The sequence below is a fragment of the Carcharhinus amblyrhynchos genome, chromosome 4 (assembly GCF_965287045.1).
Source record: "Carcharhinus amblyrhynchos chromosome 4, sCarAmb.v2.hapA, whole genome shotgun sequence".
Lineage (NCBI taxonomy): Eukaryota > Metazoa > Chordata > Chondrichthyes > Carcharhiniformes > Carcharhinidae > Carcharhinus > Carcharhinus amblyrhynchos.
The window spans coordinates 64,512,646-64,584,734 of record NC_137327.1 but is presented as its reverse complement, the minus strand read 5'-3'; positions in this window follow the sequence as shown (position 1 = coordinate 64,584,734).

Here is a 72,089-nt window from a genome sequence, read left to right as displayed (position 1 = left end):
TTGTAAATTAGAGGCCCATTATTTTAGGCACTATTTTGGACATCATTTGGTTTGCGAGATTCGCACTAGTAAACTTCCATATCTCGGCTATATTGAAAAAATAGAGATCACGAAATAGTGTTGATTATTTGGACTTTTCTTAGTGTGTTCATGAGCTCAGCTTTTCGGGAAGAGTCAAACTAAACTTTCAGCAGAAATTTGCGCAAAATTAATTTGATAATCATAATAAGACACCAAGCATGAATAAATGAGGCAAATTCCGAAAGCAACCTGAGAGGGACATTGGGATGAAACGGTAGAGGTGGCTACGCACGTGATTCCCAGGTAAGTAATGGAGCACATCGCAAATAAAAACGTTAACTAAGGGGCATGTGTGTCCTGTGCGCGGAAGCAAACACACAGAAAGCAGGCAATATTTAGCGCATTCGTGAAATCTGTCTAAAATTGCACGATTTGCTCGTGGGTATCAAAATGAAAATTTTGTGCACGCAGCTGGCATCGGGATCTCATTTTGAATTTCTCAGAATATTAGGACTTTCTCCCAAACTGGAAGCCGCAATAAACTTAATGTAGGTGATAGAAAATCTACTCTGGAAACATGAACCTTGGAGTTACATTTCTTTTCATGATGGTAGCAGTTCAATACAAATACATAGCTAGTTGCGTTAATGAGTATTCATTGGAATTCTGTAAAAAGGCCCAGAAATATAATCTTATGCTTCAAGCCCTCAGAGGCACGTTCGCCACGTGTTTCCTTCAGCACCGGAAGAGAAATTTGATGAGTTCGCATGATGGACATGACATTCAGGGGAAATATCAAATTAAAAAAAAACACAGTATTTAAAAGTGTTCAAAAAAAATCAAACTAGTAAATATAATCAGTCCAGAGAAACAACAGTTAAAGTTCAAAGATAAAGATGTTCTGTTTTAAAATTTTCGGGGAAGTTGTCAGTGGGAAGAGAAATAATCAACAGTATTTATTGTTGCGAAAAGCATGGATGTTAGGGAATTTCGGGAAATAAATAGTGATGTCTTAAGGGCTGTATATTTTACAGAGAAGGGGGTGCTGGAAGTCTGAAAGCGCATTAAGGTAGATAAATCCTCAGGACCGGATGAAGCATTCCAAGGCATTGTGGGAGGCTAGGGAGGAAAATGTGGGTCCCCTAGCCGAGATATTTGAATCATCGACAATCACGGGTGAGGCGCCTGAAGATTGGAGAGTGGCAAATGTAATGCCTTTGTTTAAGAAGTGCTGCAGCAAAACATCTTAGATCTGTAGGCCAGTAGTGGGTAAATTGTTGGAAGGTATATTCATAAGAACATAAGAAATAGGATCAGGAGCAGGCCACCCAGCCCCTCGAGCCTGCCCCGCCACTCAACAAGATCATGGCTGATCCGTCGTGGCTCAGTTCCACATTCCCGCCCTCTCTCCATAACCCTTAATCCCCTGTCTTATCAAAAACCCATCAACCCGCGTCTTAAAAATATTTAGCGAGGCAGCCTCCACCACTTCAACGGGCAGAGAATTCCAGAGATTCACCATCCTTTGAGTGAAGAAGTTCCTCCTCAACTCCGTTCTAAACGGCCCCCCCCCTTTATCTTGAGGCTGTGCCCCCTAGTCCTACTGTCTTTTTTGAGCGGGAAGAGTCTCTCCACCTCTATCCTATCCATCCCATTCATCATCTTATACGTCTCAATGAGATCTCCCCTCATTCTTCTAAACTCCAACGAGTACAAGCCCAGTTTATTCAGCCTCTCCTCATAGCTCAATCCCCTCAACTCCGGTATCAGCCTAGTAAACCTCCTCTGCACTCCCTCCAAGGCCAAAATATCTTTGCGCAGGTGCGGCGCCCAAAACTGCACACAGTACTCCAGCTGCGGCCTCACCAATGCCCTATACAGCTGCAGCAAGACCTCCCTACTTTTATATTCAATCCCCCTCGCTATGAAGGCCAGCATCCCATTCGCCTTCCTGACCACCTGCTGCACCTGCAAGCTGGGTTTTTGCAACTCATGCACAAGGACCCCGAGGTCCCTCTGCACCGTCGCCTGCTGCAGTTTTTCGCCACGTAAGTAATAGTCCTTCCTACCATTATTCCTACCAAAGTGGACCACCTCACACTTGCCAACATTAAATTCCATTTGCCATTTCCTGGCCCATTCGCCCAGCCTATATAGATCCTTCTGCAGACTCTCCACACCCTCCGCACAATTTGCCGTTCCCCCAATCTTGGTGTCATCAGCAAATTTCGACGCCCTACACTCGGTTCCCTCCTCCAGATCATCTATATAAATGGTAAAAAGCTGAGGCCCCAGCACCGACCCCTGGCGTACTCCACTAGTCACCATCCTCCAATCCGAATAGCACCCGTTGACCCCCACTCTCTGCCTCCTATTTGACAACCAATCCTCTATCCACGCTAACACCCTACCCCCAACTCCATGTCCCTCGACCTTCTGCAATAACCTCTTGCGAGGTACTTTGTCAAACGCCTTCTGAAAATCCAGAAAGACCACATCCACTGGCTCTCCTCTATCCACTGCCCTAGACAAATCCTCATAGAACTCCAGTAAATTTGTCAGACACGACCTCCCTTTAATGAAACCATGCTGCGTCCTCTCTATCAAGCAATTGCCTTCAAGATGCCTTGCAATTTCCTCCTTAATGACGGATTCTAACATTTTACCCACCACAGACGTTAAACTAACCGGCCTATAATTCCCCGCCTTTTGCCTGGCACCCTTCTTAAACAATGGCGTAACATTAGCCGTTTTCCAATCTTCCGGCACTTCTCCGGAATCCAGCGACGTCTGGAAAATAACCACCAAGGCATCCACTATCACCTCCGCCATTTCTTTCAGAACCCTCGGATGCATTCCATCCGGTCCTGGGGACTTGTCCACAATCAGCCCCTCCAGTCTGTCGAGCACCGCCTCTCTAGTAACAGTAATGTCATTAAGACCCTCCAGTCCTTCCACCTTTCCATCACTAACACCCGGCAAATTATTCACGTCCTCCTCCGTGAAGACAGAAACAAAAAAGTTATTCAGTACCTTAGCCATATCCCCATCCCCTACCACCAGGTCCCCTTTATTATCCTCCAAAGGACCAACGTTCACCCTAACCAGCCTCTTCCTTTTTATATATTTATAAAAACTCTTGCTATCCTTTTTTATATTAAGCGCTAGCCCAGCTTCATAGCTTCTCCTACCCTCCTTTATCAACTTCTTTGTCAATCTTTGTTGACATTTAAACCTTTCCCAATCCTCTTCTCGCCCACTGCTCTTAGCTACTCTAAATTCCTCCGCTTTTAATTTAACACTTTCCTTCACCTCCTTCGTTATCCACGGCTAATTACCTCTCCTCCTACGGTCCTTTTTGACCATCGGAATAAATTTCCGCTGAGCACCAAGAAAGATCTCCTTAAAGATCCTCCACTACTCCTCAGCAGACCTACCTTCCAACGCGTTCCCCCAGTCCACATTCGCCAATTCTTCTCTCATCCTACCATACTCCCCTCTATTCAAACAAAGGACGCGTGTCCGGGAACCCACTTTCTCCTCCTCCATCTGCAACAGAAACTCCACCATACAATGATCACTCTCTCCAAGAGGATCCTTCACCGCAAGGTCCCTAATTCTACCCGCCTCATTACATAGCACCAGATCCATCGGGCATTTAGAGATGCAAGGTCTGATTTGTGACAGCATGGCTTTGTGAGTGGAAAATCATGTCTCACAAATGTGATTGAGTATTTTGAAGTCGTAACCAAGAAAGTAGATGAGGGCCGTGCAGTTGATGTTGTCTATGTGGACTTTTACAAGGCCTTTGACAAGGTACTGCATTGTAGGTTGTTGCATAAGGTTAAATCTCACGGAATCCCGGGTGAAGTAACTAAATAGATACAAAATTGGCTTCTTGACAAAAGCCAGAGGGCGATTATAGAGGGTTATTTTTCAAATTGGAGGCCTGTGACCAGTGGTATGCCTCAGGGATCAGTGCTGTGTCCACTGTCATTGTCATTTATATTAAAGATTTGGATGAGAATACAGGGCGCATGGTTAGTACGTTTGCAGATGACACTAAGATTGGCGGCATAGTGGACAGTGATGAAAACTACCGCCAATTGCAACGGGATCTTGATCAATTGGGCCAGTGGGCTGATAAATGGCAAATGGATTTTAATTTCAATAAATGCAAGGTGATGCATTTTTGTAGATTGAACCAGGGCATGATTTACTCAGTTAATAGTAGGGCGTTGGGGAGAATTACAGAACAAGAAATCTAGGAGTACATATTCATAGCTCCTTGAAAGTGGAGTCAAAGGTGAAAAAGGTATTTGGCATGCTTGGCTTCATCGGACAGAACACTGAATACAGGATTTGGAATGTCTTGTTGAAGTTGTACAACACAATGGTAAGGCAACATTTGGAATACTGTGCACAATTCTGGTCACCCTATAGTAGAAAAAGATACTATTAAACTAGAAAGAGTGCAGAAACTATTTACTAGGATGCTAACGGGACTTGATGGATTGAATTATACGGAGAGGGTGGGTAGAATGGGATTTTTTTCTCTGGAGTGTAGGAGGGTGATCTTATAGATGCCTATAAAACAATGAGGGGCACAGATCAGTTAGACAGTCAATATCTTTTCCCAAAGGTAGGGGAGTCTAAAACTAGAAGGCATAGGTTTAAGGTGAGAGGGGAGAGATACAAACGTGCCCAGGGGGTCTTCTTTTTCACACGGAGAGTGGTGAGTATCTGGAACAAGCTGCCGGATGTAGTAGTAGAGGGGGGTGCAATTTTGTTTTAAGAAAAACATTTAGATACTTACATGTGTACGATGGGTATAGAGGTATATGGGCCAAATGCAGGCAATTGGAATTAGCTTAGGGATTTTATAAAAGAAAGGGCGGCATGGAAAAGTTGAGCCGAAAGGCCTGTTCCTCTGCTGTAAACCTCTACCACTCTACGACTCTAAATCTGCTGAGGTATGAATCCTCTATTACGGATGTCTCATCCCTTGACACTTCCTAATAAAAATTGATATGCAGAAAATGGTGCAAATGTAATTCATCCCATACGTTTTCTCCAATTGCACTGCTCACTGTCAGTAATCCACATCAATAGATGATAGAATCTTAACATCGTAGAAAAATGAAAGGCACATAAAGGCCCTTTGGCTACCTGACTGCCAATTGTTTTAGGGAGACAAGCATGTGTCTGAATTCACGTGCTGCATCAATATTTGCGCAGCATGGTGGCACAGTTCTTTGCACTGCTGCCTCACAGCGCCAGTGGACCTGGGTTTGATTTCTGGCTTGGGTCACTGTCTTTGTGCAGTTTGTAGTTCCCCTCGTGTCTGCGTGGGTTTCCTCCCACAACTCAAAGATGTGCGGGTGAGGTGGATTGGCCATATTAAATTGCCCCCTAGTACCATGGGATCTAGCTACATGGGATTATGGATTTAGGACCTGGGCGGGATTGTGGTCAGCGCAACTCGAACGGCCTGCTTCTGCACTGTAGGATTATATACATGATTCTGCATTTAAACGTCTTCAACAATGTATCAAATTTCGTTTTGAATTCTGTTTACGCCATCCCTTCACGTCGTACATTGCAGCTCACAATAACCAACGAGGTTATTAAAAAACCGAGACCAATGCACGACTCGCCTCTTTGTGTTTTTGATTTTTACATTGATTCAGCTTTATTTAACGACATGTCTTGCTATCGTCATGAGCGTCTTCCTATTCACATGTTGAATAACTTAGTTTTTGGCGTTTCAATTAATTTTAATCTGCTTCCCCTGTGATCAATGGGCCAAAGAATAAAGAACAACACAACACGGGAAACAGGTCCTTCGGCCCAACGAGCCCGCGCCGCCATTTTAACATTGTGAATGCCCTCCTCTACCTATGACCTTTGTCTACGCCTATTGGGGACGATTGAGGGAAGACTAATTTAGAGACAATTAGTTACACCTACCAGCCTAAGAGCACGTCTTTGTGGTGTGGGAGGAAACCGGAGCACCCCGGGAAAACGCACGCAATCACGTGGAGAACGTGCGAACTCCCGTAGACGCTGGCCCAAATCCACGAACCTGCACAGCAAACAGTGATAGTCACTCAGCTGTCATGTTGCCCGTCAGATGGTCCAGTTCAAGCGTACACTAACTGTCAGATGAGTCCTCAAACCCAAACATCCATGAACCCTGGTTTTCTGGTAAGTTTTGCTTTGCAATGCCAACTGGACCTAATTCAACTCCAGCTCAATAACACTGTCACTTTTCCAGTTGAATGCATTGGCTCTGAGTTTTTTCTAATTAGGATAATTTAATCTTGCAATTAACGCAATGTTACTACTTTTATCTCGTTCTAGAATTTGATTGAAGTTTTCTTCTTCCATGCTTTTTGCAGTCCGATCAAGAATGACGCCAATGTAAAGTTTATGTATTAGTCAAGAGTAGGCTTGCATTCACACTGCCACGAAGTTCTTGCGAAAATCCCCCAGTCGTCACATTCTGGCGTCAGTTCGGGTACACAGAGAGAATTTAGCATAGCCAATTCACCTAACCTGCACATCTTTGGAGTGTGGGAGGAAATTGGAGAAGGCATTCAGCATCCTTGGTTTCATTGGCCAGGAGTCTTGTTGAAGTTGCACAAGACATTGGTAAGGCTGCATTTGGAATACTGTGTATCGTTCTGCTCACCGTATAATAGAAAGAATATTATTAAACTGGAAAGGGTGCAGAAAAGATTTACTAGGCTCCTACCGAGTCATGATGATTTGAGTTATAAGGAGAGGCTGAGTAGACTGGGATTCTTTTCTCTGGAACGTAGAAGGTTGAGGGGTGATCTTATAGAAGTCTACAAAAGTAATGAGGGACACAGTCCAGCTAGATAACCAATGTCTTTTCACAGCGGTAAAAGAGTCTAAAACTAGAGGGCACAGATTTAATTCAGAGGGGAGAAAGAAAAGCGTATGCAGAGGAGCATGTTTTTCACACAGAGGATGGTGAGTATCTGTAGTAAGCTGCCAGAGGGAGCAGTAAAGGCGGGTATAATTTTGTCTTTTAAAAAGCATTTAGACAGTTGCATGGGCAAGATGGGTATAGAAGGATATGCACTCATTGCGGGCAGTTGGGATTAGCTTGGGGGTTTAAAAAGGCGGCATGGCAGATTTGTGCCGAACAGCCAGTTTCCATGCTGTAAACCTCGGTGACTCTAAGACCCGGAGGAAACCGACACAGACGCCGGGAGATTGCGCTAACTCCATACAGACAGTGACCCAAGCCCCGAACTGAACCCGGGTCCCAGGCGCTGTGAGGCAGCATTGCTTACCACTGTGCCACCGTGCCGGAAATCCATCGTCCCATGTTTCCCTTTAATTTAAACCCGTATAAATTGGAATCTGTGGCCGATTCATGAAAAGGGTTATGACGACAAAGACACGACATAGATTCTCAATATCACACATCTTACAATTGTATGGGTGAGGAAGCATTGTCCATCTAGTTCATACATTCCAAAAAAAGTGGACAAAAAAGGTCAAAAGGCACCTGGAAATCGTCCTATTAATTCGATAGGTTTGGAATATTCGATAATCAACAGTTATGAGCAAATAACTACCGCTTCATAATTAAGGAACCGTGGTTTATTTTTAGACTTTAGTTGCAACTTTGAATTATGAACATCAATGATACTTCAAAGTCATTCATGCCCGATATTAATTATGTTGATTCTAAATAAGCTTTTCTAGAAATCAGTTTCACGGTGCAATCCGAAGGAAAAATGTTACGAAACATAACAATGTTATAGTAGACTGTTTTAATACATAATGAAGTTTGGTAATCAGCACCCTATGTTTATTGGTGTAAAATAAATGCTTATAACTTTTCAAGGGAACTATTTATTTGCGAATATGTACATGGCAAATGATGGATTCATTAAATAGATGTAATGGTCAATTTATCATCATTCTCCGACTATAAATATATGATAGAGATGGCCATCAGTTATGCTGAAATCCAAAAATTAATGTCGATTGATTTAATTTTATATAGATTGTATTTGAAGTCCAAACATGGGCTGGTTATTTAGATTGGCTATGCTAAATTGACCCTAGTGTCAGGGGAATGAACAGGGTAAATGTGTGGAGTTACAGGAATAGGGCCTGGGTGGGATTATTTTCGTGCAGACTCGATGGGCCAAATTGTCGATGGGTTGAATAGCCTCCTACTGCACTGTAGTGATTCTATGATTCTATGAATATACATTTTGAAATAGGAATTTGCATTATGACCTGAATGTTCAATGTAATAAGTTATCCCATCAACAGCCTAATCTCAAACTACTTTACTACAACCCAGATTCATCTTCCCTAGTTTCCTTTCCTGTTGTACATATTTAAACACACGGCATCTAGCTCACATCAAACACAGTGTTTGTTAAACCTGTAATTTTCATCACAGAATATGTCACCATTTGATCAAATACATGAGCACCATCCAGATCACAAAGGTTTAGGTTCAAGTCCCACTCCAGGGGCATCACAGAATGTGGTGATAGTATACCTTTGGGAAATTTCTTTAAAAAGAACATGCTCACTTAAGTTCACAGCTTTAGCTGATGTCATCATTGCTGCCTTGACTGGAGATGTTCTTTTGTTGCTGCTTGAATTGGGATGTGTTTAATTTTTACTGGGATGTTTATGATTCTGCACTGCTAGGGGAAAATAAAAGTGGTTGGCAGGTCAGGTGATAGGACATTATTCATGTTCATTTTGGAGCTGCATTTATTACTTTTAGAAATGACAGCAAGCTGAAAATAAGTCTCCCTCTCTCTCTCTCTTTCTCTGGTTTTGTTCATCTGAAAACATGGTGTTGCCATTCTGGAACGGGAAGTCTGCTGTTGGTTTGCCTATACTCCCTGATGTTTTTGCAAGTTGCTCTGACTTGAAACCGTTCTGAGTCTTTCCAGAGAACTGCAGCCTTCACCCAAAGGACTCAATTCCAGTACCACGTCAGCATTGGTCGATGTTAAACTTGTTGGGAGTGTTTTGCATCTGGTAAAGGCTTTGTTTGTTTGGGACATCTCCCTATATTCGTTATAACCACATTATTGGAGTTGTTTTGTGTTATTTGTGATTGATATAAGTTATTGTTGATTTTATTTGCATGCATGGCAACATATTTTTTGATAAAACCACTCTAGTGAGTCATTTGTATTATACCTGAAGTAAAGCGTATGTCTTTCTCTGCCAAATTCAAGGCGTAAAATTTATAATCGAGGCTGGCTCCATAAAACATTTGAATTTCTGACCTGAACCATAACACAGAACAACATGTGATCCAAAGCATTGACAAAGGGGCCCTTCGCTGTCAAACGCGTATGTTTCAATATTAAAGCCAAAGTTGAGATTCTGACCTTCCTTCAAACGAAACAATTTATCTCATGATACGATAAGTAATGTACAAATAAGATGATCACTGGCACCAGGAAGATCGTTTTTGAATATGTAGTCCATGGTTCGTTTTAATATGTTCGAGACTTTTTCTAGGCTCAGTGAAAATCAAAGCTATAAAGGGAAAAGTAAAAGAAATGCTCAGCTTTGAAGATTTCTGGAACATCTGATTAAAATAGCAGTTTAGTGGTTCACATAGACTTGTCTTATACACTCAGAATAGAAAAGATTGACCCACAAAACATCTGACGTGATTAATCAACAGAAAGAAGGATAGTTACAAGGAAGACCAGAACAGGTAAAGTCCCCATGGAGGCAAGGGGAACATTTCTATAGCTTCCATAGTTGCAATTTATCTATTACTTTCAGCAGGGGAAGAAAGTGTAGCAAATGTGTGCTGCTCGTGGCCGGCAGACATCTATCTGTTCCAAAACGCAATTGTTCATCTTAACTGTCTGATTTTTATCTTATCGTGATAGTAAAATCGTGCTTTTTCCTTCGTACACTTTAAATATTTCCAACATTACAAGATGTTGGAAGTCGCGTTTGTAACATCCGATATCCCAATAATCTCGCTGTGCTCGCGAGCACACATCCATCATTATTAAGGAATTGCCAGACCAAATTCCAACATGTGTATGTAGAAAGTCGCAGCGTCATGTTGCAACTGTACACTACTCTAGTGCGGCCGCACTTGGAGTACTGTGTGCAGTTCTGGTCCCCGCATTACAAGAAGGATGTGGAGGCGTTGGAGAGGGTGCAGAGGAGGTTTACTAGGATGTTGCCTGGTATGGTGGGCAGGTCCTATGAGGAGAGACTGAGGGATTTAGGGTTGTTTTCGTTGGAAAGAAGGCGGCTAAGAGGGGATCTTATTGAAACATATAAGATGATTAGAGGTTTAGATAGGGTGGATAGTGATAGCCTTTTTCCTCGGATGGAGAAAGCTAGCATGAGGGGGCATGGCTTTAAATTAAGGGGGGGTAGCTACAGGACGGATGTCAGGGGTAGGTTCTTTACCCAGCGGGTGGTGAGGGATTGGAATGCCCTGCCTGCTGCAGTTGTAAATGCGTCTAGTTTGGGGGCGTTTAAGAGATCTCTGGATAGGTTTATGGACGAAAAGGGATTGGTATAGGCTAGTGGGTCATTGTTTTTGTAACTGGTCGGCGCAACATCGTGGGCCGAAGGGCCTGTTCTGCGCTGTAATGTTCTATGTTCTATGTTAAAACTAAAACAGCTTCTTTTATTTCACCCATTCCTATTTCACTAATAACATCTTTCCTCGTCTTTCCTGATGTCAATAGTCGAAATATCTTAGATTACAGCAACAACGACGTAAAACGAGGTACCCAGAAAATAACAAAAGGATGGGCGAGAATCTGCATGGATTTATTGCTTGGGAACTCATACTTATCGAAGTTATTTGGATTCTCTGATGACGTTACTAACAAAATAGAAAATGGAAGATCGGGCGATGAAGCACTGTTGGATTCTCAAATGAATTTTGATGAAGTTTCGGATATGAAATTAGTGAACAACATCAGAACCGTGGGTGAAATTTAAATTTGAAGTCATGTGAGGGTAATTGTGGAGGGGGCTACAGTTGGCTAAAAACACATAATCATGCGTTTAAGAACATTAAAACAATACCGATTTAAGGGTGAATGTTCATAGGCCATAGGGAGCGCTGCCAAGGGTTGCCACTACAAAGACAAGCTGTAACTGAATAAGAAGTACTTCTCATTTCAAAAGAAAACGTGGTTTGAATTTATCGAAAAGATGCAGTTTTCTTTTGTAAAATTTCAGCCAACAGCAAGATGCAACAGGGCTTGATGGGAAGAGGTTGGAGACAGGGCCTTCATTCCATCGGGCTATTGTCCTGAATGCAGTTTATCAGCAGTTATCGGGAACAAAGTAGCCAGTTTGATGAGTACACCTATACAGATTAACATTGATGACACACGTGCAAGGCAAGCATACGGATTTTCTCAGGGTCGGATGAGTATTACGTGTGTTTAAGTCCGTGGGAATCATTAGCCCATTTTACTGTCCAGTGTGCTATGTCACTGGGCGAAGGAGTGAAGGTACATTAGAAATTAAGGATAAGTAAGTTCCCATCAGATCAGGATGCATATTGTCATTGGCTGGAGTTGCCGATAGTGATGATTATTGATTTGTATTAGCGTTTATTGAATTACGCCCACCGGAAGGGTGGGAAATATGATTTTGGAATTGTATACTTGCCCTTGTGGAGGCATTATTTTCCAGAATGATATTGGGTTGCCCATATTGTATATCTGGTGTGCTGGGCTACTTGACATCTTTCTCCCAGTCAATCATTATGCCAATAAAGTCAAATCTTAAAATCAGTGCACTGAGTTTCCTGAGTCTCTGTATTTGGCTAAGGTATAAAAATACGCAGCCTCAAAATAGAGCCCCGGTCAAACATTTGGCACTGCGATAAGGCTGATATCACTAGCTTCAGGTGGGAGGACACAGAGCCCAAATAAGGCTGAGTATGTTTTAGATTAACTGCCACAATTAATTAGAGGGGACTTGGTCAGGCTGTCAGGGCGGTAAGTTGAATTACCCAGGTCGACTTGAGGGTCTGTGGAACACAATAATACCGAACTGTGGACCTGCAATCAAAGGGTGGCGGGGTGGTGGGGGGGGGGTGGTCTGGTGGAAGGACACACATTACCACTCACCACAGTGAACCCCGAGGGGTACACGGTCGGGGAAGATGTAGGAAGTGGGTTGCGTTCAATAGGGACGTCCATAGGTGACACAGACCCCGGATCACTGTGCCCAGCCGAGCCCCCAGCCGAGTCAGAGACATCCGCATAACCAGGAAGCACCCGGGTGATGAGAAATCCGCACCACGATCTGGCGGACTTTATCAGAGCAATGGAAAGGTTGCGCTGAACGAATGCTGGTTAAAAAATAGTCGGCCCCCGAGAGAGAGCAATAGAGGCCCATGTGGGCGCAGGAGTATAGAACATAGAACATAGAACATTACAGCGCAGAACAGGCCCTTCGGCCCACGATGTTGCGCCGACCAGTTACAAAAACAATGACCCACTAGCCTATACCAATCCCTTTTCGTCCATAAACCTATCCAGAGATCTCTTAAACGCCCCCAAACTAGACGCATTTACAACTGCAGCAGGCAGGGCATTCCAATCCCTCACCACCCGCTGGGTAAAGAACCTACCCCTGACATCCGTCCTGTAGCTACCCCCCCTTAATTTAAAGCCATGCCCCCTCGTGCTAGCTTTCTCCATCCGAGGAAAAAGGCTATCACTATCCACCCTATCTAAACCTCTAATCATCTTATATGTTTCAATAAGATCCCCTCTTAGCCGCCTTCTTTCCAACGAAAACAACCCTAAATCCCTCAGTCTCTCCTCATAGGACCTCCCCACCATACCAGGCACCATCCTAGTAAACCTCCTCTGCACCCTCTCCAACGCCTCCACATCCTTCTTGTAATGCGGGGACCAGAACTGCACACAGTACTCCAAGTGCGGCCGCACTAGAGTAGTGTACAGTTGCAACATTACACTGCGACTCCTAAATTCAATCCCCCTACCAATAAACGCCAATACACCGTACGCCTTCTTAACAACCTTATCTACTTGATTCCCAACTTTCAGGGATCTATGTACACACACACCTAGATCCCTCTGTTCATCCACACTATTCAAAGTCCTCCCATTAGCCCTATACTCGACACATCTGTTGCTCCTACCAAAGTGAATTACCTCACACTTCTCCGCATTAAATTCCATCCGCCACCTCTCGGCCCAGCTCTGCAACCTATCTAAGTCTCCCTGCAGACTATGACACCCTTCCTCACAATCTACCACACCTCCAACTTTGGTGTCATCAGCAAATTTACTAATCCACCCAACTATACCCTCATCCAGATCATTAATAAAAATTACAAACAACAGTGGCCCCAAAACAGATCCCTGAGGCACACCACTCGTAACTGTACTCCATGATGAATATTTACCATCCACCACCACCCTCTGTCTCCTATCTGATAGCCAATTCCTGATCCAACTTCCTAGATTACCCACAATCCCATACATCTGCATTTTCTGCAGAAGCCTACCATGGTGAACCTTATCGAACGCCTTACTAAAATCCATGTATACCACGTCAACTGCCTTGCCCCCATCCACCTCTTTGGTCACCTTCTCAAAAAACTCAATAAGGTTAGTAAGGCACGACCTACCCGCTACAAAACCATGCTGACTATTTCTAATCAATTCATTACACTCCAAATAACTATAAATCCTATCCCTAATAATTTTTTCTAAAACCTTGCCCACAACAGAAGTAAGACTCACCGGTCTATAATTCCCGGCAAAGTCTCTGTTCCCCTTCTTAAACAATGGGACAACATTCGCTATCCTCCAATCCTCCGGGACTACACCAGAGACCAATGACGACCTGAAGATCAGAGCCAGAGGCTCTGCAATCACCTCTCTAGCCTCCCAGAGAATCCTAGGGTAGATCCCATCCGGACCAGGGGACTTATCTATTTTCAGCCCCTCAAGAATTTCCAGCACATCCCCTTTATCAACCGTAATACTGTCTATTTTACACCCCTGCAACCCAATGTCCTCCTCAGCTATATTCATGTCCCCCTGCGTGAACACCGAAGAGAAATATTGGTTCAATACTTCTCCAATCTCCTCCGGTTCCACACACAACTTCCCCCTGCTGTCTGTAACTGGCCCTAATCTTGCCCTGACCAACCTTCTGTTCTTGACATACCTATAGAACGCCTTAGGATTCTCCTTAATCCTATCAGCCAAAGTCTTCTCATGTCCTCTTTTAGCCCTTCTCAACTCACTCTTCAACTCCCTCCTAGCCAATCTAAAGCTTTCTAGTGCACTATCTGAGCCCTCCAATCTCATCCGAACATAAGCCTCCTTTTTCTTTTTAACCATCGACTCAACTCTTTTAGTGCACCACGGTTCCCTAGATCTACCAAATCCACCATGCCTGACAGGGACATACCTATCAAGGACTCGCAGTAGCTGCTCCTTGAAAAAACTCCACATTTCAGACGTTCCCAGTCCCTGTAATCCCCTAATCCAATCCATGCTTCCTAACTCACTCCTGATAGCCTCATAATCGCCCTTACCCCAGCTAAAATTGCTGACCCGAGGTTCATGCCTATCTTTTCCCATCACTAAGGTGAACGTAACCGAATTGTGGTCACTATCACCAAAATGCACACCAACTTCCAAGTCTAGCACCTGGTCTGTCTCATTTCCCAGCACCAAATCCAATATAGCCTCACCTCTAGTTGGCCTGTCTACATACTGAGACAAAAAACCTTCCTGCACGCTCTGTACAAACACTGACCCCTCTAGCGAGCTAGAACTATAGCAACTCCAATCAATATTCGTAAAGTTAAAGTCCCCCATAACAATTACCCTATTACTTTCACTCCTAACCAGGATTGTCTCCGCAATCCTTTCCTCAACCTCTCTAGAACTTTTAGGAGGTCTATAAAAGACTCCCAACAGGGTGACCTCTCCTCTCCTATTTCTAATCTCCGCCCATACTACCTCAACTGACAAGTCCTCATCAAACTTTCTCTCCGACACTGTGATACAGTCCTTGACTAGCAATGCTACCCCACCCCCCCTTCTACCTTCTTCTCTACTCCGACTAAAGCATTTGTACCCCGGAACCTGCAACATCCATTCCTGACCCTGCTCTATCCAAGTCTCAGAAATGGCCACAACATCAAAGTCCCAGGTACTGATCCACGCTGCAAGTTCATCCACTTTATTGCGAATACTCCTCGCATTAAAGTACACGCATTTCAAACCCTGCTCCGCCCCACCCCCACTATGCCGTGCCTTGCATTCCCCAACTATGCCCCCCTCACTTTCACCCCCTTTCCTCACTATCCCTCCCCCCCTCCGAATCAGTTTAAACCTTCCTGCATCGCTTTTGCAAATTTACCCCCCAGGATATTGATTCCCCTCTGGTTCAGGTGTAGACCATCCCTCTTATAGAGGTCCCACCTTCCCCAGAATGAGCCCCAATTGCTCAAGTACCTGAACCCCTCCCTCCTGCACCATCCCCTCAGCCACGAGTTCAAACTTTCCCTCTCCCTATTCCTCTCTAAACTATCCCGTGGCACAGGCAAGAGTCCAGATATAACTACTCTTTCTGACTTCGCCTTGAGTTTCCACCCCAACTCCATAAATCTTTGCTTAATATCCCCTTCCCTTAATCTCCCTATGTCATGTGTCCCCACATGAACTATAACTTGGGGTTGATCTCCCTCTCCCCTAAGAGTCCTGAATACTCTGTCCGATACATCCTGGACCCCAGCCCCTGGTAGGCAACACACCAGCCCAGAGTCCCTACCCTTACCTCCAACTCTCCTATCCGTCCCCATAACTGTGGAGTCCCCAATCACGAGGCCCAATCTCTTACCCCTAACCACCTGAGGCTTGCCAATAGGCTCACCCCCAGAGACCTGCTCCCTTTGGCTATCCCCAGTTGATTTCTCCTCAACTGTAGCCTCCAGGACCGAAAACCTATTTTGGAGGGGAACAGCCCCAGGGGATTGTCCCCCCAACTGCTTTTTGCCCCTCTTCCTGGCAGTGACCCAAGACTTATTCCTAGGAGTGACTATCTCCTTATAACTCCTTTATATGTCCTGCTCCACTTCCCGAATTATACGGAGCTCCTCTAATTCCCCTTCCAGCTCCTTTACACGCTCCTCCAGAAACTGCAATCTAACACACTTCCCACAAGTAAAATCACCTGAAACACTGTGGGAGTCCCTCACTACATACATCCCACAGGAGATGCAGCTTACAGCCTGAACTGCCATCCCTGAATCAATTACCAGCAGAAAAGTAAAAATATAAAAAAAAACTTCCCTCACACTTATAATTAGGTTAGAGGAGGTGGAAGGGTGGGATTCTCTACCAGTGTAGAGAATCGGGAATCCTCTCTACACTAATTTATAGTGTTAGGGGCACGAAAAAAAAAACTACAACTACCGGTAAGCGTCCTAGTGACGACTTCCGGTTTCTAACTAATTTAAAAAAAACCGCCGAAACTCGCGACTTAGCACTAAAAATAAAAAGTTAAACGGAATAAACAGAAAAATATACCTTGTTTTTGCCTCCTCGCACGCCCAAAAATCGCTGCCTCTCGACTCTGCTCCACAGGAACAATGAGGAGTTCTGGGTGGACTTGAAGGGACTCCAATCGTTACAAAGAGAGGGAGACAGAAAAAAAAACTGTAGACAAGCTGTGTGTTGAGACACTCAGTGCCTAATTTTACCATAAAGTTGTCCCCGTTTTCGAACGTGAAAACTTTGTAAAGCCAGGCGTGAGGCGAGGAGCACGATTCATGCTCGCCTCCTCGTTGCCTTTACTGAGGCCTGAAAATGGATGCTATTGGGGCCGCAACACAAACAGGTGTGATGGTCACTTAAACGCATTTGAATGTATTTAAATTGAATTAATGGGCAACACGCCCAAATTTACCAGCACTTCACCCTTTACCATCGCGTTCGCCAATCCGCATCGGCCCGAAGGAGACAAGCCCACTGAAGGTCCCATTCATGCGCACCACCAGTGAGGGGGTGACTGCATAGTGTCCCACGATTCTCTGCTGCTCACGGGTCTCCTTTCATTGCGGACTTTTTCTTTTCGGGTCGGTGGCTCTGCGAGTGTGCGGGAGGTGAAGGGTTGTTATTCACCAGCGTCACCGATGTCCTGTCCGACTTGTAGGACTGACCTGGGCCTCAGCCCTGATCTCGGGTCTTGCGGTTCTGTTGGATCCTAGCTCTCAGCTTTCTTCCAGCTGAAGGATGTGCACAAAGCCCTTGAAATTGCAGTGCTGCTGGCTCTTAACTTGTCAAGGAGCTGTGATGGTGGAGAGCATGCGGCTGGGAGAATTGTGGGGGGCTGTGTTTTTGGGGAGCATGCGGCAGGGGGAATTGCGTGGTCTACAACTGTGGGAGCATGCAGCTGGGGAAATTGTGGGCTGTGATTGTGGGGAGCATGTGTCTGGGGGAATTGGGGAGGGGGGCTGTGATTGTAGTTACCATTTGGCTGGGGGTATTGTGGGGGCTGTGATCTTTGGGAAGCATATGGCCGAATTGGGAGTATAGAGCAAGCAGAATTCCTTCATCTCGACATGAGTTCCTCTACATTCCCCCCTCCGCCCATGACCCACCCCCTCCCCCCTCCCAACTTTCAGTATGACCTGTGGCTTTTGCAATGCAACTGATAGACATTGCTATTCTTTTGGTTGCTGCTGGGGCTGAGGAGGAGACATTGGAGGAAGATTGCAGGTACAGGAGGCACTGGCCTCACCACTGACAGGAGGTGGCGGCCATTCAACTGGGGAGGGGGTGGGGCACAGGAGAACGAAGGAACAGGGACCCCGGCACTTCCTTGCACGAATGTCATTTGAACAAATGTTGCTGACGTCTCTGCTTCTGAAAGGAAACAGTGCAACATGTTTGCAATACGTTACAGGACCTGGCACCTCAAGGCATGAGAGTGCACCCACTCTTGGGGGCTGTACAATTGGTGGCTGCTCTGTTCTTTTATGCGACTGGCTCCTTCCAGACCTGAACAAGTATGCATGTGGCATTTCCCAATCAGCTCTGCACACTTATATCAAGCATCTCACAGATGCCCCTGTATGCTTGAGCTGGGCAGTACATCAAATTTAACCTGGACCAGGCGCAACAGGAAGTCTGGATTGCAGGGTTCGCAACCATTGCAATGATGCCTAATGTACAGTTGACCATTGGCTGTGGCCCGACTTTCTCAAAGCCCCCTGACAGAATCCACAAAAACCCTTCAACAAAAAGGGCTTCACTCCCTGAATTTTCAACACAAGTGTGACCATTCAAGATATTTTATGTTTCTCTGCGCAAGACAGAGTTATTGTGTGTGACAGCTTCATTGTCAGGAGCTCAGATGTGCCCGAGACTTTTGAGGAGGAACACAGGCTGTGCGGGTGGCTCGTGGGTGATTTGGGTTACCTGCTTCGGACATGGCTGATGATACCCTTGCGGAGGCATGTGACTGAAGCTGAGACCTGGTATAATAAGGCCCAGGTAGCCATCTGTGTGATAGTGGAGAGCTGCACTGAACTCTGCAAAATAATCCCGGCGCCTTGACCACTCTGGTGGAGCCTTCCAATACAACCCCGTGATCTTGTCCCATAAATGAGTCATGTCTGCGCCTTGCACAGTCTGGTTCTACAGAGAGGTGACATATTGGAGAATGAGGAGGAGAATGTAAGGTTTACCTGCCGGGCATTGCTAGGGAGGATGAACAGCAGAAAGGTCAGGAAGAGGATGAGGAGGAATAGAGGAAGAGCACACTGAGGAACACTACCCAGGCACTGGAGGGCTGGCAGCTCAAATGAGGCATGTGAGGGTGGCAAAAGAGGCCCTAATCACCAGACAGTTCAGTCGCTAGTGGCTTGTATATGTGGGTTGCATCCCCCGTCCCCTGAAAATTTCTTTCCATCTCCTGCAACATTGTCACACCAGAGTGTTCGGCCTGGGTACTCTGTGTGAGTGAGTTTTTTTTTGGCAGGCAGGAGTGTGTTGATGACTCTTTCAGCACTATTATGATGATGCCATGGTGAAAACTAGTCTGACTCCTATCTGAGCTCTGCATTCGTGCTGGCATCTAGGCTTATGCCTGTGTAATGGGTAAGGGATCTGAAATCCCCATACAGGGCTCTGGGGTGGGTGGGGTAGTGGACAGTTTGGAATCACTCATGGGGCCTGGGGAAATAATGGCTTCCTTTTCTCAGTAGCACAGCATTGAGGGGCCTCCCCAAATGACATTAACATGAAGCATCCCTCCCGCGATCATCAATGGAAAAGGATTTCTACTGGAGAAAAATCTGAGGCAAATTTGTCACTGGTGGCACAGTGAAAAGGGACAGCACGGTGGCACAATGGTTAGCACTGCTAACTCACAGCACCAAGGACATGGGTTCAAAATGGTGCCAACTTCAGACTTCCCTTCACCCATACTTGCCTGAGCTGTCCTCAACAGGATGGGGGCTGCTGCAGCTGGGCTCCAGAAGATTCCACGGCATTCAGTTCTCTCCCTGCAACACAGTCATAAGGTCAAGTTCAAGGCAGAGAGAGGAATTTGGGATGGAAAACATGATCCACATTTCTCCATTGAGCATAGAACAAATTACATCACAGGAACAGGGTTTTTAGCCCTCTAAATCTATTGTAACCAAGCAGCCCATCCGATTTATAATCCCATACCTGTCCCGGGCCTATTGATTGGATTCACTTTCCTTTCACATAGCTGTGAAGACACATCTTAAATATTGCCATTGTATCTGCCTCTACAACCTCTCCCAGCACCGAGTTCCAGACATCCACTACCCTCTCTGTGCAAATGAACATGCCTCCTACATATCATTTAAACCTTACTCCTTGCACCCAAAACTCATGCCCCTGAGAAGTTGCCTCAAAGTGAGTGGAGGTATGACAGGTGTTCACATGTTGACGGCAGCCCAACCATGCAGTCACTGACAGCCCACAACTCCCATTCCTTTGCGAGCTCCAGTGTGCTCATCAAAGGGAGTGAGGACCAGAGGTCTGACTCGCCATCCCCTGTCTTCGCCCTCTCACGGGTGTTATGGTTGGTCTTCTGGTGTGGAAACAGAAGGAACCATGGAAGAAATCAAGGTGTGGCTGATGCAGAATATCAGATGGTGGCCCATAGAGGGTCAGCACAGTGGAACTCTTAGGGGATTGGAAGGAGCTGCTTGAAGATCAGGAACTGGAAGCATGCAGAGTGCTTGGGAATGAGAGGATCGGGAAAGATTTGGGCGAAGATGCAAGATGGCGATCAGCACTCACCCTTGGTGCCCGGATGAGTACATTGACGTTTCTGTGGCATTGCTTCGCATTTCGGGTGGCCAGTTGCCTGGCACGTATGAGGCAGCAACTACCTCCCAGGCCACATTGCGATTTGAACTCCTGGGTCTGTGTCCTCCACGGGGGGAAGAGAATATCTCGCCTAATTGCTGCTGTATTCAGTAACCTGCTAAATGGCCCTCAGAAAACAAAACGAGGAGCGAATGATGTGCACATTGTCCTGTACTGTCTGCCTGTCCATTATTGAACTTTTAATTGATCTACCCGCCGCCCCCCGCCCCCCACGTTAGAGCAAATTGGCTGAAGCCAATTCGGCAGAGCATTGTGGCTGATATCAGCGGGGGCACGGGGGATGGGGGTGGGGACGGTTCATTGCCATTCTGCCTGGGATCAATCAGGGAGAATGGGAGTCCACTGCCACTCAACCTGAGATCAGTTGGAGTCGGGGCGGGAGGCGGGGGTGGGGGGGGGAGCGGGGGGCGAGGTGGGAGAAGGGTTGTGTCTGCTGCCACTCTGCCTGAGATGTGTGGAGGGAAGTGGAAGGGCCCGTGATCGGTCAGTATGGCATGGACATGGGGTTATAAGAGGGCCAGTAATGTTGTGGGGGTGGGGCAATGTCCGGGGACACATTGGCCAGCCCAGGGGCGATGCGGTATGGGAGCGTTAGACGATCATTTTTCTGCGAATGCGTGGTTGGAGGCATCGATTGGAGCTCCAGGATTTTGAGCAGGTTAAGTCCTGCCCACAGGGTTGTGCAGCGCCATTTGGAATTGCTGATATTTTTGCAATCAGTGTGCCTACAGAGAGGCCTGAGAGCAGATCTAAAATCGAATCTGAAACACTTCAAACCCACGTCTGCCCAGCAATTAGAATCAAAATGGTAAAATAGGGCTTTCGGATTGCGGAGACAAAGGTAACATGCAATTCTGATTTACAATAGGGGCATGGGATAGGTTAATTCAGGTAGTGGCAACAGACCACGGGAGATTAATAAAGAGAATGATGGAGAATGGATATGAGCCGGGCATATCGACTTGAACAAAAGGGATGGTGGAAATTACAGACGAATAACAAGTCAGAGATGGTGATTGTTATATCAGGGGCCCAAATGATAATTCACCTTCAGGAAAAAGAATAGTTACAAGTAGGTTGCAGCAGAAGATGCAGCACAGCTAAAGAAACAAAATACACCGTTTGGAGGAATAATAAAACAACAATTGTGTCCCCCACCCTCAGGAGAGTCAAATGAAAATCATATAGATATTGAGAGTTTCTTAGCGGGAGAGAGCCAGAAAATGACAATGATTCTCTTTCCTACATTACCATAATTCCTACCGTCCCAGTTGCCCTACATCCAATTGTAATGAGGACTCTCGTCCTGGGAGAGGGAGTGCAACATGTTGTTACCAAGAAGTGCTGCTGACAACAGCTGAGAAACAAATGTTTCTAGATGAGGTGGGCCCGTTGTACTGCAACCATCAAAATTCAGGATTTTGGGATAAACATGGGTAAGTTGAGAAATTTTCATAATTTTACCTTAGATGATGTAAGAGTATTGGTTAAAGGAAAGTTGGCCATGCCAATGTGGCAGATGTTACTTGATTCTTTGACAGGGACAGACTGGATAATTGTACGGGGTTGCAATGACCGACTGAAATATGAGAGAGTTAAATGGGAGATAGGGCAAACTATAGATAGAGGCCATGTCAACAGGGTCAGAATAACTCTAATCAGGCAAGGCCCAAGAGACGTAGTTGAAGAATATGGAGAGAGGAAATTCAGCGCTTATGTGGATGATGGAGGAGTAGAGGACACAATGAAAGATGATGAAATGATTTAAACCTGTTAAAGGATGGATTTAAGCCAACTCTAGTTCCATTTGTCGAGATGGGTTTCACTGTAGGGAATGTTGTTAGGAAATTATGAATTGGGCTGTGAAAGCGGAAATTAATTTTCAGACGAATCCTGAAATGACCCCATTACAAATTGACAAGCCACAAACGCAGCAGAAATAGCTTGAAAAATCCTTGACTAGATTTAAATGTTACACCTGCGGGACGAAAGGGCATTTTGCAAGGGAATTCTGAAACAAATTAGCGACACAGAACCAGAGTTATAGCTTCCAGTGCCAGAACTGAACAACATTGGTCATGGCAGAGAAAATTGCTGGGCCAGAGAAGGAGTCAGAGAAGGACAAAGGCACTGTCACCTTCCAGAAGGCAGACTCAGCAATTTACAAGCGTGCAGCAGGTGCCACACCCACAATTGAGATGAAAGTAGAGGAGTTGCTGAAAACTTTGCATTAGAAGTGACTATTAGCGTCACTTCCTGCTGCAAAACAGGACTGCTGAATGGATGGGGGGGAGTTCCTGATACTATGTTGATGGACACCATCGTATCTATATCTATGAGAGACTTGAAATTGCAGAATATTTCTCAGCTTATGTAACTGCACAGGTTGGGTAGAGTGTGGGGGGAAGGGTGTATAAGACTGAGTGGTCTGACTGGGCCATTTTAGTAGAAATTGCAGGACGACAAAAGTAGATTGAGATTAGTATCTGAGCCACAGAGGAGGGAAGTATACTCAGAATAGACCTATTAGAACAATACGTCAGGAAAATAATGCAATGCAAGCCGCAGTATTGGCACAAAGACATGGCAACAGAGTAAGACCAGTGGGATATCATTCAGTTCAACTTGACTCAGTTGCTAGGGATATGCGGAGGTGGGGCAAATGAGTTTCTGATGCCAGACGTTCAAAGTGGGAAGCAAACCATTTGACAGCAGACAAATATGTAGAGATTAGCAAAGATGTAAGAGAACATTCTGCACGAGGGTTAACCGTGCAAGGAACAAAGCATGAATGCATAATGGAAGTGACAGAAGGAGGAGATGAAAAAAAATAGCAGAAGAACTATTCATAGAGGAAGCAGTGATTATTCTGTGTGTAGATGGATCCAGAATCTGCATTAATTACAGACCTCACACGGCATGGGCTGTGGTGAATAACGAAGGAACAGTGATTTCAGGAGAACAAGTCCCAGGGAATAGTTCAGCATAAGTAGCAGAGTTGTTAGCTTTAGCTAATGTCGTGGTTCCCCAAGACGACAACTTATTTAACCCGATTGAAACAGAGAGTCTGAGTTGTAATCCTCCAAGCAATGGACTTTATTTCCAGTACAACAGAAATAAAGCCGGGATGTCCGGAACACTCCATCGAGCCATCGGCTTACAGTCTTTTTAAGCACATTTCAGCTCCATACCTCAAGATCCTTATCTCGCTTTTACGACCCACTGACCCTTTATCTGTCTTGCTTGAGATTGATCACCCCCTGTTTCCTCTCTTTTCTTCTTGAAACCATGGTGGTTATATCCCTTGCTTTTATCTTTACGACTCTGCTTGTACACTAATAGTGGTTTAGCTGACTTAGGCCGAATGTGAAGAAAACATGCTCACTTTATTACTTTCTTTTTATTACGGTCAATCTCAAGCTGGACAGCTGGGTTGTGTCCATTGTCCCCTAAGGGACTATTGGTTGCATTTGCTAGTAAGTAACTGCTATACTGCTGCTCTGGGCCTCCTGCTTTGATCACATTTGCTACACTTGATTATATTAGGTTACAAATCAGCTATACTTGATTACCCATCCTACCCATCCTAATTCTACTTCAAGGAAGACATTCTAATACTATCCTTGCTTCCGTATTTCATATCCAGTTTAGGCACAATTATTCAGTACAAATTCTCTAAGTACTAACATGCTTACATATTGAGTACAAAGTTCCTTACACTAACCCTTCAGAATAGGGTGAAGGAAAGCTGTAAACATGCTTAGAGAAAATTGATAGGCATTTGGCATAGGGCATGACTACACGACAGCTTGGGCAACAAGGGGATTTCTAACATGTAACGGGCACATAACCCACATGGACATCTAATCAGGATTGTACTTCAGGCACCCTACAGCCCCTTCGAAGCAGCAGTAATAAAGGTACAGGCAACAAGAAAATTTAAAAGCATGGTCAGAGGGGAAATGATAAGACAGATGGATTGGCTAAACAGTTGGAGCAGAGCCCAGAAGAAATTGAAGCAGCAAGTGTGGCAGCAGCATAAGTCAGGGAATTCACAAATATCGATTTGAAACAAAACAAATAGGAACAGGCGTCAGAGGAAGAATAACAGGAATGGGAAAAAGGTGGAGGACAGAGGCGTCAAGATGGTGTGTGGAGAAGGGAAGACAGAATAACAGCCCCAGAAGTAATAAAACACACTTCATTGGATGCACATCATGCATTTGCGCACACAGGCAGGGACCATATGTGCAATTTAAGAAAATGAGAATTAGCAGCAGGAGGAGGCCATCTGGCAACCTCGAGGCTGATCTGCCTTTCAATAAGATCATGACTGATCACTTACCTGCCTGCTCACCATAATCCTTAATTCCTTTACTGTTCAAAAATATATTTATCCTTAACTTAATAACATTCAGTGAGATAGCCTCAATTCCTTCGCAGGGCAGAGAATTCCAAAGATTCACAACTCTTTGTGTGAATAAGTTTCTCATCAACCAAGTCCTAAATCTGCTCCCCCTTGCCTTGCGGCCATGCTCCCTAGTTCTAGTTTCACCTGTCAGTGGAAACAACTTCTCTGCTTCTATCTTATCTATTCCCTTCATAACCTTCTATGTTTTTTTTATAAGATCTCCCCTCATTCTTCTGAATTCCAATGAGTATAGCCCTAGCCTACTCAATCTCTCCTCATGAGCCATCACGGAATCAACTGACTGAATCTCCTCTGCACTCTCTGCAGTGCGAGTATATCCTTTTCAAGAAAGGCGACCAGAACTGGACACAGTACCTCTGTGTGGCGTCACCAGCACCTTATACAGCTGCAACATAACCTCACTGTGCTTAAACAATTTGATGAGGGGATGTTGGTGGTGAAAGAATATGGGAAGAGATATGGCGAGAAAGGTGCCTGCAGTGCGCCCTAGTGGAATCAAGTCATCCCTGTAGGGTCAAGATGGGGAACCAACCATGGCCTAAAGCACCACGGGAAAAAATACAGATGGATTTTACAGAGCCATTATCCAGAGTGCAAGGAAAGACCTATTGCATGGTAATCATTGGTCAGTTTCCTTGGTGGGGATAAGCATTCCCATGCAAAGATGCAGAGACAAAACATTTGTTTTGATATTGACAAATGACGTAATAACCATGTGGAGAAGGCCTCGTCAGTTAGATTCAGAACAGGGAACCCACTTCACATGGAAAGTTTTAAGGAAGGTCTGTAGAATTTCAGAATAGAGCGAAGATTTCATATACCATACGGCTCCCAGCGTTCAGAAATGACAGAGCAGAGCCTTAAAGTAGTCTAGCCAAGGCTCTGTAACAGGAAGGGAACGATTGGGTGCGGGGTTTGCCTGCAAAAATTGTGACGACAGAGCAAATCCTTCACTAAGGATCAGAGTTAATCCCATTTGAACTGATGATAGGAAGAGCAATGCGCCTCCCAGAGGAAGCAAAATAGGAGGAGAACTTGAAATCAGGCTAGAGCAGCATCTCAGTGCATGAGAAATTTACTTGATGGCTGACATTCTCTTAAAAAACAGGGAGTTACCTTGCAGCAACACAGAAATTGGGCTAAACTAGCAGAGGGGAACACTCCTAAGTTACCTACACCAGTGGTTAATGGTGAATGACGAAACTCATGACGGACGTGAAAAGGGCTGGTTGTCAATTGGGAAGGCCCTCATGAAGTAATAATTTCAGGACAAACATGTAATCTCATAGAAGAGAAGCCCGGCCTGGAGTGTTGACGTTGACTCAGTTAAATCCTTACCTCAATTATTAATCCTGAAGTGGTAAATATCAATAGATCACCCCAATGGATTCATTGCTTGTTTAATCTTGACCAGTGGTCGAAACTTATGCAACGGGAGAATTATGACGATAGTTATAATGGATGTATGTCCTTCTTTTATCGTAGTACTGATTAAACAGTACCACCATCTAAGGTCATTCGACATATTCATTAGGTAACACAATTTAATAATTATCCATACACGCCGTACGCATTTACAAAAGCTGCCAATGCATCTACAGTTTGGATTTGCTCACACATTCCGGTACGCACAGAGGAATGCATACCCTTACATTCGATGTCTTTATCAAAGATAGACTTAATTATATGGCAACAGCTTACCCAGTGTTTCAGCGATCATACGGCAAAAATACTAGGCGTTCCCAGAAACTGATAGAGCAGGTGTTTACCGAAGGAGATCTTGTGCAGTTGAGCCAGGCACCACGAACAGGTATTCACCTTTTTTTAAAAAAAGTCCAGCATTCAGCTTTATTTTACAGGAAGCAGAATCAAAACCGAAAAAGATACTGTGTGTTGAGAAGAAAAGGGGTCCTGAAAAGTGCTTGGTCAGAAGCAGATCTCAGTATACAGTAGACATAATCAGCCAAATATGTATGAGTCCACCCCACAATAATAGGTCTTGCAATATTCTATGTTGTTTCGAAAGAGAGCACACACAAACAATCTTTAATGACACATTTTGGATTTGAGGAAGTACGGCATATCTATGTCTACCTAAGGAATGAAAATGGTCATGTTGCTTTGGATATGTCGTCCCATATATCTATAACCACAGTCTCCTTACTCAGAGGAGTCGACGATCTCTAGTGGGATTTCACCACATTTTTGTTACAATGGTATGTGCATACAAGAATGCAATCCAGATTGAAACTGTTGTCTCTGTGTTGCATCAGACTGCCAATAACACAGCTATAGTGTATGCTGCAATCAGTGATGAGCACTGTTCTGCTACAGAATCGAATGGCATTAGATTTCACCTCGACAGTGAAGTTTGGGACATGTGCCCTTATTAGATCAAAATGCACCTATCTGCCTGACACTTCGGAAAACAAAACCAATTTGGTCTCACACATTCAAAAGGCATCAAGCAGTCACAACCATTTATTCTGAGTGGCTGGTTTTCAGGCTGGTTAGGTTTCTTGGGGCTAGGTATCCTGCACGGAGCCATGCTCGTCTTCATTGTGATTTTAGTAATAGCAATAGTAGTGAACATGCTGAAATGTCGCTGTGCTCAACTGATTAAGACCACAGGAAGTATACCATCAATGACAGCTGTTAAACTGAGGAAGGGGAAAATCCGAAAATCCAAATACTTAATAAGGACTAAGTTTAAATACTTAGATACATTTTTTTAGTGGCCTTCGTTGGACTTTAGCCAAATTCCAAGAGGAGGAACTGATGTAGGGTGACAAAAATAGGCTAATAAAATACATACTCATGGGTTGAAGAACACTAACACTATACTGAGTTAAGAATTATCTTAGATTAGAAGGAGCACTGACAACGGCTGTCGCTACAAAAGACAACTCTAACTGAATGATAAGTACTTCTCATTTAAACACGTGCATTTTGAATTTATAAAATGTATGCAGTTTTCTTTTAAAATCCATTTTGTAAAACTTCAAACAGCAGCAAGATACAGTAGGGCTTAATGGGATGAGGCGGTAGACAAGGCCTGCTTTCCTTAGGGCAATGGTTCTATTGAACGCGGTTCACTTTTTCAGCAGCTGTTGGGAACAAAATGGCTGCAATGCCAGCTTGATGAATGCAACTACTCAGCTTAAAATTGATAAGATAGGTGCAAGGCAGACATAAGGATTTACTCAGGGTCGGACAAGTGTCACGTGGCTTTGAGTGGGTGAGTATCATTCTCCAATTTCACTGTCCAGCATCATGTGTCACTGGTCAACCGAGGGAGGGGATATCCGATATAGGACAAATAAAATCCCATGACATCAGGACATAAATCGTTGACTGGAATTGGTGACAGTGAAGATTATTGACTGATTTGTATTAATGTGTACTGGATTAGTCCACTGGACTGGTGAGATGTATGATTTTGGAAATGTATAATTGTTCTCGGGGAGGTATTGTTTTCCAGAATGAAGTTGGACTGCCTGCATTCTCTACCTGGAATGCTGTGCTACTTCATATCATTCTCCCATTTGGCCAATAAAGTCATGCCTTAAATCTGTATAGTGTTTAATGAGTTTTTTTTTTAAATGAGTCTCTGTAATTGGCTTTAGATTAGCAATACACATCCTCAAAAGAAAAGCACCGTCAACATGGAGATTGTGGCCAGGTTTAGAACATAGAACATAGAACATAGAACACTACAGCACAAACAGGCCCTTCGGCCCACAAGTTGCGCCGATCACATCAACACCTACCAACCTACAGACCTATCTATAACCCTCAATCTCATTAAACCCCATATACTCATCCAGAAGTCTTTTGAAAGACCCCAGCGAGTTCGCCTCCACCACCACTGACGGCAGCCGATTCCATTCACTCCCCACCCTCTGAGTGAAAAACTTACCCCTAACATCACCTCTGAACTTCCCTCCCCGCACCTTAAATCTGTGTCCTCTCGTAGCAACCATTTCAACACGGGGAAATAGCCTCTGGGAGTCCACCCTATCTATTCCTCTCAACATTTTGTAAACTTCTATCAGGTCGCCTCTCAACCTTCGTCTCTCCAGGGAAAAGAGTCCCAGCTCCCTCAACCTAACCTCACAAGGCTTGCCTCCCAGACGTTTACAGACGTTACGAAATTACATGGAAGTGTAGAGATCCTGGTGATAGAAAATGTACTCCAAGTATACCAGACGGGGTCAAGAAAAACGGACAAAAATTGTCAGATGGAATACAATGTGGAGAATTGAGGTTACCCACGTTAGTATCAACACATTCATATGGAGTATTTCTTAAATGCTGAGAGGCAGCCAAATGTTGAACATCAAAAACACTGTTCTGTGAACAGGCATGACTATTTCCCAAAAGGTTGGTAAAGGTGTTCGAATCAAACTCATGTTAATTTCTCACTGGTACTTACTCCCTGGAGCTATTTCACCATAAATTAATCCTTCTCAATTTTGTAGATACATGTCCGCACGAAACAATGTCCTAGCTCTATGGGGCTTCATTAGCTTTGGGGTCCAGCACATCCCTGAAATGGACTGCAGGACCCTGTGGAAAAACAATGCAAGGAATATGCATGGATTTCCCAGAAATTTACATCCTCCGGTCAGCAAATCTTCTGCTTCTCGGGAACCGAAAAGGAAGTCTTCAATTCGTTACTGCAGCCGCAATCTTCGAAATGTTCATGTTCCATTTGCGGACACAAATTCCTTCTGCCTGTTTTCACAAAAGGATGTCATCAGTGATTGTATGAATCAAATATGACATAAAAATAGAAAGCCCCGGTGCGCAAAATGAAAATGGCACGGAATACAAGGTGTCCCTCCGATCTTGTCCCACTTCGAAAAAAAACATGCATCATGATTTAAGACGGAAAATTACAGACATTGATATTATAAAGAATGACATCAGATATGCAAGAAAATGTTGTTCCACGATGTATCTTTAATGTCGTTCACTTTGTAACCTTCATTTCTGCTAATGGTATATCTGTTAATTGTTATTGCTTGTGAGTCATTCGACTCCCTATTCCTGAGGTGACATTGCCGATGTGTTTGTTGCTGCTACTCCGTCTGATTGTTGGAGAACAGACCTATCTCTGGCGTTGATATGGTACCATCCTTAGTTCATTTGGCAAAGTCAACTCTTTCTCATCCCTTATCCTTTGTAACGCATCAGCTTGTCACATTACACCAAAAGGCCTGTGATTTTGACAATATCCTTCACTTTCACCATGATTGTTTGACATGGTAACTGTTTCATGTTGGTTTCAAATTGTCAACTACGCTATCTCTTGTTGAATGCCTTCCATTATTTCTACGTTGACTCTCTCTCTCTAACTCAGGTAATGATTTAACTGTCTTATTGGAGCGAATTTAGGGCTTCCGCTTTGAATTTGTCTCTCAATTGCATTACTCGTTCTTCCTTCGTAAATTCTTGTAACTATTTAAAGAGTGGCCTAATTGCAAAGTGACCTTAAGTCCCCGAAGTAGCCTACTTTATCTGCCTTCAGTCGTTTAAATTATTGATTTTACTGTCCGCTTGTGCAAATTAATATTAGGTCTATTTAATGAATTGGTGGACATTTTGATTGTTTTCCCCGCTGTTCCGAGCTTTCCATTTGACCGGGGATTGTGGGGAGATGGTCTGTAGTACTGAATTTCTCAAGCTTTCATGGGGTGTCCGAATATATGACGTCAGGCATGCTATGACATCAGAAATGTGTTGCAAGGAATTAAAAAAAATCATTGTCACTTGTTAAAGTCAGCTTATGTAATTCTAAGTTGTGGTCAACTTTGGTATGATTGTTAATTCCAAATAGAGTTAAGACATCTACTCCCAGCATTAGCATTGTCTCAATGGGATGTCAAGTGCAACTGCTTGGCTTGTTTTGCTTGATATTAGTTTCAATTAGTCCTTAATTTGATTTCTCGTGATTAACCTGTCCTACGATTCTCTTGGCTTTCTGCTGCTGGACTCGATTCCTTAATGGTTGCAATTGAAGGGGTTCAGCATCTCTATCCTAGTATTTTTAGATGATGATCCCAGATCCTTTGTGCAAGATGCCGCCTTGCGCAAACATTTTATCCCTTTATATTCAGTGCATACAAATAGCAACAAATCGATCTGGATGGCTTTACGCAATACGAACGTCACTACTTCATGTAATATCTCAAGTTCTGAAACAAGTTTGTAATTTGTTTTGTCTGAGTTCGGATGTCCGTCAATCGGACTCGTTGGCTTGACAACATCCATGAGTGCCGCGTACTGCTTCTTGTTGAAAATAGAATATTTCCCGTTCCGCACATGCGCCATTCACAAAGGACTAGTCAGAATGTTGGCGAGTATATCCGTTACATTGTTTGTACTTGACTTCAAAATCGTATTTGTATACATAAAATAAAGTCTTCTGTAAACCCTTTGAAGGTGATAGAAGTGACTTGTGGTCAACTTCTATCCTCAGTTTCTCCTGAAAATGCTGATTCAAATGCTAAGAAATAAGTTTTGTTCCCCTAATGCTCCGTATGCAGGAAACAAAACAACAACAAAAAAACTTCTTGCTCCCTGAAGTTTGATCCAGTGCTTTTTGGGTGGCCTTACTTTGGTTCGGCGACTTCATTCGTTGCATTATTAGATCTTTGCGTTGGCACTGCTGTTTCTAATTGTTTGACACGAGTGAATGCTGCTTCTTATTCTATGTTCCAATGCCACTAAATATTCGTTGCAGCGAGTTTGTGTAGAGGTTCACACTCTGATGATAAATTTGGTAGAATTCGTTATTCACCTAGCTGTATGCTTAAGGTGATGGTAACTGCACCGTTATGGACAGGCGGGGTAACTTGGGATTCGAATGGATGGATAGTTTTTCGTTTAAACCGCCAAAGACACAATTGGATTTTTTTTAATACATTCTAACTGCGTTGCTCGCAAATACAATGACTCCTGATATTACTTTCACCTCTGTGAATTGCTGCGTTTCTGCTACGCTCGTCCCTTCCCATAATCAGAATGGTGTCTTTTCGCCGTCATTTCATGATGTATTTATTTGAGTTCGGTCACCTTCCGTGGCAGTTATTCTATTTTTTGTTCAAATTTAGGTTTACCTGGTGATGTCCAACTCGCAAGCTCGCTACATTTTGATCATTATATGGGATGGTTACTCGCATTGTGTCCATACGTTCATCGACCATCAGATCATGCAAGATAACTAGCTCTCAGGGGCGATAATTGATTATCTTATGTTTTTGTCTGCTTAATGCACTTCCAGAATCAATGCATTGTCAAGCGACGTGAAAACCATGAATTAGTCGGAAGACTGTTATTATGATCCAGCTGCACCTCCCATCATCTGCATCGAGGGAGGTAAAGATGTTTGCCTTTGCAAGTTGCGGCAAAATGTATTCAATTGTTAACAGGGGCGAATGGGATCTCTTTGAAGTTTTATTCAAACATTCATATTCTTAGCTAACCACGGTGTTTTACTGGCACAATGCTGATAAAGCCATCTTTAGGCATTGGCACTTTCTCGTGAACTGTCATATTTTCAAGATACTCTACCTTGTCTTTAGGCTGCTTTTGAGAGCACCTAGAACTCTCGTCGAAAGGGGCAGAATTGGACTCACATTTATTTCCTGCAAGATGGCACTGCTGAGGAATACATTGATGTGCTGTGGAAACATAATTTGCCAAAGTGCACTCAGAAATGAATTGCTTGATGTCATGCGAAACACTACAGATAACTTCTGGTTCATGAAGGTTTACGAGTCCAAAGGTGTTATTTCAACTTAACTGAGTGAAGTTTGCTTCTTGTCTACTATTTGCAACCATAGATCTTTTGTTTTCCGATTTAATTTGCCTTCATCTTAGTTTGTCCTCTTTGGGGTTAACGTCGTTCTATCATTTGGCTTCAACTTCACCTTCGATGAAATATTTTCCCGTTACCATTTTGATCGACGTTGTACGGGCCTGTGATGTTCTTTCAGTTGTTTGCAGCAGCACGGGCACAAATTGCTGCCTCACATAACTTTAAATAATTTAAAAAAAAAGTTTTCTAATGGAGGTAAGTGTAGGGAAAATGATTCGACGACTATAAGGATTTAATATTGCAGCATTTCTAAAACCGATCCGCTAAATTCGAAAATAGCAATATTAGAGCGTAATTTAAGACAGGAGCAAGAGTAAGTAGACACCTACAAACCAGATTCCCTGGCAACAGAAGCAGCTTTTATTTATTATTCAAGAAGTCTTAACAATAAAGGTAGAAAATAAAAAAAAACTGGTTCAACTGAAGCATCTGATAGGAATGGCCATCAAGTTGACCCTGCAAAAATACTTATTAATTGTGTGGGATTCATGCTGGGACATGGATTATGATGTGCTACTTTGTAGAACATTGTTTAAATAAAGTTACATTCAATTTGAAAGTGTTTCTTTTACTCTCAGAGTAAGTATTTGTGTAAAACTGGCAGAAGCAGGCAAATCTGGCAGAAAGTGGCTGCACAGCTATCTCACAGAACCAGGCAAAACTGGCAGAATGTGGTTGGCACAGCTGTTTCACAGTGCCCGGCACATTGGTTCGATTCGTGCCTTGGGTAACTCCCTATGTGGAGTTAATACCGGTCTCATTGTGGGGTTACACTGGGTGCTCCGGCTTCCTCCCACTGTCCAAATATTTGTAGGTTGGGTGGATTGGTCATGCTAACATTGGGTAATAAAACTCCGAAAGTCATACCATGTTAGGATGTAATGACACCGATTATGTTGGCAGTAACAACTAATTGCCAAACTTAAATTTTAAGTGCATTATCTAATCTTCTATCTTGTCAATAACACATGCTCCGAAAATAAAACACTTGGAACCTGATTTATGCTCGACAGTCATTTTCGAGTAAACATTCCATTAAAAAAAAACTGTAACTATGCATTTCAATGGAACTCGTATCACTTCTCTCTTTTTTTTTCATGTGCTACCTGTTTGGGAAAATGAATAGATCTAACAAAAGTTAAGTTGGGAGAATATGCTAGTCAATTGCTTATAATGCGGTGACCCTTCAACTCCCTCAGGGACCTGAGGTCAGCAAGAAACTTCCACCAAGGCCTTGGTTGCTAGTTGTTGGAAGGACAGACGTTCAACCAGAGGAGTCAAGAAAAGCCAGGTAATCTCTTGTCAGCAGGCAATAACAGTCTTGCTTGGGGTGAAGTGTTTAAGAATAAACCTATACCCTCTTAACATTGAACATTAAACAATATTCAATGTTTGAGATTATAAATATAGACAAATGAACTAGGAATCTCTTCCTCGGTCTGAGTTCTGCAACTGGGGTGACTGAGGCACTGCTCTCCATGCATGAAGCTTGAAGAACCGACCCTAACCTGCACCTGAGTGTCCTGAGGTTAGTTCGTAGAAGTCCAGCACAGGACGACTAATTGATTGTTTTAATTTTAAATTCCAAATTCATTTATTTATTAAACGTTAAAACGGACTGTTAATGTGAATATACTTTATCTTGGGAGTATCTGGCGAACTAATAAATGATCGATCAGGAAAAAGAAGCTCTGACACTATCTGCTGAATTTACTCCATATAAGCATTCATGTTGGTTAAGTTCCTTCAAGCATATTTACCGCAGTAAGTTCCCAAAGTAAGTGATTTATTGGAAGTCAACAGTATTTGTTCTCCTTCCGTTGCGTCGCTTACCACGCTGCTCCCTTCCCCCAACCCAACCTTGGGCCAGTGACAAAACTTTGCACTTCGAGTGATAAGATGAATGATCCAACGACCAGAGAAGGTTTCAGATAAGAATATAGGCTATCATGTCAGTGTAGAACGGTGGAAGGTTTCGTAGTCCGATTTTCTGGCATTATGAGGAGTCATTACATCAGACTTACGTCACACTGAACCAGCAGAATTCATCCGCTGTACTTGAAAATGCATGTTTTTGATTCTAAATTACTGAAAGGGTCGTTTCTTTTTTTTATGATGGTTTGTAGTATTTCACTGAACTGTCGTTCTCTGCCTCATTTCGCGGTCTTTGCATAATGCTGTCGCATTTCTCTATACGTATCAATAACAGAGGCTTCGGCACTGAATGAGAATATTACTCGTCCTTTCCTTGTGTGTAACCAGCGTCTGCTCTCTGCTTTTCCATGCGAATCTGACCGAAATCTGTACTCTTCTCTTTACAATTAGCCTTATCTGCTTTCTTTGGAGCTGCCATCGCTAGAGCAGCGTAGGTCACCTTACTTTCCCGTGGAATTGTTTTAGTCTGTATGAAAATTGTTAGAAAAAATCATTAGCTCGATATGTTAGAAATCTAACGTTCGTCAACTCATTGTAATAGACAGCTATTCACAAAACTGATGTGAGTGCAGCAATTTCAAGGCAGCAGTGGAAGCATTTCATTTCATTTCAAGTGAACTTGGAAATAATCTCTTCACCAATTTGTTGGCTGACACGGGGTGCAGGCGCACAAATCTTAAGGATCTCAGCCATTGCCATCCTCCATTAGACAACAGAGTACTGTTCACCAGTCCTGAAAATTCATCCTCTATTAATCTTGAAGATACCCAGATGAATATAAAAACGCATATCAACTTGGTTACCTTCCGATCGATTAAACTTCCCCTGTTCCCAGTCGTGATTAACATCGCGCCACCTCTGATAAGAAGGATATTGCAACACAACGGCTCATTGAGAAGGTTTACATCAGTCCAATTGGCTGCTACACAAGGAAATTACCAATATGTTTATTGTTCTCATTTCTCACCAGCCTCCATGACCAATACCATAATGCCGAGACATATCACGAGAAAGCCTATATCAGCGTGAATGGAACCAAAACAACAACATTTTTTAAAAATCCCATCACAGATCCCACAACCGAACCGCCCCTTGACAATATTGGCAACTCCTCATCATTTTCCGCAATGAACAAGGCTGTTGTGCAGCAAATCGGCTCAAGTCGTGAATTTCAGGGAACAAAGCATGCAGCTGTGGAGCACTCCAATCAAAGATTCACATCACTGAAAATTGTTCTCTGGCAAAACCTGTTGAGGAATCAGAGGACTTCATTCCATCAAGGCATTGCGGAAGCTGTTGCTTAACCTTCAGATGACTGCACACGCAAAAAAAAAATCACTGAACCCCCAGCCTGACCATTACAGTTCGATTGCGTCTAAGCATTGCTATTTGCACATCTACCTGGGCATAAACTGTCCTTTCTTGTTAGTTTAGTCTTGGTGCCGTCCGGAAATTATTCATATCTAGTGCAGCATAAGGCGTCATCACGTCTGTTGCTTCCTGCATGAATTGAAAGATAAAGCACCTATGTCTATACACGTTTGCTTATATCTATGATTTTATTTCATGCTTTCGCTTCAAAATGAATCTGACGGTGTAAACATTCAGAATTATGGATAAGAATGAAAAAAAAACAATTGCCATCCAAAGATTCGAGAAAACAGGTTTACTAAAAGACAACAAGAAACGTTGAAATAAGCATTGGAGTAAGTCATTTGACTCTTGTAGCCTATTACGGAATTGAATAAGATATAACTAACATTTCATAATCTGACATGTCTATGTCATTTAACCGCATAGTACTACCGCAATGTTCGGCGCATTTGCTAAATGTAGTCAACAATTGAGCCCCCAAGGTTCTAATGTAGAGAATGCTCACAATTATACTTACTTTGAGGAAAAATTCTGTCAATACTTGTTCTGATAAATTGAACAAGTATTTTGGATGTTTAGAAACTGAATCATGTCTTCACTCCAAATCTGTCAAGTCCGTAAAGAACGATATAATTTGCCAAGATCATCTCTATCTTCTAAACTGTAAAGAATGTGGAACTAATCTTCTCAATACTGCCTGATACAATTATATTCTCATTAGCCGAATCGGTATTGCGAATAACCCTTGCACTCTATCTCTGACGAGGGTGTCCTTCCAGAGGCAAGAGGGGCTAGGTGCAAGGTGGCTATACATACTCCGAGATATGTGGCTTGAACAGCACCTTCTGCACTACATTGAAAAGTATACACTGGCTTGATGAAATATATTTACGTGCAGACGAATGTGCCATGAAGCCAACTCCTATTGAATTCTATGACAATAAAGGGGGGGAAATGAAGGGAGCAATAATTTTGTGTCAGTTCTCTCTTTTTTTTGCCGATTTATCCAGTGCATTTATTTTGCCACCGTTATAGTATGACAGAATTTGGATCATCAGACTGCAATGCTGGCGTCGGCCGCCTGTGACTTTATGAGGATGGTTATGTTAATTGTGAACCTATGCGAATGGCCAGAAAAGACATTATTAATTTTCATTACTGCTTGAATAAACATGTTGTGCTGCTTTGTAAAGGAACTTCAAGCGGATTTAAGACCATAGCCGACGCTATTGACTGCGTTTATGAATGTTTCATATACCTTGAGGACGGTGAATTAATTATCCTGCGAAGCTCTGCAACATTTTGGAATAAAGAACATAAGAACGAAAGAAATAGGAGCAGGAGTAGGCCATCCAGCCCCTCGAGCCTGCCCCGCCATTCAATAAGATCATGGCTGATCTGTCGTGGCTCAGTTTCACATTCCCGCCCTCTCCCCATAACCCTTAATCCCCTTGCCTATCAAAAACCTATCAACCCGCGTCTTAAAAATATTGAGCGAGGCAGCCTCCACCACTTCAACGGGCAGAGAATTCCAGAGATTCACCACCCTTTGAGTGAAGAAGTTCCTCCTCAACTCCGTTCTAAACCACACCCCCCCTGCTTTATCCTGAGGCTATGCCCTCTAGTCCTACTGTCCTTTCTGAGTGGGAAGAGTCTCTCCACCTCTATCCTATCCATCCCATTCATCATCTTATATGTCTCAATGAGATCTCCCCTCATCTTCTAAACTCTAACGAGTACAAGCCTAGTTTATTCAGCCTCTCCTCATAGCTCAACCCCCTCAACTCCAGCATCAGCCTAGTAAACCTCCTCTGCACTCCCTCCAAGGCCAAAATATCCTTGCATAAGTGCGGTGAGCAAAACTGCACACAGTACTCCAGCTGCGGCCTCACCAGTGCCCTATACAGCTGCAGCAAGACCTCCCTACTTTTATATTCAATCCCCCTCGCTATGAAGGCCAGCATCCCATTAGCCTTCCTGACCACCTGCTGCACCTGCAAGCTGGGTTTTTGCGACTCATGTACAAGGACCCCGAGGTCCCTCTGCACCGTCGCATGCTGCAGTTTTTCGCCACGTGAGTAATGGTCCTTCCTACCATTATTCCTACCAAAGTGGACAACCTCAGATTTGCCAACATTAAATTCCATTTGCCATTACCTGGCCCATTCGCCCAGCCTATCTAGATCCTTCTCCATACCCTCCGCACAATTTGCCGTTCCACCAATCTTGGTGTCATCAGCAAATTTCGACGCCATACACTCGGTTCCCTCCTCCAGATCCTCTATATAAATGGTGAATAGCTGAGGCCCCAGCACCGACCCCTGGGGCACTCCACTAGTCACCAACTGCCAATCCGAATAGCACCCATTGACCCCCACTCTCTGCCTCCTATTTGACAGCCAATCCTCTTTCCACGCTAACACCCTACCCCCAACTCCATGCCCCCTGACCTTCTGCAATAACCTCTTGTGAGGTACCTTGTCAAACGCCTTCTGAAAATCAAGAAAGACCACATCCACCAGCTCTCCTCTATCCACTGCCCTAGACACATCCTCATAGAACTCCAATAAGTTTGTCAGACACGACTTCCCCTGAACAAAACCGTGCTGCGTCTTCTCTACCAAACAATTCTCCTCAAGATACCTCGTTATTTTCTCCTTGATCACGGATTCTAACATTTTTCCTGCAACAGACGTTAAACTAACCGGCCTGTAATTCCCCGCCTTTTGCCTGCCACGCGTCTCAAACAACGGCGTAACATTAGCCGTTTTCTAATCTTCCGGCACTTCCCCGGAATCCAGCGACTTTTGGAAAATAACCACCAAGGCATCCACCAATACCTTGGATGCATTCCATCCGGTCCTGGGGACTTGTCCACAATCAGTCCGTCCAGTCTGTCGTGCACTGCCTCTCTAGTAACAATAATGTCATTCAGGCCTTCCACTCCTACCATCTTTCCATCGCTAACACCCGGCAAATTACTCACGTCCTCCTCCGTGAAGACCGAAACAAAAAAGCTATTCAGGGCCTCAGCCATTTCCCCGTCCCCTACCACTATGTCCCCCCTCTCATCCTCTAAGGGTCCAACGTTCACCCTAGCCAGACTCTTCCTTTTTATGTATTTATAAATCCAAAAGCCGCATGGTCACGTTTGCACTGAATGCAAATCTCAGCCTACAATGGTTGCTCTTCAAATTTGATACTTCGGCACTCCTTCCTGCTTCTAATAATGAGAATATATTGTACACCAGCAAAGGCGTACTGCCTGCATTGTAATGTATTTTAATCAGCGTGTTAACTACTGGAACATTGCTGTTATAATTAAGCTGCCTCGGGAACTTGACATTCCATTTTTACCACGTAGTCTTTCCACGAGAGCCGAATTAAATGTGTACTACAAGTCTCGGAGCAAAATGGTAAAGCATGATTGTCATTCCATTAAATAGATTGAATTCAGATGCATTAAGACTGAATTTGTGCAAACGTACCTCCTGATCAGGATATTTGGGTCCTTTGTCATACTTTTGCACTCCTGGAAACAAATGACATTTGAAATTAAACATTTAAGCATCCGAAAAAGACACATCTGGTTAGGTCAATGAAAATAATAACATTACACAGACATCAATATTTCTTTCAAGGAATTATTTGATTTCTGACATGTTTTGCTTTCGGGAAGGGGATTTCTTAGGCATCTGGTGGACGATCAGCCATTGACTGGAAAATTCAGGACACGATGACGCAGGTTGAGTAACACCAAAGGCAGTTAAATGATTAGTTTGCTAGAAACTAATTTGGACCACGCGTTCCTTCGGATTATTTAGCATGTTTCAAAAAATTCTGACACACTTTCCAAAGTCGAAACTGGCGTCACACTGGTAGGAAACCATGCGCAATGAAGGGACAGTTAATACATTGTTAAATGAAGCGGGCGAAGGTGATTGCAAAGTGTCAAATCTTCCTAAAACTAGGCTATACTGTTACTTGAGCAATGTCTCCGTCACTGGGAGGCAACAAACTATTGTTCTTGCTATTCAGTTAAAGTCGGCTCCAGTTCCCTCCCTCAGTCCAAGATGTATGTGTTAGGTTGGTTAGTTATGCTAAATGCCCCTTCGTATCAGGGGGATCAGCAGAGTAAATATATGGCATGACAGGAGAAGGACTGAGTTGGATTGTTGTCAGTTTGGGTTCGATAAGCCGAATAACCTCCGACAGCGTTCTAAGGATTTTATGATTCTACGATTTGTACGCATAACAAGAAGCTCTTAGACGCTTTTTTTTTGCACCAAAACGATTACATTGCTTCTTACCGTTATTTTTCTTTGACAGACGCCACTTCAGAGTTATAATGCACAGCACCAATGAAACAAATCCGCCACAAGAAGCTGCAGAGATTAGCAAGTAATGGGTGATGGTATCACCTGCAGAGTTCAAATCAAACGTATGAACCTGAGTCACTCCTCTGTCCAGTTTAACCGCGAAGATATGCCCTAAATGACCGTGCATTTCGCTCACTTCGTGGTTGGTGAAGATCAGCTAAAGAACACGGCATGATGATCTTCCCTTGGCTATCGAGTTGCTCAGATTGCATGCTGAAGCGATAGTATAGGCATCACTTTGGTTGAAGTTCATTTTATCTGAAATAAGCTTTCAGAGGAAATACATCCCTGCTGGGTATTTTTTGGGGTATTCTAGGGTAGTCTAGGCTGGAAAACCAGTATCCAAACGTCGGTATGTCCAAATGACCACGACTTTGAGGGAGAAGAGCCACCCATAAATATTATGAAGAAAGTCAACGTGTAGATTAATCGTTTCGGGGATGCTGCACCTTGTCATGTCTGCGCGATCAAGATGCCTTTGTATGATTCTTGAACTACTGGCAGCACCTCGGAAACCAAATGGAAATATTAAGGCGAATGCGAATTTCAAAACCAAGTCTGCTGGGTGCTCTGTGGTGCGAAGGTTACACGACTTCGCACATCCTATTTCACCTGGCAGTGCGCACTGCTACGCAACCAGACTCAGGAGATTTCAAATGTCATAAATATAATATTTACGGAAGTCATGAGGGTTATTTCCGGAATATTGAGAGAAAATAGCCTGGAATCAGTCTGTTGCAACACGTTTGTGACAACGCGCCGGAACACAAATCATGGTCAAGTAACACAGCCCACTGTCAGAGGACTGAAGCCCATCGGCAGAGGACGGAAACAAACGCGCACCTGTATTAAATACGGTGCTATTACCACCGATTCACACACATAAACACGCAGGCACATACCGGAACATATTCCATGCGCGCAAAGTGATTAATGTTGAAACTCTTATTTCCGACTTAATTGCAAACGCAACTGATCACACTCTGATACCGAATCCCTTTATCGAAATTGCATGATTCTGTCACAGAAAATCTGAACAACAGTTCAGTGATAGCAGCAGGGCAGCACGGTAGCGCAGTGGTTAGCACTGCTGCTTAGCAGCGCCAGTGACCCGGGTTCGATTCCCTGCTTAGGTCACTGTCTGTGTGGAGTTTGCACATTCTCCTCGTGCCTGCGTAGGTTTTCTCTGGACGCTCCGGTTTTCTCCCACAGTCCAAAGATGTGCGGTTTAGGTTGATTAACCATGCTAAAATCGCCCCTTCGTTCCCTGAGATGCGGAGGTTAGAGGGGTTAACGGGTAAATATTTAGGGATATGGTGATAGGGCCTGGGTGGGATAATGGTCGGTGCAGATTCGATGGGCCAAATGACCTGTTTCTGCACTGTAGTTATTCTGTAATGATAGCTATCCGTCGAGTGAAGTTGTGGTCAGAAACCCTACTATATATGTTGATGGAAGTGTTTGACTTGTGACCGTGGCCTCCAAGTCAACGCATCATCCACATATTGCATTACTGCTCTAACAGATCCCTTCCTGTTGGAATCAGAACCATTCAAACTGCATCAACCGGGTCAATTGAATGGATGCATAACCTCGACATCGACTGCTCCCCCGACCAGCTGACGATTATTTGACGATTTCGTAAAAATTTATGTAAAATACATTTATCGCTAGGATGCCTTGGCCTTATTGGCATTTTAGTTGTCCCTGTGCTTCTGGGTGAAACAAGGCTGAAGTATATGACTTCAAATATTTACTTTGTTTGAAATATCAAATTGACAAGAATTAATCGGTGGAACGCTTTCCTTCTGCTAACGGAGAGTGAAGAAGTTTTCGTTTAAAAAAAGGCTAATAACAGTTCCCAAATCTAAGCCTATTTGTATTTCTAGCATGGTGTAAGCAAAACAGTAGACCGTGGACCATGTACGGTGAGCTTAGACTGGAACAATTAATTTTCATTTACGGTCGAAAGAATTCAGTCACGTCTGCTGTGCAATACAAACTTCACAAAAACTGGGATGGGAAATACCATCTCACAGTTACAAAAGCGTACGGACAAAATAACTGCTGGAATATCAAGGGTAGCAAGTAACAAATTAATGACGGCGGTGGATCGCAACGCTGGCGAGATTGCATGGTAGTAGTCGGATAATTTATGAATCAGTAAAAGGAAATATGGTAATGGAAAAGGTAACAGGGTCATTTGTCAGCTAAATGCCACTAGAATAACATTGGTTAAGAAGGGGCGAAATGTTCAGATAAAACTGAAAGATCTGAATGTTGGAATCTGAAACAGAAACAGAAAATGCCAGAAAATTTCAGCAGGTTTGATAATATCTTTGGAGAGCCAACGTTTCGAGTTAGGAGGAGCCATTATCAGAGCTGAAGTATTTAGATATGTTAAAGCAGAAATTGTCTCTGATGAAGCTGGTTGAATTATATTGTCGACAACAGGAATAATTAGTGAAAACCACCTCAAGATGACTGAAATTTTAAAAGGTATTTTATTATTAATTCATGTAACGTGGGTATCACTAAATGGAATGATATTTATATGTATATGATATGATATGGGGAAATATATTATATATTGTATATATATAATATGGGGAAGGTGGGACCTCTATAAGTGTGATATTCTACACCTGAATCAGAGGGGAACAAATATCCTGGGGGGTAAATTTGCAAAGGCTATGCAGGGAGGTTTAAACTGATTCGGAGGGGGGGTGGGATCCTGAGTAGAGGGGGTGAAAGTGAGGGGGGCATAGATGGGGACTGCAATGCACGGCATTGTGGGGGTGGGGCGGAGCAGGGTTTGAAATGCGTATACTTTAATGCGAGGAGTATTCGCAATAAAGTGGATGAACTTGCAGCGTGGATCAGTACCTGGGACTTTGATGTTGTGGCCATTTCAGAGACATGGATAGAGCAGGGTCAGGAATGGTTGTTGCAGGTCCCGGGGTTCAAATGCTTTAGTCCGAGTAGAGAAGGAGGTAGAAGGGGGGGAGGGATAGCATTATTGGTCAAGGACTGTATCACAGTGTCAGAGAGGAAGTTTGATGAGGACTTGTCTGTTGAGGTAGTATGGGCGGAGATTAGAAATAGGAGAGGAGAGGTCACCCTGTTGGGAGTCTTTTGTAGACCTCCTAAAAGTTCTAGAGAGGTTGAGGAAAGGATTGCGGAGACGATCCTGGTTAGGAGTGAAAGTAATAGGGTAATTGTTATGGGGGACTTTAACTTTACTAATATTGATTGGAATTGCTATAGCTCTAGCTCGTTAGAGGGGTCAGTTTTTGTACAAAGCATGCAGGAAGGTTTTTTGACTCAGTATGTAGATAGGCCAACTAGAGGTGAGGCTATATTGGATTTGGTGCTGGGAAATGAGCCAGACCAGGTACTAGACTTGGAAGTTGGTGTGCATTTTGGTGATAGTGACCACAATTCGGTTACGTTCACCTTAGTGATGGAAAGGGATAGGCATGAACCTCGGGTCAGTAGTTTTAGCTGGGGGAAGGGTAATTATGAGGCTATTAGGAGAGAATTAGGAAGCATAGGTTGGACTAGGAGATTACAGGGACTGGGAACGTCTGAAATGTGGAGTTTTTTCAAGGAGCAGCTACTGCGAGTCCGTGATAGGTATGTCCCTGTCAGCAAGGAGGATTTGGTAGGGCTAGGGAACCGTGGTGCACTAAAAAAGTTGATTTGTTGGTTAAAAAGAAAAAGGAGGCTTATGTTCGGATGAGACTTGAGGGCTCAGGTAGTGCATTAGAAAGCTTTAGATTGGCTAGGAGGGAGTTGAAGAGTGAGTTAAGAAGGGCTAAAAGAGGACATGAGAGGACTTTGGCTGATAGGATTAAGGAGAATCCTAAGGCGTTCTATAGGTATGTCAAGAACAGAAGGTTGGTTAGGGCAAGATTAGGGCCAGTTACAGACAGTAGAGGGAAGTTGTGTGTGGAACCGGAAGAGATTGGAGAGGCATTGAACCAATATTTCTCTTCGGTGTTCACGCAGGGGGACATGAATATAGCTGAGGTTGCAGAGGTGTAAAATAGACAGTATTGCAATTGATAAGGGGGATGTGCTGGATATTCTAGAGGGTTTGAAAATAGATAAGTCCCCTGGTCCGGATGGGATTTACCCTAGGATTCTCTGGGAGGCAAGAGAGGTGATTGCAGAGCCTCTGGCTCTGATCTTTAGGTCGTCGTTGGTCTCTGGTATAGTACCGGAAGATTGGAGGATAGCGAATGTTGTCCCATTGTTTAAGAAGAGGAAAAGAGACATCCCGGGGAATTATAGACCGGTGAGTCTTACTTCTGTTGTGGGCAAGGTTTTAGAAAAAATTATTAGGGATAGGATTTATAGTTATTTGGAAAGTAATGAATTGATTGGAAATAGTCAGCATGGTTTTGTAGCGGGTAGGTCATGCCTTACTAACCTTATTGAGTTTTTTGAGAAAGTGACCAAAGAGGTGGATGGGGGTAAGGCAGTTGATGTGGTATATATGGATTTTTGTAAGGCGTTTGATAAGGTTCACCATGGTAGGCTTCTGCAGAAAATGCAGATGTATGGGATTGAGGGTAGTCTAGGAAATTGGATCAGGAATGGGCTAGCAGATAGGAGACAGAGGGTGGTGGTTGATGGTAAATATTCGTCATGGAGTTCGGTTACGAGTGGTGTGCCTCAGGAATCTGTTTTGGGGCCACTGCTGTTTGTAATTTTTATTAATGATCTGGATGAGGGTATAGTTCGGTGGGTTAGTAGATTTGCTGATGACACCAAAGTCGGAGGTGTGGTAGATTGTGAGGAAGGGTGTCATAGTTTTCAGGGAGACAGACAGGTTGCAGAGCTGGGCCGAGAAGTGGCGGATGGAGTTTAATGCGGAGAAGTGTGAGGTGATTCGCTTTGGTAGAAATAACAGATGTGTTGAGTATAGGGCTAACTGGAGGACTTTGAATAATGTGGATGAACAGAGGGATCTAGGTGTATGTGTACATAGATCCCTGAAAGTTGGGAATCAAGTAGATAAGGTTGTTAAGAAAGCATACGGTGTCTTGGCGTTTATTGGTAGGGGGATTGAATTTAGGAGTCGCAGCGTCATGTTGCAACTGTACACAACTCTCGTGCGGCCACACTTGGAGTACTGTGTGCAGTTCTGGTCCCCACATTACAGGAAGGATGTGGAGGCTTTGGAGAGGGTGCAGAAGAGGTTTACCAGGATGTTGCCTGGTATGGAGGGGAGGTCCTATGAGGAGAGGCTGAGGGATTTGGGGTTGTTTTCGCTCGAAAGAAGGCGGCTAAGAGGGGATCTTATTGAAGCATATAAGATGATTAGAGGTTTAGATAGGCTGGATAGTGATAGCCTTTTCCCTCGGATGGAGAAAGCTAGCACGAGGGGGCATGGCTTTAAATTAATGGGGGGTAGTTATAGGACAGATGTCAGGGGTCGGTTCTTTACCCAGAGGGTGGTGAGGGATTGGAATGCCCTGCCTGCTGCAGTTGTAAATGCGCCTAGTTTGGGGGCGTTTAAGAGATCCGTGGATAGGTTTATGGACGAAAAGGGATTGGTTTAGATTAGTGGGTCATTGTTTTTTAACTAGTCGGCGCAACATCGTGGGCCGAAGGGCCTGTTCTGCGCTGTATTGTTCTATGTTCTATGTTCTATTTATTGCCCATCCGTAATGACCATTAGCCTATGGCCATTTCACAGTCACCGACAATGTCTGGCCTGCGTAATCATGTTAAGGCCACACCAGCAACGCATGGCAGATTTCCTTCCTTAAAGGATTGGACCAGGTGGGATTTCATTACAATGGAGAATGGTTTTATGGTAATCATTAGAATTTTTAATTTGTGATGTTTTATTTAATTTAAATGTGAACGTCTGCTGTGAGAAGATTCGAACAAAATTATAGACTTGCACAGTGCTGAAAATGCACTTCGGTCCACTGAGTCTGCTCCGACAAGAAGCATCAACAAATTCGTGCTAATACAATTTGCAAGCACGTCTCCAATATCCTTGAGTGTTGTGATTATTCAAGTGTTCATCCAAAAAAAAATTGTTAATGATTGTATGCTTTCCGCCTTCTATCAAATTCCTAGGCAGTTCATTCCAGTTTCCGATCACCGGAATTTTACCGGCTCGCCCGCCCCTTTTCCGAGGGGCAGGCGAGGCTTGGAGAACGGCCTTCTCCGTTGACATCGGACAGCATTGCACGAAATTTGTAAAGCACCATTGTTTTTATATCCCATACTAGAGAGTTGTGCACTGGAATTCCCCAGGCATCAGCATGATGATGAATGTTTTACTTGATATAAGGATTTTACTGATTAAATTTTGGGAATGCTAACTTGTTCTCAAATGTAGGGATAGTAGCAGACTGAAGGAGAACGCACATCAAAACAGGAATGGTAAAACACATCTTAAACGGAGGGAGAATTTTCAATTGTCGGCAAGACGTTAAGCTGCTTTTGGATGCCTAAGAGATTTCTAGACTGTAGATTGTGATGATAAGTAGAAAAAAAGAAGTCATGTTAAGCGCTGACAAATCCGCGTTGCTGTTCTGTTGCGCCGATATGTAGCATTATCGGCATCAGCTTTTAGCAGGGCTGAGAGGAGACGGAGTTGCAGAGTAAAGGTTGAGGGAAATGTGTGTCCGCAGTGATTTGGTGAGTTTGGAGAAGCACCGTTTTTGCAATTAGACCAAATCAAATCAGGAGGCTATTAAATTTAATCACAGACACAGACGGACACCCAATGGGGGGAGCGTGGTGCAACAACCCTCAAGGATAGTGAATAGGTAAACCAATGTCATACAGCAAAAAAGAAATGGTTAAGAAATACATAGTAAATGAGAAAAACTATGATGTCATGAATGCATTATATCTTGCCGGAGAAAAGCGATGGGAGTTGGAAAGAGGCCTTGCAAAATTACTGCCTTCGCCATGAAGTGCGCCATTTATTGCATGGCAAATGCATTGCAGAGAACCGTAGTAAACTATTGCGTTTGCAGAAAGCAGAACGATTGACTCAACGCCAAATTGTGTGTTAGCATCGGGATTTTGTGAGCAGGTCAGTTAGTGGCATTCTGGCACACATGTGACGATTTCATTTTTATTGACTCATCGATGTTTCAACCACAACTCCATGAATATTGGGCGACAAGGATAATCTAATGACAGCATTATTGATGACCATAGTTTTCAACATACGCAGTATTTAGAAAAGGCGGGCTATTTTGCTGCAACAATTGGCGGACGTAACATCACTGTTGTCCTGGAGCAACAATGTCCCTTCTTTCAATTATCATTATAAATAAATAACCTGTTGATGCTTGTTCGCCATCCTTCGTGCTAAGCTACCATAAAATATAAAATTTAAAATATCTGAAGAGGCATATCTTGTAATCAACGATCACATTATATACTTATGTGAAACAAAATGAATGGGACGGCAATGTGGAACGATTGGGCCTTTGTGGGAAGAAATCATGGCCAGGCAAACAAGTGAGCCGCCTCTGTCATCCAGCGATTACAATTTAACCGTATTCTCCTGGAATGTCGAAATTATAACATCCATTCCGCGTTCACCAGTCGTCAATACTCTGCCGCGCACCTAAAAATAACGCTCAGGCGACAATGCAAAAATAAAATGCACCACAAAGTAAGCTTTCCAAGTGTAGTTGAGTTATCAGGACATCGAAGTTTCAATAATTATGTTTGTACATTACTTTATGTCATTTTTCATGGAAATATAATGTGTCCTACGCAGCGGAACCTCACTGACCGAAGCCATAACTGCAGTAAACGTTAATATCAATTGGGTAAGAAGGCACAATGGCTTGGGAAGGCATTGGCCACCGAGTTTGAAGGGATGCAGCGGTTCTCTGAAAATACAAATTGCCAGTGAGAATCACAACCATCAGATGTCGGCCCTGTAAGAGGTAATCTGAGCTGTAACTGAAGCGCTCCAAAGTAAACGTGGAAATTACCATTATATACGTTGTCGCAGTTGTGTTAGCAACATTAATAGTGAATTTGGCCAGCAGTACTGTAACGGAAAAAAAGTGTTCCAAGGTTACATAAAGTGATACTCCAACATTGGTTCTGGAGCCGTTCATGACCTTGAGTTCACGCCCTTTTCATTCTTCCAAATGAGCTCTGCATTTATTTGTTCATAATTGATATTCCTTGCTTTCAGTCTGCCCACTAATGGTTCATGCTTCTCCTCGTCAGTAAATTTAGTATATGGCCTTGTCTTCTGTCAAACTGAGGTCTCTGCTACTGCCGCCCATAACCCCACCCCGGTGACCCCATATCTTTCCCTCTCTTGAGTTCACCACATGAAAAACAAGTCTATATTCAATGGTTCATTCTATGCTTAGTGAGAACATCTAATCCGGTGATTGCACACTTCAATGATATGAGTGTAGGTATGATTGAAAAGGCTGCACTTTGTGCAAGCAACCTGATATTAGTCAGGGTAACAGTGCAGTCTGTTTAGTTGTGTGTTGAAACATGTGCACATTAAATATGAGTTGCAATTGAAATATATTTGTGTTACACAAATGATGGAATTGCTTAGAAGGACAAAATATAGCTCTTGAAAATCAACCCATGTCATAACCAATCAGTTCAGAAAATTGCAGCATATTGAGTATTAATCACTGCAGGAAAAAAAAAACTACTGACCCTAAGCTAAGGCTCTGAAGTCCAACATATGAATCTCGCCATCGTCGAGTTAGTTTAACAAAAATCTATGAATAAACTTCCAATCATTGCCTGCAAACAAGCATTTCGTCGACGAATGATTTTACGGAAGGATATCTCCCATTCATATCTGCTCTTGCTTAAGTATGATTGAAAATCGACATCACTGTGAGTGAAGCTTAACTGACCTTGGAAAAGCCGTGACACGTTGCTCAGATTAATGGTAATTCGTGATGGGCAGCACATGCTGGCCTTGCCAGCGACGTCCACATCACATGAAGAGATAAATACACTGCAGCAATTCGGTATAGCAAGTGCACTAAATAGAAATGTTCATTCAACAGTTTACATCTAAAGAATTTGCAACCCAGCGAAACATGTCTGCTCCGAACAGTTCCCCAATTGACTTTGCCCACTTCCAGTCCTGGGAACGCGCGCTCTTGTTGCGGATTGGCCAACGTTTGCATAATTGCACTCCATCTGTTGTGGCGCCGCGCTTGGCCTGGAAAATCACCTCGTAAAAATGTCACGCGAACAAACCCTTTCCCTCCGAACTCTGTGAGCTACAACTGCGCTGAAACAAAAATAATAATAGCTATAGGCAGCAAGTTTATTGGGGGTGGGTGCGGGGTTTTGGTGGGTGTGGGGTGGGGAGACTGGTGGCAGTGGTTGGGTCTAGTCATAATGTCGGTCTGTTCAGAGACTCCGGACACTGGAAGAACGATGCAACTCTGACAGCGGCGCTTCAGCAGTTGAAGGTATATGATCCACAGAATAAGAGAATGGAGTAGCTGCCTCCGGTGCTAGGCCGTTGCTGGCCCCTTCTGGGCTCTGGTGCGCAGAATTCAGAGGTTCCCTGGTCCAAATCTGGGCATCGAATCTCTCAAGTTCACAAGCTTGTTTGGATGAAACCGATACTGGACCCACTTGATTTGATTTGATTTATTATTGTCACATGAATTAACATACAGTGAAAAGTACTGTTTCCTGAGCTCTATACAGACAAAACATTCCTTTCATAGAGAAAGCATCGAAACATGCTTCACCCTCTTGCACAAGTGGCCGACATGCTTCTTCACTCGAATGCCCTGTGTGTCTCGGGCATTCAAAATCTCCTTTTCTTCTCTAGGGCTCTTCTTGCCACGCAGGAGGTTCCCCTACCAAAACACCTTTACAAAACGAGATCATCATTATAGGACTGTCCTCTTTCTGAGAGTTATGATAGTCTTTCTGAGAGGCTTACCTGACCTCTTCCCTTCTCGACAATTGACGAACATTAAGTGTAAGCAAGTATGCAGGCACTGACCCGTCAGCAGTCGTGCAAACGTGACCCCGGTTGGGAAACGAAGAAGAGTGCTGCAGGGCAGCAATGTTTGAAAATCCAAATAGTAATAGTCTAAAATCCAAATAGCAACTCCCTCCTTCTTAATAGAAGCGAATAATAACTCCACGGCTGTCTCCTCCAACCTATTTCAGGCAGCATTGTCGAGGACCGTCCTGACACAGCCGATGTCATTTTGCTTCACGAAAGTCGGAGATTTGTCGTCCATAAATCCCGTTCGATGTACTGTTATCATCCTAGAGACACAGGGCCTTCGAGTGAAGAAGCATGTCGGCTACTTGTGTAAGAGGATGACCATGAAGATTCAACTCAGTTTATCAACAATAGATTTAGTGGTGGTGGATCCCATGAATTGACACTTCAGCCGCTTGGAGTGGGCATCTACAAGGATTAAGGAGATGTGCCAGAACTTAGCATGACCAAACTCGTTTTGGAAAGAATATTTGGTGGTGAAATGTCCTTTTTGCCAAGGAGACATGGAGAAGTCAGGGCCGGTTTCGTATGTCCAAGAGGCACAGAGCCTTCGAGAAAAGAAACATGTCGGTCATTTGTGTAAGAGGATGGGTGCAGCTCCTGAAGGCAAGCAGGTGGGTCCAGTTTCACCTTCAACCACACCAGCTTGTGAACTTGAAACATTCGATGCCCCAATTTGGACCAAGGGAATCTCCGAATTCTGTGGGCGAGTCTCATGGAGGGGCCTGCAATGGCACAGTATGACGGCTACCTCATCCATTCTCTTCTTCTGCAGATCATGCACCTTCGACTGCTGAAGGGCCGCTGGCAGAGTTGCATCGTCTTGTCGGTGTCGGGAGTCCCTGAACAGACAGACATTATGTACGATATCAGACATCAGCCGCCCCATCTCCATCCCAAATTAAGGGCGCAGGAAAATCTATATGAAGGTCAATCACGGGCGACATGATCATTTCCAAGGGTTCAGTTTCAATACTGGAGCTTTTGTTTCGTCTGAAACGCTTGCAAAAAACGCAAGTACGTTCAATTTCTCTTTCATGTCAGGCCACCAGATGTACTTTCTTGTCAAAATTTCCACTCATGTGTGGCCAAGATATACATCAGCTTGGATCATTGGCCAACGCTCCTGGGGTGATGAAAAGGAATGCCCCCAATCCCTACACATCTCGCCCCCCCCCACTCCACCCCTCGCCGCAACGGCACTCCCATCTTTGCGCGTTGTTACTCCTGCATTATAAAAGTCTTCATTTGCTCTGCCTTGTCGAAGTGCCAACGTAACTGCACCATTTTCTGACCTGCAATAGCAATGGTTTTCTTTGTGTTCATTACATAATGTGGGTTGCTGAGACAGGCAGGGTCTCCACATTGTGAAAGCCAACAATATCTTCTTTCGTACAAGTGGTCGCCGTGCGACATCTGGTAGCGGGAGGCGACAAAGCTCAACTGTATTAGGGATTTGTATTCCCGCCCGATGCAGGAATGCACAGTCGTCTGCTGTCAGCAGCAAGGCAACTCTTTGCACTTTAGCCGAGATAATAAGAGGCATTGGCACATCTCAAGGAAAAGTCCCCGCATTGGATTTTGCCCAGATAGGAGTGGGGCCCATAGATGCACTACTAAAATTCCTTCTCGTCATAAATGGCTACTAGGCTTTTTCTGTTGAATGTAACCAGCTTTTCTCAGCATTTGACGACCTTCTCCAAGCAAACACATATCTCTCCGCTCTAACCGTAATGCTATGGAATAACTCTTCGCCATTTCCGTACACTGACGCAAACACGTGACTACTTATTGTTTGCTCGGGTACAAGTGAATGGGCATGTGGTTGATTGCGAGGCCTGTTTAACTTGGGTTGAAGCCTTTTGCCTGCGTGCCTCCCTACTTCTCGTGTTGATGTTATTTTAAAAGCTGGTATGCGTGGCCATAGTTTTTGATACATTCAGCAGGGGCCTTCAATGTGAATTGAGCATTTCCTGGAAGGAGATCAATTCTATCGCATTCTTCGACGGACGTGTTGCCTTAATAGTTTTCACCTTGTATCCGAGGGGATGCAACCCTTATTCATCCACTCTGAAACCGAGGTAGGTAATCCAATCAGCTAAAATGGTAGATGTCCGTTATGTAAAATATATGCCAGCTGATTTCATGCTGTTCAGGACCTGCTGCAGGTTTGCACGATATTACTCGGGTGGCACTCCTTTCAGTAAGATATCGTTTAAAGTTTATTTAATTAGTGTCACAAATATATTTATATGAACACTGCAATGAAGTTACTGTGAAAATTCACTAGTCCCCACACTCCGGCTCCTGTTCGGATACAGTGAGGGACAAATTAGTGTGGCCACTACACCTAATTAGTAAGTCTTCCGGAGAGTGAGAGGAAATCAGAGCACCCGGAAGAAAGCTATGCAGGCTCAGGGATAACGCGCAGCCAGGAATTGAACCAAGGTTCCTGGCCATGTGATGCAGCGGTGCCAAGCACTGTGCCATTATGCCGCCCTCTAAGACAATATGGGACATTCACTTTAGCAAGTTTTCACGGTGTACTGAGAAATGGCACAGGCTGATGAAACACCTAATGGCAATGGGGTGCCTTGATACAGCCAGTTGTTGATACATATTGTAACTAACTCTCTGAAGTATTCTCCCAGTTCCAGGGTTTGGTAAGCATGACTGATATCCAGCTTTTTGGATTTGGGGTCCCCTTTTAACTTAGCATAGAGATAATCTATTCTTGACATAGATTACCTTGGTTCGCAATCCCCACATCCCCTCACTGTGCAGTCCAGTTTCAGAATGGGAACGATGGTCCCGGCCGATATGAAAATATGATTAACCAGTCAAGATGTTATGTTTGTTCACATATCTTAAACCAGGCGGGAGGAGGGATGCCTTTATAACCAACACCCCTGACATGGCCAGGATTTTTAATAGCTGGACAGGTATATCAGGAGGCTTGATATCCTGGACACCACATACTAGGATTTGACAACACAGAGATGTGGAGAAAGTTCGATAGCAGTATGGGTTGTGAAGGGAAGATTGGTTATTTGAGATAGTGAACACCTGTCCATGAGCTAAAGAAGTCAGTTCCTCATCTGATTTCGAAGCAGTCAAACTCGAAACCAAAGGGGAATGTGAAGAATTTGAAAGGCCCTGCGTGTGATTTGCGTGTAAGTGAATGCAAGTACAATGTGGGTCAAAACAGTTTGGATTACCAGAGTCCACCCAAAAGAGACCAGTCATATATCATTTCCTATTATATTGAAGGGGGCAATACTTACCCAACATCCAGTGGCATTTATTTGATGTGTAGAAATAAAGCATGATCTTGGTTCCCTATTCGATGGAAGGGATGTGTGCTCCCATACATAAAACACACTCAGAAAAGTCTTCCCTTGCCAAAAATGCGACGGGCAATTTCATAAAGAGAATGATTCTTTGGCATACTGTTTCCCAGCTGTGGAGTGGCTAAGGCAATGTGCGAGATTTTAATATTGATCTCCATTTTGGAACAAGTAGCGAATGACACAGCTACTGTCCTAATTGCAATAAACAATGAGATGGTTGTCATGACAATATGGTGCTTCAGCATCGATTGGAATTGAATTATGTTTTGTCAGAGAGAGGTGGGACATGTGCAGTGATTGTTTCAGAGCGTTGCATCTACATCCCAGGTCGTACAGAAAACATAACTATTCTCTGGCTGCTTACAGCAGAAAAGAAGCGCAGAAACTTAAACAGCCATCATTGTTTACCTTGGGCGGATGGCTATCAGAATGGCTGGGTGCTCTGGGAACATCAATCCCACAAGGAATTGCAATAATTTTTAAGCTGATCTCGACATTGATCGTACTCGTTAATGTGTCTGTGCAAGGCTGTCCAAGTCCGCGGAAGGGATGGCGTCAGTGATATTAAGTTGAGCAAGAAATGATACGAAGGGACCAGTTGTCCTTCGGGACGCAGGAACAGGTATTTGGCACCTCTATTTAGATGTCTTATCTTGGACTAAACCCCAGGCCCAAAAGCGGGGAATGATGGAGGGTAGTATATAATACCTAGTATAAAGGTCGTCGTTTAAAATTTACTACAATAAGTAGACTAGGTTACCAAGAGGATTACAAAATGCTTTGCATACAGAAAATGGATCCATCGTGTGCCAATTACAACAAATGCAAAGGTATTGTCCATTAATCACATATACTCAGTAGTAATGATTTTTAAACAGGTGTTGCAACTAAATGCAGTTTAAAAATGTGTCTGTGAGTCTTGGCCAAATCTCGGTCAGTTTTCTCAGCATGATAGGCAGCTGACAGCAGCAGACATGTCACATTCCGTGAGACAATGGAGCATAGTGAGTAGCTCGTTCTTAGCGGCATCTGTTAGGCGGGGGCAAGTTAAACAGCGGTCTGGAATTACTGGGAATATGTTCACTCCTGTTTACGGAGGCTGGTACAGTGTCTCGTGTTGGGAAGGGAGGCCGATTTCAGGCAAGAGAATTGACTCCTTTACCAATTAAAATTTGCGGGTGTTAACAATAGCCTTGAATATACAGGAGTTATGTAGTTAGATTTCCGAGTAACGAGGGAGGGATTTTCAGGTACAATGGGCTAATGAGCTCCAATTCCTGCTGACAGGTGGAATGTTATTGGCTAAGATAATAATGCATAACAGCGTAATTGGGCCCTCAAGTTTGGGTGATATGCTGGGAGAAAGATATCCAGTTATACGAAATACTATATATACCTCCAACACGTACTTTTACTGCAGGAAGAACGCCTGAACCCGCTGACTGTCTTCTTACCTGATACATGTAAGAGTATGTCTGTTCTTTCACTACATGCTGTCTTTCGTAGTCTTTGTATTGCTTGAGTGAGATCAATCGAGTTGAAGGCATTCCTGTGGCCCACCTCAGAAAATTCCTCTTACAATGATTTTGAACATTTTTTCTGCCTTGTCCTGCACCACTGCACATCATTATATTGAAATAATAACCAATGCCCTGCGTTCTTTTGAATGCCTTGATTGAAGTTGATTCCACTAGAATTCTGCGTAGTGCGTTCCAGAGTGAACTACTGGGTTTGTGAAATTTCTCTTTGAGTCAGTGGCCTTTCGTCCTTGATCACTTTCGGAGCGGGAACACTCTCTCTATGCACTCTTTCCAGCCCCCTCATGATTTTCAGCACATCTTTCTCATTTCCTCTTCGCATTCTTCTTTTCAAAGAGATTACAAAACTCGTCTCCAATCTATCAGCAAATCTGAAACTACAAAATGAAAAAAAAGTGCACACCTCGGTTTCATCCATCCTGTTAAATGATAATATTGATCGCCCTTGCATGTTTAAAGTAAGGAATTAAACCATGCTGGAATTACAACGTATTGTAAGATTGTGCAGTGCTTTAGTACTTATTTGCGAGGAATTATATGCTATTCAATAACTTCTCTTTAAATTGCATTCAATAAGTAAACTACATTATTTATCGAATTGATCTAAGCCATCAATTTCTAATTGGCAAATACTCCTTATTTTCATGGGTTAATGAACAAATGTGACTGGCATATAACATTTTAAAGATGGAAGTATAAAGATGCTTCACTGAATATCAGAGGCGATTTTTATTTAAACCATTAAGACTGAAAAATCTAGTTCATGTATAACAAAGCGCACAAGAACACTTGAAAGTGTATATTATATAACCTCATTGTGGGCGTTATTCCGTTTGGATATAAAGTTTAGGTACCCAGCGATAATAGGGATTTCCAGCTTTTGCTACCAGAAACATTCATGAAATATGAAATACATAGCTACAAAGTAGAAGACTAATTGATTACTTACCTTAGACAATTGGATTTTAATTAAAATAAGACCGAAGGTATATGCAAAAGTCTTCATTTGCTCAGGTGAATGAGACAAGTTTCATCGAAATGGCTGAATTCGTTTGCGACTATGTGATCTGACTCCACGACTAGAACAAAAATATGAGGACCACGACAAGGGCACTGACTGTAACAACTTATTTCACACCAATAACTAAATACGTAATCGGATATTGATGGTTAAAAAAGTGGTGAATTCAATAGTACATAATTTGGGCAAAGACTTTTGGAAATAAACAGATTCCTATGGAACGGTGAATAAGTAAAACTTCAATGAAGAATGTTTGAATGCATGTTTATTTCGGTAAGAGCACTTTGTATTGTGCGAACGGTTTTTTTTTAGTTCTGTGTAGCGTATGCACATAGTTTTTACTTCAGCGGATTGACATTAAATGTTTTGGCACAGCGACCAGAGTGTGAAAAAAACCCACAAACGTTACCGTAAAGCCAAATGTCAGAAGCAATTTAATTAAGAAAAAGGAAAATGCTGCGAGAAATGTGTGTCAAACATCGAAGGTGCTTTAATTTAGGCACAAATAATGTACTTCTTTATTCTAGCGGGACATAAAGATTGAATTTAGAGTAGAAGATTGCCGTTTTTTTATTATCTAAATTTATTAGACTTAAATATACCTATAACGTTTTAATTTTTAGACCTGAATAGATTAGTAGGCAAATGATGTCGTTATATCCTATCAGTAGTTGCAAGTAACAGAATAAATGAACCTTGATGAGCAAACATGCGATTACTTACATATTCAATCAATGTTGGAATTATAAGAGCATCTTATTATTGCATATTAATTTACTGCAGGGCCACAGTATTTTACTTGAGGGAACTGACTGCTATTCAATAACTTCTCTTTATATTGCATTCAGGAGATAGACTACATTGAGAACCCATTTAATAAAATAGGATTTTGGCGATAAAGACAGATCAGAATGGTAACCAATTTTCCGAGAAATATACACATTGATACACATTGACAATGCTTACATAAGAACTAGAAGTAGGAGTAGGCCATCTGACCCCCCAAGACTGCCCTGCCATTCAATAAGATCGTGGCTGATCTTTTTGTGGACTCAGCTCCACTTACCCGCCCGCTCATCATAGCCCTTAATTCCTTTACTGTTCCAAAATTCAACTATCCCTGGCCTTAAAAACAGTCAATGACGTAGCCTTAATTGCTTTCCTGGGCAAAGAATTCCACAGATTCACAATCTTTTCTGTGAAAAAGTTCCTCCTTATCTCAGTCCTAAATCTGCTTCCCCTTATTTTAAGGCTATGGCCTATAGCTCTACTTTCACCCCCCCAGTAGAAACCATTTCCCTGCTTCTATCTTATCTATTCCCTTCATAATCTTATGTTTCAATAAGATTTCCCCTCATTCTTCTGAATTCCAATGAGAATAGCCCCAGTCTATTCAGTCTCTCCTCATAAGCCAAACCTCTCAACCAAGTGAACCTCCTTTTCACCCCCTCCAGTGCCAGTACACCCTTTCTCAAGTAAGGAGACCAGAACTGTACACAATACTACAGGTGCGACCTCACCAGCACCTTATACAGCTGCAACATAACCTCACTGTTTTTAAACTCCATCTCTCTGGCAGCGAAGGACAAAATTCCATTTGCTTCTTAATTACCTGTTGCACCTGCAAACCAATTTCTTGAGGTTCCGGCCCAAAGACACCCAGTTCTTTCTGCACAGCAGCATGCTGCATTTTTTTTACCATTTAAATAATAGTCGATTTTGCTATTATTCCTACCAAAATAGATGACCTCGCATTCACCAACATATTACTCCATCTGCCTGACCCTGATCCCTGAGGCATACTGTTAGTCATTGACCTCCAACCAGAAAAGCACCCATTTTCCCCCACTCTTTGTTTTCTGTCAGTTAGCCAATCCTGTATCCATGTTAATGCATTACTGGTGCACCTTTATCGTATATAGCAGCCTTTGGTGCAACACAGTATCAAATGCCTTCTGGAAATCCAGACTCCCCACATCCACAGGTTCCCCATTGTCCACTGCATATGTAATGTCATCAAAGAATTCCACAAAATTAGTCAAACATGACTCCTTCATGAACACATGCTGCATCTTACCAATGGGACAATTTATATTCAGAAGTCTCGCTATTTCTTTGATGATGATAGATTCAAGCATTTTCCCTATTACAGAAGTTAAGCTAACTGGTCTGTTGTTACTTGTCTTTTGTGTACCTCCTTTTTTTTTAAACAGTTCTGTCACATTTGCTGTTTTCTAATCTGTGGCAACCACCCAAGATTCCAGCGAATTTTGTAAATTACCACGAGTGCAATTGCTACTTCCCCCTCTATCTCTTTTAGTATCCTGGGATGCAATTCATCACGGCCAGGAGACTTGTCTAGCTTTAGCCCCATTTACTTGCCCAACACTACCTCTTTCGTGATAATGATAGTTTCTAGATTCTCACCTGCCATAGGTTCTCACATGCCATACTTCATGAAACTGTAAAATGTGCATTCCTTTTGGCAACCTGTGTCCAGGAACAATTAACATAATCGGTTTTTCTTACTGCCCATCACACTATTCTATCTTTTGTATAATATTAACCATGGTTTCTTTGGTCTGGTTTAGAATTAGTTTGTTAATACTCACTACAGTGAATTAACGCTGAAAATGTGGAATTTTTGACGGACAGAATTGTGCGATGATCGGTTTGTTTATGTTTTTTTTCACTTTTGCTCCTGATAAAGGCTTCCTTACATTTACCTTTTCTCAAAAACAAATTGCACAATTTTCTTAAGTGCTATGTGCGTGAAAGTAACAGCTTCATGTTGATAACTCAGCACCTTCCAAATTATGCTGCATCATCATAAACATTAGCAGATCAGTAAAACGCAGTCGCAATCGTAAATAACTGAGTTTGAAATAAGGGAATAAGGGCTATTCCCGTAGAATAATCAAGGGTGCAGAGCAGCGAAAAAAGAAACGAAGATCGTTACAAGGAAAACATTATTTGCAAATGTTGATGAGCGGCCAGAACTGAAATTAAAAATTCGTTTTCTGCGACTTTTCAAGTAATATTTTTACAGCTACATATTGTTTTCTCCAGAATTGAATAACGGTAATATATCTTCATGAATAAATACTTCTAGAAACCAAAATGCACTGTTAATTGCAATTGCAATCGGTATCATACGACTGTGGTGCTTCCTGAAGCGGCAAATAATCCAACTGTACCATTTTGTTTTTAGAAAACCTGTGTAAGCACATCATACTTAAGAGAACAAGTACATGAAGAGGAACTTTAAATCGGTTGCCACACGACGAATCAGTGTTATGGGACTCTGGTTTCGGTGTAGATAACTTCTGTTGCTCTGCTTGGCATCTTTGCACTAAGCTGAGCATGCTCTGCATTTGCCTCATTATATTTCGATTTCCGGGTTTTCTCGAAGCCAATCAGGTCAAGAGAAGCATATGTCAGCTTGTTATTAGTGGTGACTTGCTCCATCTGTGAAGTCAACGATGGAGAATATTGTTAGCTCATTGTTTTATTTGTCTACCAGCAAAACTGCATCAATGTTCGTTCAATAAGAGGGAAAATAATATACACGGGACCATTAGAAAAGGGGTGAATCATTTTGTGCCTCACGAATCTGTCGACCTTGAATTTACATACGTGGCACGTTTCTATTAATACATTATTTCGGGGAACAATTCAAACAAAACCAATTAGCATGCTTGTAAGCAATCCCACAAAGGTTAGAATTTTTCCCTCCCTCTAGAAAATATTCTTAATTACACTCTTGAAATTTGTAGCTCTATGTTTTTCAGAAAATGTCGCCGTGTCCCCAGAATATCTCTCCAAACGGATGAAATAGCACATCTCTTGTTTCCTTTAACAAATTTACTATAACTCCTGTTTTCGAAGTGGAGATGCTGGCTTTGGACTAAGCTGGATACAGTAAGAAGTCTCACAACACAGGTTTATTTGGCATTACGGGCTTTCGGAGCACTTCTACTTCATCAGGTATGTGACAGAGGTGGGTTCACAAAGACGGCATATATAGACAGAAACTCGATTGTAAGAGAATGGTTGGAATACAAGTCTTTGCAGGCAATCAAGTCTTTGCAGGAAGAAACAATGCGAGTGGAGAGAGGACTAATCACAGGTTAAAGAGATGTGAATTGTCTCAAGCCAGGCCAATTGGTCAGACTGTGCACGCCCAGGCCAAATGTTGGGGTGACAGGGAGTGTGACAGATACCCAAGAGCATGGTTGAAGCCGACCTCATGCGTGTGAACTTGGGTATCAGTTTCTGTTCGGCGATTCTGCTTTATCATGTGTCTTGAGGTCTGCCTTGGAGAACGTTTAATTGAAGATGAAAACTGAATGTCTTTGGCTGCTGAAGTGTTCTCCGACAGGAAGGGAACATTCCTGCCTGGTGATTGTCGCATGGTGTCCGTTCATCTCTGTGGCACACGAGACACACGACAATGCATAACCCCCCCCAAGCCAGAAACTGATAGCCAAGTTCCACACACGTGAGTAGAAGATCCTCAGCATGGATCTTGCGTTCGTGTCACACTTCATGCAACCCCCACCATTTGGCCTGAGCTTGCAAAATCTTACTAACTGTCCTGGCTTGAGACAATTCACACCTCGCCAACCTGTAATTATTACTCTACCCATTCGCATTTTCTGTACCTGTAAAGACTTGCATTCCAATCATTATCTTGCAATCGAGACACTGTCTATACATGCCGTCTTTATGAACACTCCTCCCCACTGATGAAAGAGAGCAGCACTCCAAAAGCTCGTGATACCACATAAACCTGGACTTTAACCTGATGTTGTGAGACTTTGTACTGTCCTATATTTGTGTCATCAAGAAATTTCAATGTGTGGTGTTTTATTCCATGAAGTTCTGAATAAATCCCATGAATCTTCAAAGTCTCAACATAGCTCTATGAGAAAAAACCAGTTATATCCTGGCAATCGGAGTGTTTGCTTGTTATTGTTAATATCTGTCGACCACCATTGTTCAAATATGCATGCCATGTAAACAATTTGACTTAATGCTGCCTCAAAGTGCCTGGGAGACGTGCTCGATTCCAGCCTCGGCAGATCATTTGTGTGGCTGCTTACTTTAGGTCTGAGGCGTTCAAGTCAGGCAACCCTGATCTGTACAAGAAAACCAGAAACGATCAAAGGAGATCCATCAATGATGCCAAAAGACAGTACCAGACCAAGCTAGAGCCCCAGGCCAGCCACACAGGCCTCCTCCGACTATGGCAAGGTCTGCAAGGCATAACAGGCTATATGATGAAGGCATGTAAAATCATGGGCTCGTACGCATCACCAACGCCCCCCCCCCCCCCCCACCGAGGAGATCAATGCATTCTATGCCCGGCTTGAGCAACACATCAGTGTGACCGTGCCCTCCACCCTTGAAGTCTTGGATGAAGCGGTCACCATTGCCGCTGTCAGATCAGCTTCCTCGAATGTCATCTCACAGAAAGCAACTGGTCCGATGGGGTACCCTGACGAGAACTTACATTCTGCGTGATCAGCGGGCAGAGATATACGCAGACATGTTCAACCTCCCTTTTCAATGATCTTAGGTCACTATCTGCTTCACGAAAACGACCATCATCCTGGAACTAATGAAAAGCCGAGCAGTGTTCCTTAATGACTATCATCCAATGACTCTGGCATCCATCATTATGAAGTGTTTCAAACGCTAGTCATAGCACGAATCAATTCCAGCTTCCCTGGACGCCTGGGTCCACTACAGTTTGCCTACTGCTGCAACAGGTCCACAGCAGACGCCATCCCCCGGCACTGCACTCAAAACTGCAACGCCTAGACAACAAAGACCTATTTCTTGACGACAGCTCAGCTGTCAATATCATTATTCCTATGAAACTCATCTTCAAACTCCATGGCCTGTGTCTCCGCTGCTCTATCTGTGGCTGGATCCTGAACAAGGATCCTGACAGCTCCCCAAAAGAAAGGGGAACAGCCACAAACATTAAGGGTAGGCAACAACACCTCCTCCACGATCACCATCAGCACCAGTGCCGTCCCCCTCCCCCACAAGTTTGTGTCCTCAGCCCCCTAGTGTGCCTCTTATTTACCTATGATTGTGTAGCCAAATTCCCCTCCAACTCAATTTTCAAGCTGCTGACGACACCACCAGTGTGGCTCAGATCTCAAACAATGACAAGGCAGAGCACAGGAATGAGATGGAGAATCTGGTGAACTTGTGCCACTACAATAATCTTTCCCTCAATGTCAACAGAACAAACAGATTGTCATCAACTTCAGAAAGCACAGCTGTCACAAACTTCCACAGCTTGCTCTCGCTCCTGCTCTGCCCAAGACCACAAGAAAATACAAAAGGTTGTGAATGTAACCCAGTCCATCAAGCACACCCGCCTCCCACCCATTGACTCTGTCTACACTTTCTGCTGGCTTGGCAGAGCAGCCAGTATAATTAAGAGCACCATGCACCCCGGACTTCCTCTTTTCCTCCTTCTTCCATCGGGAAAAGATACAAAAGCCTGAGGTCATGCACTAACCGACTGAAGAATAGCTTCTTCCTTGCTGCCGTCAGAAATTTAAATGGTCCTACCTTGCATTAAGTTGATCTTTCTTTACACCCTAACAATGACTGTAACTCTGCATTCTGCACTTTCTCGTTTTCTTCTCTATGAGTTCTATGCTCTGTCTTTTTAGTGCACAAGGAATAATATTTTTCACTGCTTATACATATGACAATAACAAATGAAATCAAATCAAATACATTGTCCCCATGTCTGCATGAGTTTCCACGGGTGTTACAGTTTCCTGCTAACGGTTCTATCATCTGTGTTATGTAGATTGGTCATGTCAAATTGTCCCTGAGTGTCTCAAGATGTGTAGGTTCGATGGTTTAGTCGCAGAAAATGAGAACGGCTGTACAATGCCTTCTGTTCGGATTTTCGTGTGGACCTGATGGGCGGAATGCCTCCTTCTACATTGTAGGAATTATGTAATTAAATTGAACTTTAATTCAATTGTCGCTAATGCCTTTTGCATCAGAAGCGTTTTGATAATTCATATAATTACCAGCCACCGCATTGCTCTTTCTACTCATTGAACAATTTCTAAAGAATTATCAATTACTTTGGTCAGCTATTACCTGTCATAATCCAGCAGTTTGATTCTGTTAATTTGAACATTTTCGAATTTGTCGATCACTTTATGCATAATTATACAATTCAAAAATTTCCCGAAAAGAAAGGATAAGATAGCTGATATAAAATTTGGTAGAAGCACCACACTGAATGGAACAACGTAAAGGGTAGACTTTTGACGCACGTTCATGCTATTTTTATCATCGTGCTTTGGCAAACGCTTTCCATTCCTCTAGCGGTTTAACTCTCCTGTTTATAACTAGACGCGAGTGACTGCCTATGTGGAGTTTCCACGTTTTTCCGTTGTCTATGTCAGTTTCTTCCGATTGTTCCGGTTTCCCTGCACATCCCAAAGATGCGCAGCTTATCTGGATTGGCCATGGTAAATTGTCCCTCAGTATGAGGGAGATTAAGGGGATAATTATGTGGGATTAGAGGGATAACGTCTGGGTGGGATTATGGTCGTACGAGGCTTGATTAGGCGAATGACCTCTTTCTACACTGCAGGGAGTCTTTGATTCGAAAATAGCGGAGCTCTTCGAACCCAACGCAATTTAAACATCAGTTCATCCTCTAGTCTGCCTATAAACAGGTGAACAGATAAAACACGTTTTTAAACTGGTTTCCAAATTATATGAAAACTAGATGGAAAGTTGAAATGTTGATGTCGAAGTTTGACATTTTGTGACAATACGGACCGGAATATTGATACATTTTGTTTCATTTACAGGACATCTCACTTCCATTGTTGAGGAAACTGACTGACATGTGGTTTCGATCGCTTCTGATACCTCCCTCCGAAGACTTTCTTTACATTAACCTGGGACAGTGCAGTTTCTGGCCTGCAACCTGATATGGCGCATTCCGAGCATCCACTCATGCATTGATATTCGCAAAATCTTCAACAGAACAAACTGCACAACTGTCTATAACTGCTTTCCACTGTTAACGATCTAGACATATACTTCCGAAAAATACAGCACACACATTTTCTAGAAATGTATTTCTTCAGAACACTACAGTTTCCTCGGTTTATTCATCTTAGTTAGTTCACAACTAGTCTTACATTAGCACTGCAATGAAGTTACTGTGAAAATTCCCCAGTTGCCACAAGAACGGTGCCCGTTCGGATATACTGAAGGAGAATTTAGCATTGCCAATGCCAATGACCGAACCAGCACGTCCTTTGGACTGTGGGAGGAAATTGGAATACGCGGAGGAAACCTACTCAGGCGCAAGGAGAATTGGCAGACACTGCGCAGAGAGTTACACAAACCAAGAATGAAATCCAAGGCCTTGGCGCTGAAGCAGCATTGTGCCACTGTGCAGACTTTTTCTCAACAACGATTACATATATTTGTGAACGTTTGTGAGTAGAAAAAGAAATGCAAAATTCAGTTGATAAACGTGGAGATTAATTGCAATGATTCAATGCCGTATCATTTCTTAATTTATTTAACATGCATGAGCAACAATAATATGAAATTACCTGCTGTTCACGAAGTTCTGAAGTATCCACATATTGGCACACTCCTGATAAGGAATTAAAATATTATTCTGCCATGAATTTCAATTGATCAGCAAAATTCTAAAGAAGGACAATCTGGTTGATTCCAATAACAGCGTGGGCAGTTATACGAAAATATTATTTGAAACGCAATCCTACTCCAATAAACTCCAGTTCGGGGTGGCATGGTAGCACAGTTGTTAGCACTGCTGCTTCACAGCTCCAGGGTCCTGAGTTCAATTCCTGGCTCGGGTCACTCTCTGTGTGGAGTTTGCACATTCTCCCCATGTCTGCGTGGATTTCACCCGGGCACTTTGCTTTCCTCCCACAGCCCAAAGATGTGCGGGTTAGGTTGATTGGTCATGCTAAGAAATTGTCCCTTAGTGTCCAGAGATGTGTAGGTTAGATGGATTAGTGGGGGTATGGCGGTAGGGGCTGGGTGAGATTGAGTTCGGTGCAGACTCGATGGGCGGAAGGGCCTCTTTCTGCACCGTAGGGTTCTATGGTTTTAAACAACTAAAACAGCGGGACCAGCGGCGTTTTTTTTTCAATTATATATCAAATATTATTTAAATGATAATGTAACCTACGTTTATTAGTCACACGTAAGGCTGACATTAACACTGCAATGAAGTTACTGCAAAATTCCCCGAGTCATCACAGTCCGGCGCCTGTTCGGTCAATGCGCCTAACCAACTCACCTTCCAGAACATGGGACAGAACCAGAGAAAACTCAATGCAGACACCGGGAGTACGCGCAAACTTCAGACAGATAGCGACCCAAACCAGGAATCGCACCCAGGTCACTGGCGCTGTGAAACAGCGGTGCTAACCACTGTGCTACCGTACCTCCCGTTTGGTGCTTCTATAATGGCATCAAAACTGCAGACGCAATTTAGGACTCAGACAACAAGAACAATAACTGTTTCATAGTTCCTGAATTCTACAGTTAACTATTTCGTTTAAACTGCATCTCAGTTTGAAGCAAATATAATTAAATTAAGTTACCACTGAGCAAAACATAGAGGATACTTTACGAATTCCCCGAGGCACTAGGCTTAACGAATGAACGTGAATGCATTTTACAAATCGGCTGTCATAGGTTTTTTAGCTTTTACTCAAATTATACAATTTCACACATTTGACGATCTTGAGGTTATTTTGGAATAAAAACCTTTTTTATTTTGGTGTTTTGGTGACAGTAGCTTCCGGTGATGGTGATCATCAGTAGAAATATGAATGCAACTGCAGTACTCATATAAATAACTTGATTGTTGAACGGGAATTCAGCACCTAATTGACAACGGAAAATAATGACAGAAACCACATTAAGTAAGTAATGTTCTATTTATATTATGACTGAAGTAGAACGCATAAAGCCGTGTGACACAGTGACACAATGGTACAATCGTTAGCACAGCTGCTAACTGCTGGAGGAATCTGGGTTCAATTTCGATCTTGGATGACTGTGTGGCGTTTACACATTCTCCGCAAATCTTCATGGGTTTCCTTCGGTTGCTGCTGTTTCCTCCCACAGTCCGAAGGTATGCAGGCGACATGAATTTTTAGGTATTGGATAGCTTACCCCTGAAAACTGTGTGGATTACATGGATGGTGCAGTGGTGAGAGCTTGGGTGAGATAATTGGTCAAAGCAGCGGTGTGTACTTCGTGGGCCGAATGGCCTTTTTTTGCACTGTAGTGTTTCTGGAGGATTCTGAATGTCGCTCATTAATGGCGGCAGCTCCCATGTCAGGAAACACTGATGAATCAGCAAATGTTGCGAAGTGATAGATAACGTAATGGCCAGTTCGGTGTGGTGCGGTGGCATCGTGGTTAGGACTGCTGCCTCACAGTACCAGGGACCCGGGTTTAATTCCTAACTTTGAACAGTTATTGCATGTTGTCCCCGTGTCTGTGTGGATTTATTTTGGGTGCTCCAGTTTCCTCCCACAGTCCGAAGGACGTGTCTGTTAAGTGCGTTGGCCATGCTAAATTCCCCGTCAGCGTTCCCCAGCAGGAGCCGGAGTGTGATGACTAGGGGATTTTCACATTAACTTCATTACAGTGTTAATGTAAACCGACTAGTGATACTAAAAATAAAAGAATAATTGTTTCATCTAGCAGCGCTAACTGAAAGCGGAGCACTTGGAGACTAAATATTTCTGGGTAATAGATTTTGTTTTTAATGAAGTAATGTTCGTTATTCCGGGCAATGAAGGTTTATTTATAATAGCGATACGAATGGTTACAGGTTCAAGAGATAAACAAGCGTCAGAACACACTGTTAGAAGTATTTTCAAACCCGGCTCACCTCAAATTTAATGGTTCGGGCGATAAATATCGCACATTTAAAAGCCGTTATAACAAGGGTAATGTTTTTGAGCGATTTTTATTTATGAATTGGTTCAGAAAACCCAATTGGGAAATATAGATTTCAGACCGAGTTCATGAAATGCATTCAGTAAACAGTTCCAGAACAATATATTGGGATGCGATTTTCGAAGTAGTCTTTGCTCGATTGCTCATCGGGAAATAAATTAAATTCAGCCTTATTTATGTGAGTTAATGGAGAAGAGTGGTGATCATATGACAACATTTTTTTTACTTGTGCGTGGATATGTTCAAAACAAGACCATTATACTTGAAGAAAATTTATCTTCGAGAAGTAGCTCTCGTGCATTGGAAACTGGCAGACATAACAGTGTTCTGCAATAAAAGAAGAATGATGAAAGTGTGGAACAAATTTTCAATTAGCTTCACAGTAACGAAGCATCGTTATGAAAGTGAAAGAAAGGATTCTTGACAACTCGATTGGGGAGGGTGAATAGTGTGTTGCACAGGGAAAGCCTCATGGAACAAATGATTTAGAGCATTTTTCCCTAAGGTATCTCCAGTTCATTGAGTTGTCGAAAAACGCAGATAAAGTGGTAGCTTTAACACATTTGCAAACAATCTATTTCAATAAGACCGCTCTACTCTTTAGGTCGCCACAGATGTCGATTTGTATGCCTATGTTCTTCATAAAATAAATCAATAGCTTATATTCAGTGAGCAAGTGTAAGATTTTCAAGCTTTTTTAGCACCCGGCGGATTTTTGATTTTTTTTGATGGTGGGGGAGCGGGGGTGGGGGTCGGGGAAGTAGCTTCAGATTAATCGCTCTGGGATCAATCAATTTAGTGTCTGGGTACTAAAGTGGGCCGGTGCACCATAATATAGGGACATGTTTAACCATCGACATTGCTCAAAATGATGGAGAAGCAACAAAAAAAAAATCCACGCTAGTAAATGTTGACAATCAAACTAATTTGTGTACATCTGCAAGAAAGAACTAGGAAGGAAACTGATGCTTTTACTTTGACGGTCAGATGATTATTTTATGCATCCAGGGAAGTTTTAACACAATATTGAGAAAGTCTGAAGTATGTTTGGGTTTGATACTTAATTATATGTCGATTGCATTCGAGGGAACGCAGTGAAGAAGTGATTATAATGTTCGCAACTGAAATTTGTAGAGTGAGTTCATTACCATTTTATTAATTAATGGACCGTTATACCCATGGCTACTCAAATTTCTTAATTTCCCATGTTTTGGGAATCATACATTATAAAATATTGTCCACAGCTGATAATTGACTCAAGTGTTGACGCTTAAATTTGATTTTAGAGAAAGGTCCAAAGAAAAATACGATAGTTGCAATAGTAATAGAGACCTGCGGCTAGTTGATGTGAGCAAATCTTCAAGATAATGGACTTGTTTGCAGATAACTAAGATTAATTCGAAAGTAAAATGGTATAAAATACAAACAAAACACACTACTTAAGAAACCCAACTGCAATGAGCAGGTTCGGTTTCGCATTTTTGCCATTAAACTATTGAGAATCCCAGATAATTCACCAGATTTTTTTTTCGGAAACAAACTACTTTATTAAGTTACGTACAATTTCTGTCTTGAGACTGCAGCTGCAATTTCTGAAACACTCAATTATAAAGCATAATTTTATAAACGTGTTTAGAGTAACGTTTTTAAGCTCCTTGGCGAATCAACGAGTAACAACAACGCGTTGTCGAATTTGGTGGAGTTTGCATTCGCTTACGTTGGATTTATGAAATGATTCCAAATCTACGCTACATGTTTGAAACGTATATTAAGCTAGTGTGTGCCCCACCAATGTTAAGTTACAATGTGAATGCACAGTAGTGTATCTCCAGTTCATTGAGTTGTTAAGGATGTCGGTCCTTACCTTGCCTGGGATTCAGAAGAGTAAATTCCACTTTAGCTGGGACAGGGAGTGTGACGTGAGAAACCTGACAGGTGTAAACAGTTGTGCTTCTGACAGGTTGCGTCCTCTTTAATGTACTTGAAACTTCATAAAGTCCATTTATATTCAATGACTTCGTTGTCACTGTGCTGTTCCTGATCTCAATTCCATCTTCATACCAACTGAGATTGAGCACATTTGGGTAAAACTCACTGGTTTTGCATAGAAGGTCAAGGAAAGAAGAGTCTACTTCACGTACCTTGGGAAAAATCTTCAACGGGGTTGGTGGAACTGCGAAGAGTAGAAATTAAACAAAGAATAATAATGCGGGTTAGTTTTCTCTTGATTGCACAACTTACATTTTCGGTATCCAATATGATCTCCATGAGCGTTAAGTAACTGCAACAAATTTGTATTCCTTGCATGGGAATCATTTAGCAACATATTTGTTAGTGTTTGAACATAGATTCGAAGGTTATTGGGAAACTGCAGGGAATTAATAAATGCACTTTACAAAGATGCAGTGCAAGCATAATTGATCCAAGGTCTCCATTGTCTGTTGCATGTTTCTCTCTTTTTCGTTAAGACTTTTCAAAAAGGGTCTTGTTGAGCAAATTGAAATAGGCAATGATCAAAGGTCGTTGATTCATAATATCTAGTACTATGGGAACACAACTATACTGTAAACAAAATCTATTCCGGGCCATAGGCTATAGTTGAATGAATTTAGGCTCTCGTCAACTGTTGGTTATAGTTAATTGAGTTCCTTGCATAATTGAGTTTAGGCAAGGTATTATTTCATAACATAGAAGGACTGTGAAAATCCACTCTAAGCATTCCTAACTTAAAGATTTCCATAGAGTTGTAAAAAATAATTTTGTGCAGATTTCATCAGTAGCGATTAATCTTACAAGCTCATTACCAAATGTTTGGCTCGCGTTTGGTTCACACCTTTGTTAGACTGTTCAGATATTTCTTGAGGGAACAATGCATTTATAAGAAATCGTGATCTGGCTTTTATCCGGATAGCGCAACTCATTCATGTTAACCCCAAAGTAGGGGCATTGTTCGATCATTTTCCGGGGCACTTTAAATGAAATCTAGGTGTGCTGATGTAAGAACCAATAAATCATGTCAAATAGGTATGACAATTTTCTACTGTACACCTGAAACAACGACTGCATATATCTTGGCACAACGACGTTCGATTAACTGAACTACGTTACTGCTGCCTGAAAACAAACATTACATAGATGTGGATATGCCTGTTCCAATATATAAACAATTTGAATTTAAGAAATTTTGGCAACACCACATTATCTATGAGCTTTCCTTTTTCTCGTGCCAGAATGTCACCTACCAGCTACTTTGATCGTTGAGCCGGTTCCGTTTGCAGTCCTGTTTTCCAAGGTTTTGACACCGCAGTAATACAAACCAGCATCGCGGAGACTGATATTCAGGAGCTGAAATGAAGCATCCCCTTGCTTAAAGCGGAGAAATATCTTCCTGTTATCTGGACTTCTGTGCAGAAATCCGATTTCACCCAGTTTCCACCAGTAAACTTCCACATTTAATACATTTTGAAAAATAGGGAACGGGCAATAGAGGGTGACGTTTGTGCCCAAGACAGCGTTCGTGTTTTCAGGAGCTTGAGAGACTTGGAAATTAGCGCGGATGCCAACTATTATAAAAAAGAATAATGATTGAAAGACACACAGTAGCAGTACAGTTCACAAGATAACAAATAGACATGGGCATTAAACAAGACAGGAAGAAATAAAACAACCTGTACAAAAGATGGCTATGATCCTCATTAAAATGTCAACATTGAGCCCAGACATATTTGAGAACTGGCAGCCACGTCTTCTCTGCCAAACAGCACGGTGATTTGCATAGAGATATAATCATTTACTCTGACGTGAACCAGAGGAAATGACACGTAATGTCGAAGAGCAGAATTGGAAATATCAAGAGAGACACGCTTAGCGTCACAGCGTCTGGCTGCGTTTTCATAAGAACATAAGAACATAAGAAATAGGAGCAGGAGTAGGCCATCTAGCCCTTCGACCCTGCCCCGCCATTCAATAAGATCATGGCTGATCTGTCGTGGCTCAGTTCCACTTTCCCGCCCTCTCCCCATAACCCTTAATCCCCTCTCTTACCAAAAACCCATCAACCCGCTTCTTAAAAATATTTAGCGAGGCAGCCTCCACCACTTCAACGGGCAGAGAATTCCAGAGATTCACCACCCTTTGAGTGAAGAAGTTCCTCCTCAACTCCGCTCTAAACTGCCCCCCCCCCCCCCCTTTATCTTGAGGCTGTGCCCCCTAGTCCTACTGTCTTTTTTGAGCGGGAAGAGTCTCTCCACCTCTACCCTATCCATCCCATTCATCATCTTATACGTCTCAATGAGATCTCCCCTCATTCTTCTAAACTCTAACGAGTACAAGCCTAGTTTATTCAGCCTCTACTCATAGCTCAACCCCCTCAACTCCGGTATCAGCCTAGTAAACCTCCTCTGCACTCCCTCCAAGGCCAAAATATCTTTGCGCATGTGCGGCGCCCAAAACTGCACACAGTACTCCAGCTGCGGCCTCACCAATGCCCTATACAGCTGCAGCAAGACCTCCCTACTTTTATATTCAATCCCCCTCGTTATGAAGGCCAGCATCCCATTCGCCTTCCTGACCACCTGCTGCACCTGCAAGCTGGGTTTTTGCGACTCATGCACAAGGACCCCGAGGTCCCTCTGCACCGTCGCCTGCTGCAGTTTTTC